The following is a 71605-nucleotide window of genomic DNA, read 5'->3' as shown; positions in this document are numbered from 1 at the left end:
GAGTAGACCATGTGGAGGGAAGAAGAAACCTGATTAAATAAAATTTAGGCTTGAGGGATAAGGAAAAGGTAAACATGGAGATCAGAAACAGGATCAGTACACACGTTCTAGACTAATACGCCCTTTCTAAAATAGTTGTAATCTAGCTTTGAATTAGTTTTTTTCAAGATTATATTATCTTGTTGAAAATATACTAACATAAGTAGTACAAACCGGGGATGGGGTTTGGATACCACGTATAGATATGTTATGATATGCGTTTGTTTTATCATACTCATAAGTTAGGAAATGTCTTTGCCCATGTTCAGAGAGAGAGAGAGAAAGAGAGAGAGAGAGAGAGAGAGAGAGAGAGAGAGAGGGGAGAGAAAAGGAATTCAGACTCTCTAACAAGGGTGTCACCAATAACCGTGAAGATACGACTACATCTTTGGGGAATGAGGTACGGAATCGCTGTAAGGAAAAGACAGCTGTTCTGACTGGCGCAACTCATGCTTTATATACATATATATATATATATATATATATATATATATATATATATATATATATATATATATATATATATATATATAATGCTAAATTCTAAAGATACATATATAAAGCCTTATATTTAAAATACAAGAAATACATATAAACTTACACTTTCCCATCGTGCTTACCTACTTCTAAACTATTAATATAAATTAATGAAAAATTACGTTTAATACAATTTAGAATAAATTTCAATCGTAATACTTTTACTTAAAGTTCTGTCCTAATAGATAGATATACAAGCCTTTAAACGTTCAGACTAAGGTGGAGGTTGGGTCACATCATAGGCCTGATAGTGTCCTCATTGCTGGGGATATGGAGGTTTCCATATAGATTAACCAAATAAATGAATGGAACATTAAATGACCATGCATTGGTTAACCATCTATTTACCATGTTAAACATGATCTTATTTAGACTATCGTGCAATGATACCCAAAGTGAATTGGAGATTAAATGTACTATATAAGCTAAAGTTATTCAAACAGAATTTCCTTTTGTTTTACTAACGACACTTTACATATGCATATGAAACAGGGAACATAAATATATAGGACAGATTTCCGGTGAGGATCTCTTGTTCACTTTTAGTATGAGAATATATGCGGCATGAAGTCAGTTTGTGCAAACTAAGGGCATTTAAAAACATTATTTCAAATTGGTTAATAGCAAGTAATGTACACAGTGCATCACCATACAGGGAAATTGCTGAGGTAGGACACAAAGGATACTCTACTTGAGACACATAAACTATTTTACTTTTGTCATAGAGGCGGTTCTAATTTTCTCGTGTTGCTTGACATAAGAGACAATAAAACTTTCACACTCTAGATCAAAAATAATGTCTTTTGCAAAGCTAATTCTACGAACAATACATCTGTATTCAAATTAATTGCGTAATTCAACTCAAACTTATTTTATCCTACTTCTAGACTTTCTTTGTGTGCAGAAGATATTCATTGTGTACATAAGATATTCATTGTGTACATAATATATTCGTTGTGTACATACGATATTCATTGTGTACATAAGATATTCATTGTGTACATAAGATATTCGTTGTGTACAGACGATATTTGTTGTGTACAGAAGATATTAGTTGTGTACTATAAGGATTGCTTTGACTTAGGCTACACAAATACAGTTGAAGGTTGGTTTGAAGAAGTGGATAATGATGTGATATAATGTGAACATTGTCTAAAATTTGACAAAGCAAAATTATAGTAATGTTGGAATGCATATACCTTATTATAACAAGTTCAGATCGATTTGGGATGGGGAGGAGAAGGAATAAAATATCTCCCTTTATCTCCAGTTCATGTGGCTGTGTAATAATCAGTATTTGTGTACTTGGGGGCTAGTTAACCTGATCGTATGCGTACAGGTATCGAATAACAAGGCCATGTGAAACAACAAATTGGGCTAGTAACAGTAGAACAAGAACAGTTGTGGTGGTAATGTGTGCGTAGTTTCTTCAGCTAGCAACCAAAATAAGAACATTAACAAGGATCAGTTTCAAGAATGATGAAGATCAGCATGGTAGTTGTGGTTGTAGTAGCAGTAGGAGAGTGGTGGTGGGGTTGACAGACGACAGGCAAGTAGTGGCAGTAGTATGACAGACGGGACAGAATTCAGCAGAACCTTTATATTAACATGCTCCTCATAAGCACACGGCTCACAGATGATCAGAAGATTCAAGCAAAACAAATACTTTAGACCGCTTTAGTGGCCTAGTGGTTAGAGCGTCTGCCTTGGATGCGATAGACTGTTAGGACTGGTCGGCTTGGTGTCAGGATAATGTGACTGGGTGGGACATCATGTTAGATGTCTGCGACATGATGCCCCAGTGCTAAACATCACTGTAAACTGCCACACTTTACACATCGTAGCGATATGACTGGAAAATTGTTAAAGCTATGGTAAAAATCCGAAACACACACACTTACAGTTTCAAAGAAAACATGTTTAAAGATGTTTATATATATATATATATATATATATATATATATATATATATATATATATATATATATATATATATATATATATATATATATATATATATATTTACTAATGTCATTTGAATTTAATGAACAATTAATAAATGGGCTATTGACGACTTATATTAACGTTTTGCAAAGAAAGCTGAAAAGAAATGGCCTTCTGTGCCTGATATAATAAAAAGTTATGTGCTAGGTAGTAATTGTAAAGTGCAGTATGGTAACGCTTTAGTGCTTCGATGATATGAAATATTTAATCTAACTTTGCCCATCATATTTGAACCGAATGGAAATGTGCTTACGTGATTGTGCGTTAAAAATCAAGTCACGCAGACACACTCACAGTAAGAAAAATGCAAACAAGCTAGCCTTGAAAACAGACAATATTACCTCTAAATCAGAATCACATAAAAACATATTTAATTACCTGATATTATATAAGGATATGGGCTTGGTTGTAGTTCGAAACTTGTAAAGAGCACTAACGACAGTTTGCTTTGATGATATGAAAAATTTAACCTAATTGTACCTGTCTTATGTACACCGAACAGAAATGTTGTGCTTTCGTGATTTTCACAAGGAGAGTCTGAATATGTAGCAAGCCAGCATATGTATCCATGACTACAAACGAGATTACCTGTAAATCAGAATTATAAACCTATTTAATTACCTGAAAGAAGTCTTCTTTCTATAGATATTGAATTACAGATATATTTTAAAAGATGTTAGTAAAGATATTACAAACAAATATAAAATGTTCAGCCCAGTTGTCAAGGCTGCACGTGCCGCTCATCAGTCCTTCCAGGTTCTTTCCTAGTGTCCCTAGATCTAATATGCATGCACCAACAGTTTGATTCGATGTACGTGGTGACAATGTCGGTAAATTTTACGCCCGGAACATTCAAATTATTTTATCTTTTCAATACAAACTATTTTGCATTATGCCCTTTACGAAAATGTAATTAATAGACAATTTATGTATTTTTGGGACTTATTTAACGCCTTCTTGTATTCTATCGTGCGTTCTATGTCAAAGTTCTTAAAACATTTCTAAGTAGTTCCTTGCAGACCCATGTGGAAGTGTACATGACACATTGCGATAGATGAAGCAACTAATTGTTGATGTTTATTGCGAATTAGTTTTAGCCATTCGCAAGGAACAAAATAATCATATTGACAATAGCTGCTCTAGCTGCTTTCTTAACTTAATGTTATTGAGAATGCATAACATGAGTATACTTAGATATGTGCAAAGGACCAGAATTAACAAATGAATATTGGTAGGGACGCAATAGTATTTGTAGATTCTAAAGAGTTAACACGTTGCTGAGGTGACTTTTATATTTGGTGAAACTTGATTTTGGCCTGAATATCCAACAGCAACATATATATTTTTTCTTTTCTCATTGTCTAAGACATATTTTACCTTTTTAGTTATTGCAGTATGTATTTTGGCCGTATAACTTCAAACGAGCACAGCAGAGACTATACATTGTAATCAGTTCTAACTGATACGAGTACATATATTACATTATTGCAATTACAAAGCGTAAAATATTTAATCACTTGTCTAAGGATTTAACAATTTAATTGTACTTAATTTCCAGTGTTTTCTAAATATTTATTTAGCACAAAAGATCCAAATTACTTTTAAAATTAACTTTTAATGTGTATTTTCAACGTTGTAATAACTTGGTTCATTAAATGTCAGTTTCCTTTTACGACTGTATTGTGACTGCGTCAGACACAGTTTGTGAAGGGATTTAGTTCAAGGGTAATCCTATAGAAACAACCACTACTCTGCCACTTCCAAAACCAAAGCGTTCTTTCGTGAAAACGGCAGCCATCTCTCTCACTCTCAGTAATGTGTCTTTGCATGCTGTATCGCAGGATATATTTGCTTAACGAAAATCAATTATTGATCGCACTTCAAGATAGTAATGGCATTATTCTACCAGACAAATCCATAGATAGTGAAATGCTGCAAGTTGTTCGGCAGCAGTGCAATATGCAGACCAAGAGTTGAAATGTAATCAGCTGATTAATTTGTACTGCACTAATAACCTGACGGGTTTGATACACGCGTTGATTTATTTGTGTATCAGACGCGTGTGACCGAAAAACAAAAACTGTGCACCAAACTACGAGTACATTTACCCTTATCTGTGTAACATGTGTTGCCTGTATCAACTTATTCAGCTTGAAAGAAATTTGTCGTGCTCACTGGAACAAGTTATCATGAAGAAAGAATAAAAAAATCCACCTCACGATTTGTGAAATTGTTTATGTACATCCCTACAAGCTGTGGCTGAGATTCATAATTTGCCACTTTTTGAAGGAGCGTCTAGACTATGGGGTTATTTTGTTTCCTCTATCCGGGAATAACGTAGATATTTGCATGGATCACCAACCATGTAATTAACAATATCAAGCGAATCAAATACTGTATTAAACGGTTGAATACTGGTCAGTTCATTAATGTAGGGTAATGCAATGAAAACACCTGGTAATTTTATAACAGAATTCAGATCGGAAATACTACATTGAAACAGTGTATAAAAGAGGAATTCCCAGAAAATGCCGAATAATTCATTCGTATGCTGAATTATTTTAGACAAAACAGAACAGCCTTATAGTACTACTTATGAATCTTTCGGTATGTTTAGAGAAAGAAAGATTTCAAGTGAGTTTTTGATTGAAAAAAAAATTGGGATTTTTTCTGCCATGAATAAGACATCTTTGTCGAGTTGCCGTAATAATCAATTTCATGCTATGTGATGTGCATCTGATTTCGTTTGGTAAGCAGGGTACATAGATATGCAATGGCGCTACTGAATTATTTCCAAGGCGTAGATACGATTATATGAGAAAGGTGTGACCATGTTCCGATTGCAGGTTAATGTCGTCTAGAACAACACGGATTAGTTAAGCTTGCTGGTTCTCCATTTGCTGAGGTCAATGGTGTTATTTTCCCGGTTCATACTGTTGGATTGCTTTGTTAGTGTTTTTATTCTTCACCAATTTAAACCAGAACAAGGTTGTTGTTATTCTGAAGGTCACATACACGCCTGATATAAGACAAATATCAAGAGACAAAATTACATATGTTTTGTTCGGAGTGGGTTGAAAGAACGAATTGGATACGGCGTAGAAATATGTGCAGGGCGTCTGACCGATACGAATATTCCTACTCCTTATCAAACGAGCTCTTTCCCCCAAACATGTAAGTTCTTTGTTTCGAGTCGGGGAGAGAACTCGTTTGATACAAGGTAGTAACATAGTCTCGGCCAGACAGCCTCGGAATATTCCTACGCCCTATCACACTCATTCTTTCTGCCCACTCGGAACAAAATACGTATGTAGTTTTGTTTATTTCTAAGACACATCATCATTTAAGTATGAGACCAGAGTGATGTACAACTATTTTAAGAATTTTCATACATTTCACCCATTTTAATGTGTGGTTACGAAAAACAATGAATTGTGCTAAACGAAACCTCGAAGTCACTGCAGTCGTATTTGACGAATAATGCCACGCCTCCAGTTTAGAAAAAAAACTGTACAGTATTTAGTCTGCTTTAGAGAGTACGGATCTAACTTTTCATCACTTCTAAGATCTCTTTTGAATTTTAATGAAAGGAGGATTTTACATAATTTTTTAAAACTTCCTCATTAGCATTTATCCTGAGTTTGTTGTCGTTGATTTTATTTTATTACCACAGTCTTACCGTTAGAATAAAGATGCGTCTTTATAGATTTAAACGGAATCTCGTTGACATTAGCAAACGCACAGTAAAGCTTGCATATAAAATAATAGACTTATACATTGTGTTTCTCATTTAATCAATGACGCCTAAATGTCCTTATTGTAGGGATCTATGAAAGAATAGCATGTATAAAACACTCATACAAATCTTTCAATAATTGAACACAGATTGTTTAGTTTCTGAAATTTCTTCAGCCTTCAATAACACATTTTTTTTTTGTTTCTTTCGTTTTTGAGTTAAAGTTTGGTTTAATAGTTTTTGTTTATCCTTACTTGATAAACAAACTCCACTAAGATCCAGAAGGGATAAGCGACAGTCTCACCAATAAAAAGAAGACATATGAAAATGGTTAGTAAATTATGTTACGTAAACAACGAATACAAACAATAATTGGAATTTTAAAAATTTCGAAACGTCTTTAATCAGAGAAATTAAAGGAATGTCTTTTTCTTATTTAATTTCTGGTAGGAAAAAGACGTATAACTCATTTGAAAGAAGTTCTAAGACATTAACGCGTCGATTTCTTTTTCTATCCCCAAGAACCTACAGTCAGCTATGAATATGTACATAACGAATACAAAGTCTTAAATAGTAAGACTTTGTGTTTCATATCTGTCAGCAATGATCTGAATGAAATAAAATGTTGTTTCAAGACACACGACCAAGTTTCTACGTACTGATACAAAAAGAGCTAGTGGGCTCGATGGGATAAGTACGAAACCATATGGCTTTCTTCTCATATTATATTTAACTCTCTCGATGATCTCTTGAAACATTTGCTTAGAAACTGCTGCATTCCATCATGCCTTGAAGCAGCTAAAGATTTTTTGATGCATAATGGCGGACACAAGATGAACCATCAACATATAGGCCGATTTGTGTTAATCCTGCCTGCCATTTTGAAAATAAGGTGGGCAACAGATCTCATACCACCTATTTGGCTATCCGAATGAATAAAAAATTCTACATTGATCTGCTTGATTCAGAACAAATTACTCATTTTAAATTGCCTTGACTAAATAGATGAAATGCTCCAGAATAATATCAAAAGAAAATCACTCGTCATGATTTATATATTTAAAAGGTCATTAGATATTACTGATCATGAGATCTTTTGAAGATATTAGTAGCTTATGCACTTTACCTGTACACACTGTTGGTACTAGTCTCTTCTCTTATTGGATTCATAAATACTCTTCGTTTTAGTCTTTGCTAATACATTGGACTCTTGCAAACTCTTGGTTCTATTCTTTCCTAACACGTGGAACTGCGAGTTTCGGCATTAAAAACCACTAGTCATAAAAAATTCAGACAATCAAGTAACCTACATTTTTGCGTTACAAAATGTTGGAAAATATTCACATCAATTTATCGAATATCAATGCAAATAATTTAGCTCATGCAACAAGGTTTTGCCATTATTTAAATGCTACAAGAATTTATAAGAAGTGCGGAAGCATAAAATAAATAACGGCAAAACCTTCGTAGTGAACAGAAAGGAACCCTACAGAATACATATTATTGGCGATCACGAAAGACCTGTTGTTTTCACAATATCAGTAGTGGGAACAAAGTAAACGTGAAAAAGAATCAGAACAAAGCAAGGGAATATTCAGATTTATTCTGTGTTAGACGATGAATTAATGAAGTTTCTGATAAAAATAATTTTTATAGTTATTATTTCTATTTGTTGACGGGTGGAAATTCCTTTTTATATCAGAATATACTTACATTCCCGTTCATTGTCTGTTTTTCTTCATGGTCTACATGCCTCTGTCATGTATGTGGCGTCTGGAACCAAAATTAAAATGGAAAAATTAAGTACTGATGAGATTGCAGCAGAGCTATATCTCTGTAAGATTTAACAAATGATAATGAAAACCTGTAAGAAATTGATTTTTAAATGATCCAGCTTAAACAATTATTTTAATGTGACATATTTTAGAACGTGATTTCTGCTGATGGCGATGCCTTACTAGAAAAACAGGCAAATATCAAGAAGAAAAAGAAAAGCTGAAGGCGACTTGGAATTGTGCATGGCTTTTCTTTAGGGTGCAGGGCAACAAAGATTCCCATGGTTTATTCCTCCATTAAGGCTAAACCAAAGAATGGACCATTTCATCTTTATCTGTCAGGAAAAAGAGAGATGATGAATTGGAACCAACATTACTAAGAGGTATAATTTCATCAATCGATTGCTATTTACGCACGGCCATATAGTGTTTCAATAATAAATGACATTAAATTTGATAAGTGTCGGTCGGTTCTAAACATGAAGCTGAAGGATCGGAAAATATTCTGGAAAAGGCAACACACCAAGGGCATCAGACACAATTCCTAACCAGGATCTATGGAGCTAATACTTTGGGTGATGACAATCCAGTTGCTCTTGTAATTCAACGGGGATCATCTGTACCATGTACTTTGGAATGCCGACAGGAAAGGATACACACAACCCGCTGTTAAATGCGGATAGGAAAGGATACACACAACCCGCTGTGGAATGCGGACAGGAAAGGATACACACAATCTGATGTGGATTGACATCTTCCTGCAAATAGACGAAAACAACCAGGAGTATCTTGTTTATAATATTGAAATAAAGACAAAACAATAACGTCTTAATGAAAGAAACATAAGGTAATGAATATTTTGAATCATTGCAAACACATTGAATAGTGTAGTAATATTTAAAACATTGATTCATTGTAAATAAGTGCATGATGTAACACAGAATGTTATACATTTCTGGACTTTTATTCAACATAGAAAGTAAGTAAGTTTGTTTTGCAAAGTGTTCACCAGTTTGAAAAAAGTCGTCTTTCATTTTCTTCTGTCTCTGCAGTATAAAAAGTATTGTAAAAACACAGAAACTGATGCACTTTGCTGGTTATTGAGTTAATGGTATAATTTAAATCAAATAGTAAAGTACACCAACAACTCAAGTTAGCATGTATAGGTTTCAGTTTCGTATCCTTGTAAAAGATAAACAAGTTGAACACAAATTTGAAAATAAAACTTTACATCACGGTCTTAATTAAAAAAACTTAAATCAATAATGTTTCAAGTTGTCATTAGGACGATTGTTCCTTTTGAGGTTGAAAAAATATAATTTGATAAAGTCCCTAATTCTTTTTCTCTAACAAACACAGAGCATATGCCACACTTGAAATCCGTCTGTAGGTCTCAACAAACGTTATAGAGACTAGCGATTGACAGGAATAAATGGCACTGGGAGTCCCTTTTTTCTTTTCAATAAATGTGGCAATCACCAAAACCCGGACAGTACTGCTTCAAACATACACCCATGAGGATCCACAAGTTATATGGGATCATGAGTGACACGATGACTGATGCAGGTCTCAATGGCAAGCGTATAAGTCCTTACAGGTAAATCCTAAATACTTATTGATCACAAATTTTAACAATATTTAAACAGAAGCAATCTCATCGAAGTAATCATCTTGAATTAAAATTATTTAAGAAAGATTACCTAACCTGAAATTCTCGTCAAACATTGGCATAATATGAGGCAATCCAGTAAGGTACAAAATACAGTAATAATACTGTATACCTGTATCATAGCAAGTACGTAGATCAAACTGTTCTTCGTCTTCTTCGCTCGATGCCAGCACATAACCTGGTATATATTGATACGCATTAAAGGAGCGATTAACGGAAGGAATAATATAAACTTCCCATACACTTTGTCTAAGTTCAGTGGGTAATTCATTTCACGTTACTGGGCCCTGGTATGCAAAACTAAAAACGATGTCCAAATTGACTTTGTTTTCATAGTGGGAATAATGAGTATACGATTGTCAGACGAGGAGCGTAAGAATCTTGATGGTGTGTACACATGGGTGAGATCGGAAAGGTATGTTGGACGAGAGTCCGACAGTGAAACGTAGCACAGAGAACAAATTTTGTGTTTGATTCTGGATCAAATGGATAGCCAGAGTAGGGTACAGAGCAGTGGGGAGGTGTGTGGTACTCTAAGTATGATCTGAGCAGCTGTGTTTTGAACCTTTTGAAGTTTCTGGATGAGATATTTGAGATGAACCAGACAGAATTGAGTTACAATAGTCCAGTCTTGAAAGTACTAATGAACACACAAGCGTTTTAGTGGCATCAACTGAAAGATATTTGCGAATTGATGCATTAATCCCAACACAGAAGTGTATGTTTTCAAACGTCTGTTTACTCATGTAAAATCATCAAAATAATTTTGGGCAACTTTTTTTTGAGTTAATTGGACTACTTTAGGGAAGAGAACACTTAAGGGATATTTACAGAGGTGGATTTGTTTTTATACAACAGACAGTATGATGTGAACAGTATTGATAAAATTGTAATGACAAACAGAATGAACAGCAAAAAAATAATAATATAAAAATACATGCTTGGAAAATGGAAAGGATGTGATGAGTGGGAGATAGAAGAAAGTATTGTATCACTAAAGTAATTGCTCTGCACGCACCCAAAATGATACGTCAGCTTTCTAGAACTCGCCTTCTAACAAAAGGAGAAATAAATATAAAAAAATTCATGAAAACGATTGATTTATCACCACAAAACTTCATACCTCATTTTATTAGCGTTTAAATGAGTTAGACATGAGAAAGGAGACATATATATTAAGTAGGATTTATTTATATATATTTTTTTTTGCTTGTGGAAACATGTAGGTAACAATGATTAGAGATTAATGACAAGTAAATATCGAGCTAAATTTTTATCGATCAAACTCGTAGTGATGGAAGATTAAATTATCTATAGTCCAAATCATATATCATTTGTGCTAAACATAATAAAGTAAAATGAAATAGAAAGTAAAGTTCAAACGTTGTTTACATCTTGGATACAAAAATTAATCAGAAGGAATTCAAGATTCAAGTTTTAAAAAAATTATTGCTACATGTAGAGATGTTGCAACCGGTAAAGGAAATTCATACTTTTACCCACCAAACTGGATAGAAATAAAAATACCTGCATCGATGTTTAAAATAAGGACAATAAATTTATTTTATGTACTAGAATCTGTTATGACACAATCCAGATTTATTATTATGCAGTATAACGTAAATAAAATAATAAAATAATAAAGCAAGTGTTTGAATGATATAAAGAGAAAGATAAAGTCACGTGGATATCCTTATTATTTTTGACGCAGATAGGTACTTATTGTGGAATGTGGGATTTGTAAAATATGTGAAATAATCTCAACGAATAAATTACACAAAAAATACTTTTGCAAACTTGTCTCTTTTTAAACCTGAAATTTCATTATTTGAAAACAAAGATTATGCAATGAAGTATTCATTATACACAAAACAGCTTCTCTGTCGTTATATAGCCAACATCACAAACTAAAGGTTATGTTTACTCTATTTCGTTATTTTGGAAGTATTACTGAACCATTAGCAACCGTACATAAAGAATCAAACACATGCCGTACTGATTTTGCCTTCATCTTAAACAATTCATGGATGGTATGAACAAAACTATATTTTTCGGGGGAGCAGACCGCATAAATAATCTTACAAATACTATTTACGAAGAAGTTCGACCAAGAATTACTGATAAAATGATTGTCACTAATCAAAATAAGAATTATTATAACTCAGTATATATCATATTTGTGACAAAGCGATTGATAAATAAATCTAAGCAAACGACAAATTAGCAACATAGGTTAGCGACAAAATTATGGTCACTTAACCATTATCTACAGAGGTAAAGCTCATTTTTGGTGCAATTTAAATTACAGTGACAGTAAATATGTTTCACAATGTGTTTCATTATTTGTTTACAATTCTCATTTGAGTATCAAAAGCTTGAATTAATATAAAAAAATGATGAAAATTTTATTTCGCTTATTAGTAATTTGTAAGGTAAGGTTTTTAAAAACAATATAAAGTTTCGTAAAAAAATATCAATCAGATTCCTAGATAGTTATCGATTGATATGTAGATCCAGAGAGCAACTTGAAATGGAAAATTCAAAGAAACATTGAAAAATGTTCAATTGAGAGGAAGGCCACAGATGAACCATGCATCTCTTTGGAATTCTAACGAATGGCGAATTTTGCATAGGTTTTTTAAAACCTTCTTTTTTTCGTTTATCGCGAGGTTGTTGCACCTTTTAGTTTTTTGTTACCACAATCGTACCATTAGATTAAAGATTTATACATAATCTCATTGATAAAAGCAAATAAATGGTGGAAATTGTGTATACAATACTTGAAACATATATTGTGTTATGATTGAATTAATGAAACCTAATTCTCTTTAAAGTTGAATTCTACTGATTTATTGATTGTATTTGTACTGAGCATCTGCAATGTTAGGCTTTTTAGCGCACTTCAAAAGGTATATAGCCTACATATATTAGGATTATTTAAAAGTGATAAAAAGTTTATTATCGACCAGCGATAAAAAATCAAACAGTTTAAAGCAAAACAATAAGATGGTCAGGGTAAAATATAAAGCTTCCGATAAACGGGAATGGAAATGATGCATGCTAATGAAGTTTATTGAAGAAAAGATATTGAATATTCCTGGATATAAGTATGTCTGAGATTTTGGTGCTATATAAACCCAAATCGTGTCTAGAAAAAAAGTTTTCTATTTTGCCTCTGTCACTTATGTGATTTATCCCCATATTATGTTATGGACATTAAAACCGCCGAGTAAAACAAATGGCATGGGCAGTTATTGAACAAGATTATCTAATTCGTTTGGTAATAGTTTGGTATTTGGTGGCATATAAATAGAACAAAAAGTAATCAGTCGATGTAGAGTCACGCTTACAGCAATCGCTTGCAAATTTTGTGTTTAGAGGGATGACGCTATGAGGAGTCATATTGTTAACATCTCCTCCCGATGCGCTGTCATCACTTTTAGAGTAAGTGTTGAAAAGGCAGTAGTTTTAAAAGGCAGTAGTTTTAAAGTGTGATATTGTCCGTGCCTTTTAAGAATGTTTCCTGATGAATAGATGAATATTATTGTAGTTCGTTTTGAGTCCGCGACAGTTCCAGTCTATGAACGTGTTCTTCATTATGAATTTAAAATAAGAATGATATAATAAGATTAGACATTACGCGACAGGAATCTATGTACCTATGTATCTGGAGGAAGAATGGGATGCAATTATTGTTCGTCCCTTCGATGATTTCTGTGTCGCTGACGCCAGCCCAGTCATGAACGTATTGGGTGTTGCGAAAGCGAATGAGTTTCCTGGAATATCAAAGAAAGGTTTCATTTTCTGGATATTTTCTGTTTGTCCTCGTCTATCAAACTGAACCAGTAGGCATCCCGATTTCAACTTTTTTTAAACACCTGTTTGGAGTGTCGATCGATCCCTTAATGGTATTTTCTATTACAAACGGAGACAGTGCCACAAGCGGTCTTGAAGCGTCTTTTGATTGTATCACCACGATGTGTGGGGATGTTTCCACACTACATGGTTCGTCATTCTAGTCAAATAAAGTTTGAGTTTGTTTGATTTAATTGTTTTCTAATTCTCCGTATTGGTTTGGTTAAAAGGCAGCACCCGTGCTCTCAGTTTACCAAGGATCCCATCAAAAGGACACTTTTCGAGTGCCGGGGATGCACATATGTTCTACTCGGGAAAAACAGACCACATTTTTGAAGAGTCCATTCGCAAAAATAAAGCTTACCAACGGAAATGAAAATACACAATTGTTTTTACGTTAGTTTTGATGCTTGTGTTTTTGTGTGTTTGTTTACCCGTCGGACACTCATTGTTGGTCGTCACCCTCCCTGATGTGTGTGTGTAGCTTAATTAAATCATTATTATATCAATAACTACGCTAACTATGGAACTTCACACAGCTAAACTTGCTCGACAGCGACTACAGGAATTTAAGAAATATCTTCCCGTCTGTAATTCTGTCAAGCAACAACTACAAGCGCGTCTGGAGTCTCAGGTGGAATTTACAGAGGGTACAAAATTGTTATTTAAACTGGTTACAAAGGCTTCAGAAGGAGTTTCAAAGGCTACCGTGGGTCTTCTTCCCACGTTAGAGCGAACAGCTGAAGCAACTGGAAAAATAGCAAAATGAACTAAACAGACAGAAATGATTCAGAGGTGTTTTATGCGTCACCAATTACCGAAACAACTAAACTATGTTAAAACCGGTATCATTAAAGTTCTGGTTCAGGTACTCAGGGTTGCCTACGCGATTGATCCACGTGGAATTATTTATTTCGATTCGTATGGTCTGGCACGACCAAAAGAAGTTTTAAAACATGCAAAGCACTCATCATTGAAACAATCCAATCCGGTATTCAACATTACCAACACAGACAATAACTGATCCGCCAATATGTGGCCGTGAAGTAATTGCTGTACTCGATGCTGTGCCAAATTATTTCGATGCATATCATAAATTTGACATGTGTACACGAGTTCTGTTTTAAATAATTACTTATCATATAATGGTTGATATTTATGGAAGATCTTCTATCAAAGAAAAGAAGAAAAATATGATATTGATTTGTCGAATTACGGGACTAGAAATGATATTGCTGATCTTATGAATCTCCATTTAGTTGACCGGTATGAAGTTTTTATTTTTCAGGAGTCGACATAGTTCGTAAGATGCTACTACGGATAACATTCCAGTACTTACTGACGGTGGTAGAATCAGAAACTCAAATGTATCAATCGCAACTATCAGAAATGAAATTATAAAAAAGTATTGCTAATCGTTTACGATCCACCGGTTATACAACGACAGCTGAACTCAACGTTAATGGAAATAAAATACCAACTTAACCACGTAAATATGTTTTCAAATCTTTGTAGAAAGTTTTGGAAGTCTATTGTTTGTTGACGTAAACCTCTCTGAAATTAACACAAAACTGGGCGATATTACAACAGCTATGTCAGATATTGAAACGATTAATCAACGATTAGTTGTGATCAGAGATCCTAAATAATTTTCAGATCTAATCGCGATAGAACAGAGGAATATCGATGATATTAGAAGAAACTAGAAGATCTTGTCAGTGGAATGCCTGCTATTGTTAAAAAATAATCAGATAAGGAATTCTTAGAAATGATTAGGATTTACCACGAAGGCATACATATACCTTTGGGAATGACTACGATAATCTACGATAAACTATAACAGACCTCCGGTTTATTGAATAATAACAAGAATGTCAACGCATGAATTAATAGAACCTATCGTCGCTAATACAACTCCGTCAAAAACATCGGTGCTATGAAACCTGAATTTAGCGATCGTTTGCCAACTCCAATTCCAGCGAAAGAAATTGCACTAGCACAATTATGAATATATCACAGCTGGCCAAATATTAGATCAAATTCACTAAGTATGTTGCAAGCAAATAACTTTCTGGTAGTTTCTTATGAAGAATCCAAAATAGCTAGTATTGTTCACGAACCAACATTATCAGCCGCGATATAAAAAATTTCGCCATCGATATATATATATATATATATATATATATATATATATATATATATATATATATATATATATATATATATATATATATATATATATATATATATATATATATATATATATATATATATATATATATATATCGATCAGAACCGTATTAGGACGGCCAGAGATAGCATCCGTTTATCAAGGACCGTTAGTACCACAACGTGCCGAATTATGCAAAGACAAAAATATTTATAAATACTCCAGAATATCGAAAAAGAGAACCTTGGAAATTAGAATGGGATTTTATGCTCGTGATGGTCCAACAATTTATAAATTACGGAGAAATATATATGAGAGTGATAGACCATTTATCGACGAAAATATTATCAAATAACTTTCCAACGATATTAAACCTGAGTGTAAACTTGTATTTGATAGCCTAGAAAATTTATTTTCCAGTATCACACAATACTACAATAACGGCGTAAAACAACAGATTATTGAAAAGGGCTAAAAAATCAGTCAAATATATTTTCGATAAATGCTTCCCACAAATTATCGCGTCATCTAAAGAAATAGCACCATTTACATGTATTATTAGATACGACGATGACCTGTACGTCGGCGGCATACTTATTTCACAAGGAATAGTTAATATAACAACAACGATCGCAGTTAATATTGTACGTTTATCTTGTATTTAGTGTTAATATAATTATTACGTAATACGGCAATGAAGTATTTTTGCTAACACATGAACCGTTAAATGAACCGCAACGATAAGATATTACGATTGTTCGTGATAGAGATCAGATTCTGAATTATGCACATTTTTGTATTGAATTTGATCAGCTTAAAATATAATCTGATTGTTTACTCAAAACCGTGATCATCGATCACATTCCATAACTTGCTGGGGTAAATATTACTCAAAATCGTAATTCTCAGTCAAACTTTTAATTACTGGGGTAAATGTGCTCAAAGTAATAAAAATCGCGTCGACAAAAATGAAAAATTACATGAACTGAACGAACGAGGAGTTAAATCTCATACTTATCACATCTTTTTCTGATGAAGGGAGATACATGGACTCCTGAACGAATGGGTGAAAAATATATTCCGAAGATTATTATCTGGGATGAAATATATAGAGTGTCGCTGTAGACATTAAAAATATTTCTTGATTGGGTGTTGACAAAAATACTGCTGTGATAATGCTGTGATAATGAATGGCGATCATGGTGAGCCTCCGCCTTTTGTTGGAGTGCCTCTACATGAATGCTTAAAACATTCGTAGAGTATTTATGAAGAAATAATTGATGATCATAGAGAGATTTATCTCGAACTGAGAGAGCGTAAGAACGTAATGAGACTACAACCAAATAAAGTTCAGTGTGAAATAATGCGTGGGATAATTTCAGAAACTCCTGTGAAAAATGTTTGGAATTTATGGAGACCAGATGATTTGATAGACGCAAGTATAAAGATATTTCGTGATACAGTTCAACAACAATTACTTCTGTTACATAATGTATAATTTTCAAATCTACCGGCCATTGTGTTATCGCCCAGCATATACTCGAAGGCAAAATATCGACGTTGAAATTCCTGTTTGTGGTAGCAAACAAAATCTTGTGATAAATGATGTAGTTTTAGTTCCTGACAGTGTTGTTGAGAGCGCGTGAACGATATACAAAACGCCATATTCTCTAAGATATGCTATAACGATACATTCGTCACAAGGATTTAATATTTCTTATACAAATATTTGGATTGTTGATCATCGTATCGACTGTTCAAATTTAGTTTATCTTGCAGTGACTCGAGTCAGAAGAATAGACTTCACAGAAAAAATAATCAAACTCAGGAAATCAACGATGATGTAGCAAAACAAATATACTGATATCCAAACAATCGCTCAGCAAGTGTTAAATTAAAGCATTCAATAATTGCCTGACATCGATGAATTGCTGTATGGCCTCGTCTGATTTTTCGTCTGAGATGATACTGCCCCAAGAAATTCCTTGCCCGGATCAACCTGTAGCAACTGTAGCCATCATAGACTACCACGTTGATAAATTCGTTCCAACGCAGATGCAACTTCAGTTGCTGCTTTAGTAGATAATGATCAAACACTGCTATACCATGGAGAACACTTTTGAATTGATACTCTGCGCTTGGTAGCAGGAGAATGTCTAGCAATGAACGCAGGCAGTTATCGAGTTGTTTTGCTGTAGGAGGTAAGCAAGTTTTTAGGTTTGCTTGGATGCCATGCATTAGTTTGGTTTTATTTATCATACGGAGGTTTCTCGTAGAAGCAGATAAAGTTGGGGGTGGGGTGGGGTGGGGTTAGGAACTGATGCGTCAAAATGGCATATAAGGCAGAGGTGATCTGATGCAAGTTCATGGGATACCAGGGAGGACCGTAGAATGTTACCATCAGGTCTATGAAGAATCCAGTCTAAAATGTGACCATGTTTATGGGTGGGTTGGTAACTGACTGTTTGAGATTGAAAACATTAATGGAATATCACTAGCTTCACCAAAAATACATATTGTAATAATTGAGTCCATTGCTTCCTGGGCCATTTCAAATGTTCAGCAACCTTTTCAAAATGAGTGAAATATTTGTCCGCTTCTTTTTCTCTAAAAGGGGGCACTAACTTAATATGCTTTGAAACATCAAAACATATATTTGTATTTGATGTGGGAATTTGGTTTTCTCATGCCAGCTCCATTTATTTTAGTCTAAATTTATATTTTTTCTTTTCCATCTCTCTTTGCATTTGCGTCTCTCTCTCTTTCTTCCCTTTATATCTGCATTTGCATCTGTTTCTCATCCTGCTTCGATTGTAAATACATTTGTTCTTTCAGTAACTGCATTTGTTCTTTTTGTAATTGCATTTGTCTTTCTTTCTCTCTTTCTTCCTTATATAACTGCATTTTCATCTGTTTTCTTTCTCTATTTCCTGTCTCTCTGTCCTCTTTCTCTGCATTTGTTTTTCCTCTTTCTGTAATATCATTTGTTCAGTTTCTTTCTATAATTTCATTTGTTCTTTCTCTTTCTCCTATTGTAACTCAAAATGCATTTGTTTTTCTTCTTTATCTTTCTGACGTTCCAGCTTACTCAATTCCAATTCCATCTTGTAATTTAATTTTAATTCCTTTACTTTTATATCAGTATCTGATACAGACTTTCCTGACCGAAACCAAATCACCTTATCCAAAACATTCCTTTCTACCAAATACTGGACCAAAACGTATTTTATTTCTTGCCTTGTTAAGGAAGCTTTTGCCTCAAAAAATATAATATTTTCTGGCAAGTTAAACCATTCATCGTCTTCCAAATGACTTGTTTCTGGTTAGGACATGAGAGAAAGATATCCAGTCACGATTTCAAAATTGTAAAAGAATACTTGGGATTTTTAAATGTTTTCAAGAACTAGGTAAAATCAAATTTAAAAATAACAAAGTTTTTTGAAATATTGAGCCAAAATTCAAATATCCAAGAAAAAGCGCCTAATGTATTTGTTACATGTTTAGGTTCTAATAAACAGTAACAAAAGAAAGAGTGGAAACGACAAACGTTTAAAATTTTGTCAAATATTTAATTTCCCTGGAACGAATACGAATAAAGATGAAAAAATAAGAACTTACGGGTTTATTTTGTCAAATCCAGAAATAATCCAAGAATAATCCACGAATTAAATTTTTGAAGTCCTAGTAATGAAATGTTCTAATAAATTCAAGTTCGAGTCCTGACGAAAAATCCAAAATGGCAGGCGACAACGTATACTGAACTCAGTATGGTGATGTAGTGACTACAGTTTTTTTGTTGATTCACAAACAATAATGTTCCGTAGTTTGAATTTTCGAATAAAATTTAAATAAATATTTTTGTCGAATAATTCTGTATGAGCACTCAAATATTTCCAGGAAAAAGAATTATATTTTAGAATCCAAAGGATTTAAATAAAAATTAAAATATGCCTCCAACCTGATCACAAACACACACTTTTCCAGTGTCCAAGATAAAAGCCCAAACTGAGAAAAATCTCTCTAAACATCGTTATTAAATCTAAGTATTGCGCAATTTCGGAAAACCCAGAATTGCGAAATAGAGGCTGTTTCTATCTGAAAATCACGTACTTCCAGTATGGCCTTGATAAAAATGAATCATTTTACTCCAAGAATAAAATATTTAAAAAAATTTGTTTACTTGTCTCGACTTGAATCAAGGTCGGGAACTAAATATAAAAAAGGTATTGATGAAAAGATTCAGGTCAAACTGAATTTTCTGGAAAATATCAAATTCCTAGCAAACAAAATTATATTATATTGAGAATAATCTAAGCATTATCAAAAAACTGATACACGAACATTTCAAGGTCCAGAGAACGATTTGATTTTGGTTTTTCTTTAAATCATACACGCAAACAAAGTTTTGCTTTTCATCTAAATGTCCAAGCCGGGAATGCATGATCATTTTACCTGCGTTTTACAATATCGCCTTCTATGCCTCCAAAAGCAATTTGCCACGGAAAATGCAATCTATTCAAGCAATTACAGTACTTGTAACATTGTGTTATGTATATTTGATTTAATTTATATTTGATTTAATTTAATGGTTTGTTTGTTTCAATTTGTCATATTCCATTATATTGCATTGTAATGAAATTTTATTTACTGGATTTGATATTTTCCAGAAATTCAGTTCAGTTTATCGAAAACCTAATATTAAAGCTTTGTATCAAATGCTGACCTAGTTCCTGACCTTGATTTATGATCAGTAAGAGTTATAGTAGACAACTTCTTTTCGTATTTTGTATTCATTCTTAGTGTGGGATTGATAAAGTGAAATCGGGGATCTACTGGGAGTAAGTGGATTTAGACATGTGAATAGCTTCTACGTTGATATTTCGAAATTCTGGTTTTACTGAAATTGCACATTAGCAAGATTTAATAGTGATGTGTTGGGAGATGGTTTCAGTTTGACTTTTAAACGTTAAGATGTCAATAATCTTTTCCTTTTCTTGTGACAAGTTTGAGTTTAAATTCTATTTTATGGAATTATTAATTTCTTTCCATGGGAATATTTAAGTACTTATAAAGAATTCTTGGACAAAGACATTTGTTAAAAGTTTATTCGGAATTCAAAACTGGAATATTATTTTCTGTGGTTGAACAAAGAACGGTTGACACTATATTATACGTCATCGCCTTCCATTTTGGATTTTCGTCTGGACTCGAACTCATATTCATTAGAAAATTCTATTACTATGACTGCTACGTTTTAATTCTTGGATTATTCTTGGATTATGTTTAGATTCGATTCTTAAAACCGTAAGTTCTTTTCCTTATTTCACCTCGTGTTTCTAGAGAAAGGTTTTGGTGTTAAATTTTAGAAAGCTTGTTGGCTTCACTTTTTTCGTGTTACTGTTATGAGAGCCTAAATACTTAAGAGTAGCAACGGCTAATATCTTCGTTCTTTTTCAAAATGAGCACTTTCAGATATGTTCTAAACTGGTTTCATAAACAGTTTATTTGTGCATACTCTGATACAATTTCTATTAATATACAACGGAATGGAAAAAGATATCCTGTATAATATCTTTCAAGGTATTATATTCAAGCGCTCACACTCAAAGATGTATGGCCTACAAATTCTTATGACGGCAGTACCTTGGATTCTCCAAAGAAAGTCAGTTAAAATAATGCCGTATCGGAATATATTTTTATGAAACGTTCATACAGATAATCATTGCGTTCGAATACACGGAAACTAACAAATCTAATTTGTAATTCATATTTATCCTGATGTATATACAACCTTGACCATAACAGTTAAATAATTTTCGGAAAGGACTAAAACGTACAAAATGTAATAAAGGAAATGACGAGTATCATAACTGTAGTACAAGCTAAAACAGATATATTGGCATCCTAATTTCACAAAACCTTGAAAAGCCACTGAGTGAAAATGACAAAACGTAGTAGGTAATTTTGCTAATGTAATGAATGCCAGCCTTGATAAACGTCAATGTCTGGCAGGAGGTCGTTCCCTCTACATGTATTAACGTAATTTGTATTTTAGCACGGCACAACCATGTGTTGATGTTATCTTTTATAGTCTTTTATCTAATCTGAATGACATTGCAATGTCTTCCTCTCATATAATATTTGCCCAAAATGCGTTTTTTAATATTCAACAGTGTTTAGACTTTAAAACGGCCTTGGAAAAAAGCAAGCGATATGGAGAATGAGATGGAACCTCTACTGCTAAATATGCTTAAATCTTAATGGATATGTTTAAATATTAATATATACATATATATATTTAATTATTATTGAGTGCACAATGGTTCTAAACTATGGCAGCCAGAATTATGAGAGACAAGAAAATCGATTCTGCCGTATTAAAATGGAAGTAAATAATGTTGACCATAAATCACTACTACTACTACGACTACTACATGTTATTATTATTATTACTATTATTATTATTATAAAAACTATAAATATTGACATTTCTAAATATAATTTGCAGAAATGTTAAAAATCACCTTGTGTTTTCCGTGTATGAATAAGACTGACGTAAGAAGAAAACAAATGCTTGAAAAATATATCAGCATTATCTGAATCAGATTAGAATTTCATTAAATTATTTTCGCAAATGATGCTTGTATTTTTTCAATGAGTTATTAAAAGCTTCAAAAAATTCTAAGAGCTCATACAGAGGAAAACCACTAGTTATATGTAACACACAGGAAAACAAAACTACCTATATGTAATACAGAGAAAAAACCACAAGCTCTATGTAATATAGAAGAAAACCACTAGTTATTTGTAATAAAGAGTGGAGTTGAGAAGTGTCTCATTCCAATTTTAGCTGCTTTTCTAAAGGTCTTCGGAAAAGTTACCAAAACTAAGAGATCCCGAGGACGAAAAATTTTATAACCGTTAGTTTGGTTGGCTGTAATAGCTGACTTTATTGTGTTCGATTCTTTATTATCTTGAACAAAACTGAACTGAGCGGTTAACAAACATTCAACACTGCTCAACCACTATTTAACATTTCCATAATCAGTACTACTGTATCAGTAGTAGTAGCAGCAGTAGTTGTAGTAATTGTTTTAGCTGTAATTTCGATAATCAATACCTGTACTCAATGCATCAATATATTTATTTAACGATGTCATAAGCAAATAAGCACTGCTGTAGTTTCCAAGACATTTGAAGCGAACCATATCATAAGGATGAGATGCCAGCTGTATAAATAACACACTAGAAATTAGAAGGAAAAAACAAAACAAAGTAATATATAACGTTATTGATAATGACTGTATTCCTGGCACATCGTATGAAATTTGAAACCCATGAAAAACTAATAGTCAATGATTTATTTATAAATTTGTGATGACGTTAATACCGCATATACAAATAACATTACTTGAGCTATTATATATGTGCGTGATATTGAATTAAATCCATCTCATAAATACATTCTACAATAAAATATTGCATGACATTCAATTATTTTCGTATCGTGAACTGAAATACTTCCATTATGCTGCAATAGCTCTTGATGTTTCTATCTATCAGCGTCTGGAGGAGGTTAAATAAGCTGTCTCCGGATCGCCTTCAACTTGAAATATGTCTATAATGCATGCGGACTTTTGCTTGCCATAATGCTAAAGGTTATTGCTGGATGAAATTGTCATCGACATGCAATTATACTTGTGCACACCAAGAGTACATGTAATAACACTATCCGCCTCTGTACTAGGAAGTTTATAAGAAAATTCCTATTAACTCTAACTCAGTGGTATAAATTCCTGAGCCCTTTTCTCAATATTTGCGAAATATGAATTGACAATTAATTCCGTATAAAAAATCAGTCTTAAAAAAGTTGGACACCATATACGAACATTATTTTATGAATTGAAAACCAATTGTACATACAATAAAAAATAAACATGAAATGAATCAACAAATTGTTACGTTACCTATAGTGTACCTAAATAATACCGACAACATACCATATAAATTAAAACCGTGCGTTGGTTACATTGAAGTTAGCAGTGCTGTGGGAAAGCTGATATGTTTTCTCGAGAGTTAAGACTCATTCCGCAAATTCAGAATCGCGATACCTTTCTGAACAATAGACTAGACTGCGGTAAGAATTTTAGTCTAAGATCAAAACGTGCGATACAGTAATAAATTATCGATTTAATTCATTGATTTTGTCATTATGTGATTTCTTCATGACTGTTGGAATTTGTACGCAGTCGTAGACTAACAGTACATGTTCGGCCGTACTATTTCGGTCTGTAAAAGACGTCGATTATTGGAGGGTGACTGACGTTGGGCGCAAGACTCCCGTTGTTGCCATTAGAGTATTTCAGAGAAGGATTGAAGAGAAGGTAATATATGCAACTGCTCAGTAAAATGGTCCACAATTATTTGTCTCCTTGTTTCAAACTCACATTGGCAATGGCAGCAACCATGACACAATACACCATCAAAATAGAAAAGGTGCGTGTCAAATTGAGTTTGTCTGGCATCTATGTCGTGGTTTGGGGATGTAAGATGATTACATCCTGGCCACAGTGCCTCTCTTGCCGGTAGAAGCTGCTGTCTGGTTTATTTATTTTTTTTGGGACCATTCTTTGTTTGGAGAGTTTTTTAAAATTATGGGACCGAGTCCTGGTCTTGACACTACTGCTCTTTTTCGTCTGTGTACGTTTGGTTCGGGAGTGGCCTTTTTCTTGGGGATAACATTCGGAGGGATTGGGATCTCATTATAAGAGGGAGCGAATGATGACAGCTCCTAGTGAACCGCAACCTCCAGGTTTCAAAATGATTTGCCTTTGGTTTGAGTGTCAATGCGGACATCTGCCAAATGTGTCAAGGCTACTTCGTTTCTGTCAAAAAGGCATTTGGCTTGATGTGGAATGTGAATGATGCCTTTTAGTAATTTAGGTGCTGTCATCGTAAACCATCGTAAGACTTCTCTGAGACTGGCTTCTAAGACACGAGCACGTATTTGTGGATTTTTTTGCGACTGATGCCGTAAAAGGCACAAATCAATCGAATGGGAAGATGAGACTGAAGGAACGTAATGTTGACGATGCGTAAAACAGACCAAAAGTGTCCGTGGATTATATAGATTTTTTTAAGTTGACGGTGACTTGTACATGACAGGCCCTCCGTCTTGGCAACAGTAGTGAAACAAATGGGTACGAGAGTCTTTACATCATTTGCCACAGTCGCACAGGTGTTCCGCCGGAATGACCTTTCTGGGATGTCCATGGCAATGACAGGCCTGTCCTGAATGTGGTGGGTTTCGCTGTGTGTAGGGTTCTTCTGGCACTGTAGTTAACGCAGGTTTAAAAGTTAAGTTTGTTTCACTGAACGTTGAAAGTTATGAACACAAATCTTTGGCACAGTTTGCCGCTTCTTTTGCCCAAGCCTTGAAACCAAAACTTGTACAGTCACTTACATTTTGCCAGTGAGGGTATAAGTCAAAAGATAAACACACATCTTCGTAACATCTTCAGTAACTAAAAGTTGACGAATCGTTTCTCCAACTAGAGTTATAGAAGTATCAAAATGAAAGTGCAAGGCTTTTAACAGAACGAGTCTCTCGTGAACATTTACAGGTACCACCCTCATGTTTGTGGTGGTATTGTGAAAAGCTCACAAATAATAGCTTGGTAAACGAACTCCCAGAAAGAAATTCATTAAGACACACAACACACGACGGCCCAGATTCATTGGACTCAATGCTCGTAAAAAGCGTTGACATTCCACCGCGGTCTGATTACTGTTACTGACATACTTTCACGGCAATTGTTTTTAAAAGGTTTGTAATCCTCTAACTTTTCCTCTGGAAGTCGTTTCAATATGTCTATTTTGTAGTTAATAAACTCAGTAGCAAACCAATCCTTCTGGCCGTTGGGTAGTTAATCAATGTCTGACCACTGGAACTCCTTCATCAGAATCAGTCATCAGCATTCAGGTACCAGTTGTCTAAACAGTGGTGACATAATCGATGCAATTGTTCTTTGACTTGTGTTTTTACAAACTCTTGGTAAATGCGTTCTCTCAACACCACGTGCAAACCACGTATGTTCTCGTGTAAAATATCCATCAAGAGATTACTGAAAGTTGTCCCACTAAAGGTAGGTAGTGATAGTGCGGAGACCATCAGGCATGTTCCAGGCAAGCCGAGTCTTTCCGCTGACGATAAAAAACAGTAAAAATTCCATGATAACAAGTGGCACAGCTTTCGCATGCAACAGGTTTGACACGCACAGCATTTCAGTTCACGGTAGGTGTAGTAGTAGTCATAGCAAAGTTCTGATGATGTTGTATTGAATCGCTGAGTTCACTGAATACGGCATTCCTGCAATCGCTAGGAAGAGCACCGTACTTCACTTGAGAATCACGGACTTGAATAGTGGCTGTTTAAAAGGATTCACTTTCCTCGCTTGGCAATGGTAGTCACAATGATCTATCGATCTTGGACGTTTCCCCTTTTTATATGCTGACCAATATCCTCGTAAAGTGAAGTGATTCGAAAGTCGCACTTGCTTCTGGTACATAATTTGATACAGGTTTTCCAAGGGCCGACCGACAATTTGGTGTGTTTTAAGGCTTCTTTCAATACCCTAAAGCTCACTACTTGACTGGTGCGATTATTGATAGTCAATTCTTTCACTTTACACTCAGTGTGCACTTCTCGGTATGCATAGCCGTAACGTTGGTAACCGGCACTAGAAAAACTTAGAATCTTGTCGTCTGGGTGCTCGTCTGTCCAGGTTCCTAAAGTCTCCTTCGATGTCCGGGTGACAGTGATCAATGTAGATACAACTGTCCTGTCAAAATACAGCACACGATTTCCTAACTGGTGTAATGATTATTACTATTTTTAAGCGAGCATGGGCTGTCATGTAAGCCGCAAAAATGACATTTCCAAGTTCGACTGCCTGTACAAAGTCCAGTTCTTCTTCGGAATTGACTAGGATCAAGTTTTCACGAAAGACGTCAACGTGTTTAATATATTAGGTTTTGTCGTGAATCATCTGGAAGTAGCGAGAAGGTTTGATCAAGTACTCCGTCTTGGTATTGTTCTGTCTTGGGAAAGTGGTAAATTTCGTACACTTCTAACAGTTGGTATCCCAGGTCCAGAGCTTTAAAAAATTCTACGCTGACCCACGGTCCTGTCAAGACGCGTTCTTCCTGTGTGTGTTGGCAAGGTTGGTCTTGGTTGCACGTTTCAGCATAAGTACGGCGCAAGGAAAACATCCGTTTTCCATGGCAATGGTGAGGTAAAACGGGATTATACAAGTTTGTGGGAGGCAAAATTTTACATTGAATCAATCCTTCGTTTTGTCGAATGTTGTCCAGGTCGATATGTTCCATCAACAAAAGTGGGTGAATTGTTGGAAAGTGACAATATTTGCACACGTAAGGATACAGCGAACACATGTCCACGTATTTGATTTATTCTCCTTTCTCCTTGTCTACATAGTATAGCAAACAGGTGGCATTCGTCCTACTTCTGTGCAAGCTGTTTCGCGGTTTCGGAGGGTCCACCAGCTTGTAACTTTCCACGATACGCTTAAATTCGGGATCGGTTTTCAAACGGTGAGTGTACTCGTGTTCCCACATTTCCACCACTTGATATCCTTGCTGTTCTAACTTTAAGCGTCGCTGACAAGTGGCCTTGTACAAGTATTCCACGGTACGTTATAAAAACTGATTTTTAGTGAACCATTAAGGGCAGCAAATCGGATATCCGTGAAATAAGCAACCGTTAATCTAGTACACGATCTTTGGGTTTTCTATGTCCCAGCCATCCACAAAAATCTCCAATAGTCTTTTTGCCTCCTTCGTTTGGGACGTGTTTGATCCATTTGTTTTCCTTGTCACACAAATAATGTAACCAGCACAGAGCTTTGGTCTAGTATTGACGGTTGACAAAAATCGTCATTTGTGGGCGGTTGACAGCCAATATCTTCTCGGGCATGAATCGTTTGCGGTACACTAAAGAACACTCTTTGGCAATGGTTCAGGCTTTTTTCCCAAGCGGTCGATCACTCTGTGTTCCATGAATAATTCTCGAAATTTTGCACAGCATCGCCGTAAAATATCCACATCGGAACGACATTATTTCAACATTACTTCATGAAAGTCGAAGGGGTCCGCTACATGTGTGGTTCCAAGCGTAGACAATTTCTCGTTGTTCGGTGCGCATGTTGTCAGGGTCGTAGTGAGATTCTGCCAAATGTGACAGGACAGCGTGTTGATTGGCTTCGGTACTGAAAAATTGCGGAGAATCGCCTTTGGCCTTTTTTGTCATTCCAAATGATTTAGGCATTAGATTCAAAGGCATGGCCAAGTAACCATCGAATCTTTAAACTGCACTTGCACAATTTCCAAAGAACTGATTTTGGTTCCATTCAAAGTCACATTAGGACGTTCTGTGCTTTATTCCGTATAGTATTTCAGTAGAAACTGTCCATCGTATCCCGAGAAATTATGAACCATCACCGTGGCATAGCGATGACTATCTCTCTGACGTTGATCGCCCTCTAGTCTCCACGTCTCGGTGATAGGGTCTACGATCCATTGGAAAAATCAGACAGCGTGTTAGACCCTCAAAAGATTTTTCACGTCCTCCAGAAATTTGCTACCGTGCGGGCAATGGCAAAAGATCAGTTCTTGGATGCATTTCTCGCACGCTCTATGAGCCTCTCAGAAATTAGGAATGTGAATGGTGGTCTCTTGCATGCATTCGAAATCGAAAAAGATGAAATTCCCTATCCTCTTTCCTCATCCTCATCCTTCTGTTGCGATTTGTATTTTAGAATGAAGCATTCGTGTTCCAAGTCCACTATTTGGTGACCAGTGTGACATAGTTTATTTCCTGGACATACGTGTGCCTTGGCATTATTGCCACGGAACACTTGTCCACATGTAGGACACAAACTTTAGAGTTAACAAGCACCTTTCCGATGTGAACCTTGTGTCTTCAGATGCTGTTGGTAACACGTAGGGGAGACAAAAATATACTGGCAAGCAGGGCAATGCATTCGTTGTTGTCCTTCGTTAAGACGTGGTTTAGAGGCCAAACATCCTTCACTTTTTGATCAGCAATGCTTGTGTTGCTTTCGACTGCTATAACCACAATAACTGGAATGCGGTGATGCTGGCAATGACATCGAAATGTGCGCCGTGATGATAGACGTGAATGTATTTTCCGTCTTTGAAATATTTGCCTTGAAACAACATATGTCCAAGCACTTATTGAGGGTGTACATTCAATGTTTTGCTTTGAGCAAAGACGTCTTGCAGTTTTTGCATTTCAGCAATGCCACAGACAGTGTCTTTAGATAGATCAGCTTGTTGTAACGGGAGTTCTGCTTGTCTTTGTTGTTTGGATTTGTTCGATATTTGAAAAGTTTCGGAAACAGTTTATAAATGTTTTTCAATTTAAGCACGGCGGAGAAAATGTAATTCAACTGCAAATATGGCGAACGAGGATTGCAAAATTGAATTTGTTCAAGTAAACAATATTTAAGAAAATACGCTCTTCTAAGAAAATTAAATAACTTTCGGAATATTATATATGTTGCTTTGTATTACCAAATTTATTATATATTTTGGAAGATAATGTTGTTAAGAGATCTCGTTAATGATTGGTTATTCTGGTTATGTTATTTTGTCCTAGCTTTTTATATAAATGATATTTGCCTCAGAATTACTCATTCCATATCCTAACATCAGTCTTAGTGGAAACAAGTTGCCTTCAGTTGAGAGGGTTTAGTTTATTTTTTCAATGTTTCATTGGAAATACAATGTGCTCTTTGACTAAACTACTATCTTGGAATTATTGTGAATTATTGTGAATTCGTTCAAAGACATTTAGGATTATATCATTGCAATACATCAAAACCGTTAACACATCTTCACATTGGAGGCTATAAGGTACATCATACGTACACCACTGGAATTTATTTGATATACTCTAAACTTGTGGACTTGTGTTGGAACTTTAAGGAATATTTCGGATTTAATTTACAATATTTTAAGTTCCTTTTTTAAAGTTTCATTTTGTATTATAGGCAAAGAAACTGTTCGCAGAATTTTACGAAATATGCTGCTTTCTCTCTTTTCTATTAAAGACCATAGAGTCGTATCAAAATGCAGAGCTGATGCAATGGAAGAAAAACGCAAAGAATCTTGAGCTGATGGAATAGAAATAGTAACATCAAACATCATTAGAACTTTTTTGACTTCATTAGACATGCATTCACATAAACAATAAGATATATTCTTTAAGCGTTTTCGCATCGTAAGCCACACAATTATTATTGTTAAAATTGATATCTGTATTTATTAACATTGAGATCTGTATTTATTAATATTAATGATATTATTATTTTACATTTTATGTAACTGTACCTCTGACTATGGCACAGATAGCGCTTGTATTGAATATATATTTTGTAATATCTAAAACAACGCTCACGAAGGAGACTTATCGACAATACTTTTCGTCGGATGAAGTCATTTATGGTGAAATATACATAGGAATAATTTATTATACAAGTTAAGCTTACTAATACCTGCCAGGCGTGTTCTATCAAATAGGGTTTTGTTTAATGTTTTGTCATCTTTCTTATGCATAGCCATGCATTTTTTGAAAGGTCTCTCACTTTTGTGTCAGCAAAGATGGTACTGTGCCACCGTTACTGCATATTTTGTATAGTTATATGAATCCAACAGCCATGAGTCAAGTCCCACGAGTTCTAAGCAAGGAAACGTTGACTGAAATGAGCACAAACGGAACGAAAGAAAAATAGCATGTATGATTGAAAATAGAGACGTAAACTGCGACAGCGACACTGATTTCTGGGATTTATATTTGCTGCCACTGATTATGAATTAGTCTCGCCTAGCATAACCGATGATACATTCTTGTTGTGCTAATGACATTGAGCGATACTGTTCTTATCTAGGCGCTTGTGATACACAGGATTTATGTATGCTACTCTGCCCAATGTCAAGTCAAGGTATTATCGGAACGTAAACAGGGGCAAGTTTATAATATTCGTGACATTTGGGCTGAAGTGAACTAGTCCCGTACTAGATACTGCTACCTGCGAAGGTGGTAGATCATGGATGCATTAAGGCTTTACTTATTTTTCTTTGTCGCGGTCATCAGTCTAGTGTCCTTACGCTGTTTTAATCTGACTTTACTTCACACAAACGATTTTCATGCTCATTTTGAACAGATCAACAAGTATTCTAGCGACTGTACAGAGGAACAGGCCCAGAAGGAAGAGTGTTTCGGTGGCATTGCACGGGAGGCGACAAAAATTAAAGAAATCCGCGACTCACATCAAAATGTGATCCTCCTTGACGCCGGAGATCGGTTTACGGGGACCCTCTGGTTCTTTAAGTATAAGGGCTTCGCATCTGCGTACTTTATGAAAAAGCTAAAGTATGATGCCATGGTAAGTTAATAATAATAATAATAATAATAATAATAATAATGTATTTAAAGAGGAGAGCATATTTAGTCTATGACCCGCATTAAAAACGTTTACTGAAGACACTCTTAGACATATACTATTTAGCGTATGGCCCGTATAAATATTTTTACATATAACAATCGTATATAGATAAAATAAAACTTATAATCTTACTTGAAATTTGGATTAAATGACATTGATAGATACAATAGTAGATAATAATATTGCTAATTTGAAAGAACAAAATAAAAGGAAAATAAATATATGTTTTCATTTCCTACGTTCATCCCACATATATATCTCAAGCAACGGTGTAGTTAGAAATTGTACTTTCCAACCCCCGAACTTAATTGTGGTGCCCCGTGTAAATAAAAAGTCGTTGACTGGAATTTTTGCCACCATTGTTACATGGTTTGTATGGGCGTTTGCTAGGCAACTGATTTTATTGTGTGGTAAAAATATTGCATTTTAACGAATATAGAAGCTACGAGTAAAGATTATGTGGGTTTTGTTGTTGCCTGTATTACAGGTTGGAATATATCCAACATTTACGCAGACAAAATTTTTTTTTTTTGTATATAGCGAACATTGCCGTGACGTCATTGGGTATAGCTACGTTGTACCCATCATTCATTGTGATTCAGAGTTTTGGTTTAAAGTCGATAAATCTGTTCTGAAACTGATGATAACGTCTATGTTCCTCCATCAAATTCCAAGTTTTATCCGTAATATGAATTTCTACGTTTGCATTCCATATTACTATCATATGAATTTAGAATAAAACTGTGTTTAAATGAGAGATTTGCACGCCAGAGCTCATAACATCAACAGTTATTTGGGAAAAAGATGAGTTCCTTCTCAACATTTCGCTTTAGTGCCTATTACGTTTTTCAATAATACCGCGAAAATTATCGTGGAGAATACATTGCCTAAGAAACGAAGAACACTAGATCAATACAATAATACCACTGGAAAATTCACAAACATACCTATAAATAATGTATTATTTATATAATTGATGGCATATGTTATGACGGTACGAGTGTTGCTATTACAACTTTACGAAATACTTCTGTTATTGACTATTTTCGTGTTTTTAGCAGCACTTTGAAATATAACAATTTTTGCATACAGCTGGTCGGACCACTCCTATGATCTAGTGGTTAGAACGTTCGCCTGGGATGATGGAGGTCACAGGTTCGAATCCAGTTAGAGTCATACCAAACACTTATAAAAATGGTACGAATAGCTGCTTCGCTAGGCGCTCAGCAGTAAGAGGTTACAATAGTGTTATGACTGGTCAGACAGGTGTCGGGATAATGTAAATGGGTAGGACGTCATGCTACATGTCTGCGGCATGATGCCATAGTGCCACACAGCAGACATCGTAGTGATATCACTGAAGCAATGTTAAATCTACGTTAAACATCCAAAACACACACACATAGACGCACACACGTTAAAAGCTCTAATCGAATTATAATATTAGTTAACATGTAAGGACATATACATACATAACTCTCTCTCTCTCTCTCACACACACACACACACACACACACACAGAGTTGGTCACTCCTTAAAATGTATCTATTTTTGTGCTTACCACAAAACTAGGCATATTTTATATGTTGACATTAATACATTATCACACAAAAAGCGAGATGGCAAGAGAATATAAATGCTGATTTAATTAAAAATATTGATACCAGTAGGCAACATCCAAATAACATTTTATAATTATCATTATCATTATTATTCAATGACACTTTTTAAAAATGATTTCTTACAAATATCAAACAATGTTTTGGAACTCAATGCCAAAATGCGAGCAATGAACGAATAAAGGACCAAACACAAATAGAACAAACCTTATCCATCCTTCCTTGAGTTTATACAGTTCAGGCAGTCCTTTGAAATATTAGTGCAATTTAACATTTGTACATACGGGCATGCGATTATTTTGTAATAGATTTGCACAGTATGAGAGTCGTCACATTCCTTCACTACTTTTAAGACATGTCCCAGCTTAGAACATCTATGATTCTGATATTTGGCTGCCATCGAAATTTTTACTGGTCTTAAGTTTTATCAGCTAGAGAGATTTTCACTCGTCAACTTTAATTGCTTTTCGACTCAAAGCTGTAGTTTTGCTATATGGTACAAACGTTTTCTGCATCATCAGCAACCTAGAGACCATAGGTTAGTCTGATATACATGGTGCTAGATTTGGGTTTGATAAATGAGTGAGTTGTAGCCTCAAACAATGGATGCAGTAAATGGAAAAAGAATACAAGCGCTGATTGACACAGCATCAAAGTTTAATTTAAACATACACATAAATTGCAGAACATAGATATAAATGTATTTGCCCATGAATATTAACCAAATTTTATATAGCTGTCAAGTTTAAATCCTCGACTGAGTCTAAAGATAGGACCATGACAGCTCCATTTTATGTAACGAAATTACATACAGATGACAAGTTTCCGAGAGTCAATTTGGAACAAATTGTCTCGTAAAACATTTGTCCAAGGGACATGATGTCTGGAAGGTCGACTGACACAATTTTGGCGGTATAAACGAGCAACGCTTGAAAACACAAACTGGGAAACTAGCTCTTCAGACGTATTCCCAGACGTATCCTCAGATGTCCATACGCACTGACGTATCCAAGTATATGTGCATCTTCATGTTTACCTATCCACCTACCCACACACAGTTTGAGGGACGAAGGGAGTCGAAACAGTAAAAAGCTTGGGGAGAAAGAGGAAATGGAAGGAAAAGAAAAAGCGAAAGGACAGAGAACAGCTGAACTGAAATAGGAGTGACAAGCAGGTTATGTACAAGGCAATGAATTCAATTGTTCACTCGATCATATAAACTAATTCTATCAGTAAAACAGATCGGCTATTTTGTATAAATATATTGTTGTTATTGAATTCGGTGAAAGATTTATTACAGAAAGAAGTGTACATTTCTAATGTATTGTATTATCACCATTGTTTATGTAATTGATTAAATTTTGATTTCTATATACGGGGGCTCGAGTCGTTCTGTTCTATATATCTTCTCAGATCTCTATTTATTATACCTATAAATTTACTCGATCCGGACAATAACACCGAGGGCGATCATGTCCTAGATAACGAGAATCGAATAAAGCGGACACCTTGAAAAAAGGTACAATCCGGCAATCAACCCCCACCCCTTTCAACGAGTGGGCGTTACACACACACACAAACACACACACACACACACACACACATACATATATATATGAACGTTCGAAACTGTTGATACTATATATCATGTAGCTCAACCCCACCGACGTTTACTATTTCACATTCGGAAGAAAATTTAAATAGATCTGGAAAAATCTTGAAAAATAAGACACTTAGATGGACCAACTCCCTGTGTAGCTCCAATCGTGGATGCTCACGAACCCAGGAATATCGTTTTGCCGCATTCATATTTGTAAAACAAATAGTCCCCAAATCACTTACATTACATTTAATCACAAAACATTCCTCTAAATGAAAGTTATTTCATTTATGTATGTCAGTCGTTTTAGTTATATGGGCGTATACATGTTATAGGTATATTGGCGTATGCGTGTTATATATATATATATATATATATATATATATATATATATATATATATATATATATATATATATATATGTGTGTGTGTGTGTGTATATATATATATATATATATATATATGGGCGTATACATGTTATAGGTATCTGGGTATATGCATGTCATAGGTATATGGGCGGATGCATGTTATAGATATATCGGCGTATGCATGTTATAGGTATATGGGCGTATGCATGTTCATATAACTAAGATCTTTGAAATTCGAAAGACGATTACACCTATACTCAGCTGTGAAATCTTTCGCCTCACTTTCAGCGCTGAGCTCCACAATGGCATCAAAGAGTAAAGTCTGATTTGTTCCAACCCACATACAGAAACCTCTAGATGCCAAGAAAAACAACATCGTACAGAATGCAAATTTTCGTATTGAAGTCCATTTTTACAATCACACTCGTGAAAACTGCCTTGAAGGGTTATTGCTATTGTGATAAAATGTTGAGGTCGATCTTAGAAGCTATTTCAGGCAATGCAGAAGTAAGACCACAAATACAGATATGATGTCAAGCTTTGCAGATCTCAGAATATATGTGTAACAACTCATCTTTCTATACAGTGCATCAGAATTCGAATTCACATCACGAAAAAATAGTGACATAATATCTCAACAAATGGCTCTACCCATATTTCTAGCATCTTACAACATGATAGGTTAAATGAGATTTACATCGGACAACTTACTAATGTGTCTGCTTTTAATAGTCATAAAGATAACTTTGTAATTCTAAATCATGTATAAAAAGCTTTCCTAGCAATTGGGAAATCATTTTAATTCAAGTCTTTGTTATCATATTTGTAACTAATTTTGCCTTCGTTTGAATTATTATAATGGTCCGCTCCGGTGGCCTAGTGGTTAGAGCGTCCGCCTCGGATGCGGGAGGTCGTGGGTTCGATCCCCGGCCGAGTCATACCAAATACTTACAAAAACGTTACTAACAGCTGCCTCGCTTGGCTCTCAGCATTAAGAGGCTAGTGTTAGGACTGGTCGGCCCGGTGTCAGGATAATGTGACTGGGTGGGACATCATGCTACATGTCTGCGGCATGATGCCCCAGTGCTAGACATCACTATAAACTGCCACATTGCAGACATCGTAGCGATATGACTGAAAAATTGTTAAAGCTACGTTAAAAATCCAAAACACAACAACAACATTTATTATAATGTATAGTTTTTGCTGTGCTAGTTGGAAATCATTTAGTCAAAACGCATGGTGTGATGTCCAAGAAAAAGGCACATAACCCATTGTTTATCAAGTTATGTTAGTTCGTGTACCTATTCAGTTTTACGGTCCAATATATATATAGTCGTCTGTTATATCATATAAACATACAATATGCACGAGTGATAGGGCCTACCAGTTGTGTTGCTGAATTAGATTTTGAATGTATATATGTATATACATGTGTATTAACACTTCCATACTTTCCAACACCGCATAATTTTGTGGTTAGATCATGTGCCACTACAAGGTTATATATATGCCTTATCACCGTTAACTATTTGGGCGTAGGTTATTTGTACAGCTTATACTTCAGCGTTGTATAGCTGTAAAATTTGGTGTAAGTGTCAACGATCTTGATATCTAGAGTGTAGGACAAAAGTTATGAAACAGGTGGAGGATATTAATCAACAGGTAAAAAATGTCACAATTAATTTTATTAGAGTTGCGACAAAAATGTAGGTGAACTAGTCACAGTAGGACTTGTGTAATTTTGAATCTTCTTACTACATGAATTATTTCCATTAATTTCACATATGATGTGTTCTTTCATTATGTATACATTCATATATAGAATAGTGTAGTGTCATCACAAATAAATCCGGGTCGTCTCTATACATATGGGTCTCATAGGTAACAGGGAATACCCAAAACAGGAATAACGTATCGCACCCGTCTAGGCCATAGCATTATCCAAAATCCAAAGAAAGTTACTGGAGGAAAACAGTTGTGTAACAGTGGCTTCAGTTTCTTGGTCGGGAGCATTAATCTTTAAAATAAATGCGCTTAGAGGGCAGGAGTCAGTTTTTATGTACAAATTTAATACCGCAATCTGTGACCTAGTATAAAAAATATAAAAAAGATCAAATACACAAGTGAGGTCAAAAAGGTCCAATATTTTTAGATACCGATATTAAAACAAAGCATAAGAACAGTATTCACTTGACCAGAGAAGTCAATGGCAGTTCATAGCAGAAGAAGTTTATGCACCCCAACCCCTATTTTATACATGCATTTTTCACATCCAAAGGCCATTTTTGACAGCATGTGGTGCGCAGACTGCAAACGCAAGCTCTTTCCCTGGATGAAAATTTTGAAAACATTGTCTGCTAAATAGTTTGATGCAATTCACAAAAGTTTCTATAAATTCTTCTAGCAAACTTAAAGAAATCGCACATTTAAGTAAAGCATGTAATTTAGAAGTTCTTTTAGACTGATATAAAAGAACAAGTTCCTAACTTTTCGTTATCATTCTGGAGATGCTAATAGCAGCATCAGTGCTTTTGTCAGTGTGTGTTGGGGGGGGGGGGGCAGGGTAATTGCACACAAGTCTGGCTAGTCTGGAGAAGTCAAAGTTTAATCAATTGACATTAGACAATGCTGGAATATTGATATACTGATGTGTGTGACCCTAAAACTTACAAAGTGACATATCAAATAAATTCATAGATACATAGCCAATGAAATTGACCATATATATATATATATATATATGCAAATTACTCATTACAATTTAACAAAGAAATTTCTTCTCAGACACCAATTTACTTACAACTGACTTTAATGTTTACTGGAGTTTACAAAATCATAGTAAATAATGCGATAAGGTTTAGAACAAATATTGACAGTGGAAAATTCAGTTCAAGGTAAAAAGCATTTCACAGGCTTGGCTTTTGATAAGCACGTACCATAAAACAACTCCCGCAGAAGCTAAATCTGTCCGTCAAAGTCACTCTCTTGTGCACTTAGATCAGAATGAGTATCTGGATGAGATTCAAGTTATTGTTTCTTTCAGCATGACTAACCGATTAATCCTAATCTCTTACCATGCATTCTGAGACCTGCAAAAAGAAGAGAAACAAGCAAGTGATATTGATGTACTTTTAACATTCAGTGAAAACAAGACTGTCAGAGGAGAAACTGCATGTGTATTGTCAAATGCATGAAACTGCCATTTAATTTTAAGCTTTTACCTCTTTGTTAACTGAACCTAAACATTTCAAGATATATGCATAACACTCAAACATTTCCTATCATCACCCAAGTGTGAGATATGAATCTCTTATGTCAACTTCAGAGTGGGGTCATGAAGGTAGAAACTATGTCGGTGTGCTAAAACTTTCATTCTTCTCACCAAAATATACCAAGTAATATGCCATATACATCACTATTTCTAAGACCGTTCCACTGGTGACATTCAATATTCACAACAGTATGTTTATGTATGATTCCTCTGAATTCTATCTGATCCTGTGGAGTAAAATTACTTTTAAGAATACATGTTGACATGCTATGCAATTGTTTATGTGTGTCTGTATTGAAATATGAATATTATTTATAACAAATAGGGGTGCAGACCTTGCCAGCTACATAAAGTGCAAGACAATACATTATAGTTACCATTTTGTTCCCATATTTAGTAAGTTAAGTCCAAAATATGCTACTTTATCATGATGTAAACAGTTCTCACATTGAGGTACAAAACACAGTTACCTCTCTCTCCAAAGAGTATTACTTACAACACTAAGTGATATATGGAAAAAGGAAGGAAATAGAATGAAGCTAATGCATAAAAATTATTTAAATATACACAAAGAAACAGAAAAGTATAATAGATGTGGCTGACTGCACCATACAAAATCATCAATTTTCCTTACGGGGGCAGGAGCCAGTTTTTATGTACAAATTTAATACCGCAATCTGTGACCTAGTATAAAAAATCATAAAAAATCAAATACACAAGTGAGGTCAAAAAGGTCCAATATTTTTAGATACCGATATTAAAACAAAGCATAAGAATAGTATTCACTTGACCAGAGAAGTCAATGGCAGTTCATAGCAGAAGAAGTTTATGCACCCCAACCCCTATTTTATACATGCATTTTTCACATCCAAAGGCTATTTTTGACAGCATGTGGTGCGCAGATTGCAAACGCAAGCTCTTTCCCTGGATGAAAATTTTTAAAACATTGTCTGCTAAATAGTTTGATGCAATTCAGAATAGCTGTCATCCAAGCCGTTTTTGAGATACTCTACGTGCCTTGAACCCACGTTGTCTACTGCTATAGGAGGCTAGCTCTTCTTCATAGCCGACAATTGGTATTTCACTATCAACATACTGCAGAGCAACTATGGAAAGTGTACATGGCTGACATCAATTTCAAGAACAACACAAGCCCGAAACACCTAGTTCACAAATATATTCATATCTATAAATAGTAAACAATAATAGCTGAAAAGGTCACACCCATAGCCTTAAGTTAAGAAATTTGCCATGGACCAATTTACGAAACTGGACCCTGCCACCTTATCTCACTTTCCGACTGTAAAACGATGGTTTGGAAAGGGCCTATGTGTAAAGTTTCAAAGTATCCAATAGGATAGAAAGAAAGAAAAAAAAAACGAGCAACTGATCTGTGATCTAGTTGTGCTGGTAATGAGTAATACACTTAAAGATTGATTTCTACGAATCAAATTCCATGACTATCTATTCTTGAATGTAATAGTGACGGTTAACACGGTAACCCCTGGAGCGTTTTGTCATTTTCGCCTGAAAATCGAGTAGGAAACACATTTTGAAAGCTATTTCTGAATATATCCGAAAACACCAGATCACAGGAGATCTTTCAATGACATACTGTCTAGTTGTGTTTGAAACATCGTTTTCCATTGGCTATTTGTCTCGCGCATGAGCAGAAGGTAAAAGTTGGATTATTTTTGTACTTTATTTTTTTATGCTATACGGAGCCATTATTTTTGTATCGAGACCACTCTATTCCAAATGCCCATCTTATAATACTTTTTGCAAAGGTTCATCTGTCTGTTTGCTTTTCATACTTGTTTGCCTTAGATGTGAGACCAAAAAGTCTAAAATCCGGACACAAAACCGGATACAGACCACGGGAGAATTTTGGGTAGAAAAAGGTCCGGTGCAAAAATGAGTCTTTCTAAAATCTGTATTTTGTAGTGCAACTAGATATTCCAGATTATTTGGTATCATTGTAGATCTACATCTGTTTGCCTTTCTATAATACCACCCTCTTTAGTGTATTATGCATGACAGTGACGCTACAGAGCTCGGCAGTAGACTACTACCTCCTGCCACGTCAACTCGTCGCCTCAGGGTTAATGTGTTAAGGACACAACACGATAACAGCAGCAACTATTACTACTACTAACACTGCTTTCAGCAACATCGTATGTCAAGTATACGCATTGTAGGCGAAACATAAAATCGAGTTCGCCTAGTGACCTGGAGTTTTCTGAGCTGTTTTAATCGTCTCTGATGTTTTCTATGATAACAATTCAAAATACTCATTACTTCCTGTTTTACAGTGCATTGGTAACCACGAGTTCGACCTTGAAGTTCCCGGACTGGCCAATTTTCTGAATAACATAACGATCCCCGTTGTCAGTGCTAACATTAACGTGACCGGTGAACCTCGTTTACAGGGCCTTTTCAACAAATCAGTTATTTTGAACTTAAATGGCACACGAATAGGAATTGTGGGATACATCACTGAAGAAACAGGTTCTATTTCCAAAGCAGGTACATTTTTCTTTTTGAAGCTGTCGAATTGGACAAAAGAAAATTTTCCATTTGGATGATAACTTTCAGACGTATTTTGCCGCATGCACAAAGTCTTCATTTATGTAACTAATTCAGTGATACACATTGACAATACAATTATCAGGAATTGTTCTATTATTCAACCGCGAGGCATACGACGAAGTCATTGAAATGCTTTAGAACTTTACAAAGACGAAAAGACGTTAACAGAACCTTGCGTCTAACAATTTTCATTATTATTAATTATTACAAGTATATTATAAGACTCTTACAATTAGAGATATCCAAAACATATAAAACTCCTCCAGTTACAGATTTCAGCATATATCCCAAATAACGTCCGTCATTAGTTTGTATAGACAAAAAAGCCGTTGATCGTTTGTTGATCTTTTGATAATATAACCATCGCCATAAAACAAACTTTCCGATGAATACTTTTAATGTAAACAAATGAGTTTCTCATTTTTCCTGGTCTCAGGTCCCACTGTGAAGTTTGTTGATCCGATTCAGAGCGTTCAAAAAGAGGTTAAAAGTCTGCAAGCGGCTGGCATTTCAATTATTATTGGATTGAGCCACGCGGGATATGGCAACGATCAGAAAGTTGCTCGTGAGGTTGACGGCCTTGACGTTATAGTTGGAGGTCATACTCACAGCTTTCTCTATACAGGTACATGCTTAGGATAGTATTATTTTAAACCATTATGAATATAATTCATATAGGATCTCAAATGAGTAAGGATTTATTATTAAATTTATGAAACGCGTTGAATAATGTCCAGCTTTTGCTCTCCAGGACAACAAAAATTGGCCATTATTCAACTCGTTTAATAAATTCAGTATTATCATTACCCATATGAGATTCTTATTATCACATAAGTTTTATTTCAGTGAAAATTATTTCGATTGAAAGAAGAATAAGAACGAATGATTTCGTCCATTCTGACAGACGTTACATGTTTCATTTGTTGTGCATAAAAAATAGACCCAAACAAGGTTGAATTTGCAATAACGTTTAAAAGAGGATTATACTTTCTTGCTAATTATGAGTAAAGAACAAACGTCCTTCCGAATAAATAGAGCATTTTACACGGACACAATAATGTTTCAACACAGAATGTCCAATGAACACGGTGTCGCATTGTTTGATGCAGCACTCGCTTGAGTGCATTATACGATCCATTTCTACGTAACCTAACATGTCACTTTCACTACTAAACATTACATCGTTGCAATATTCTTTTGAAAGAAGGTTTACTGGATGCAGAAATACCCATATTTACAGTAATGTATTTGTGACTGGATATTTGCCGTACTTGACTTTGAACAGTAGACTACAAAATATGTCAAAAAATTTCATTTTGAGTCGGATTTGCATCACAAATTTACCGCGTAAATATGCAGTGGTTGGATAAGCATCTATTAGATTGGAGACTTATGTCCACATTCTTCTGTGAAAAGAGATGAGTTTATCTACTTTTGTAAGTTACCATTTAAACCACGTTTGTAAATAGGGTGGATTCCATGCTACAGGTTTACCGCCTCCCGCCACCCACACCCCACACAGCCGCTATCAGCTGAGCAATACCCTTATTTTTATTTCTTGTTGTTGTTGTTGTCTTAGGGTTTTAGCAATTTTTTACGTTATGATATCGTATACATGACATAACAAACCCCTGTTGTGTTAAAAGAGACCGACAAAATGTTCACTTAAAACAAACAATTCCCGAAGGCGGGGTTAAAAAAGTTTTCCCACGATCGCAGCCAATCAAAAAGAGAATACTGCACAATAATTTCATGGGTTTATTTGGACCAACCAGAATCACGTAAAGGGATATGTTCACATGTTAGAATATTGTCACATGTTATAATATCAGAACTATTAAACTACACACACTATAGGTGAAGTGTACCGACTATGTGACAAATTTAAATATCAATAAGAAAACGAAACGGGTTTACCACTAACGTTGCACAAATCAAGATAACTGAGAGATTAAAGAAAAAAAATATTAATTCCAACTAATGTATAAGATAATTACATGTAATCAGTAACTTGTATACCTAATTAAAGCATTTTGCAAAAACAGAGTCAGGAGCTGTAATCAATTGCTTAGCAATAATCCCCGCAATGGGGTTGGGTGGGGGACAAAGATCCAGCTTTGGCTCAAAATACCCACGAAGTAACTTTCTTTTTCATTGAGTAGGTACTCTTGAACTACGTTTTGCTGGAGGTCCCATCATTTCTTGCTACGTAAATGTTTGTTTGTGGATTTTATTGAAATATATAACGCTTTTTATTATTCTGTCTATTATTCATTGAAATTTTGCAACAAAATATAAAAAGATAAAAAAAAACAACAACACAAAATAATTTATTATTTGAGACGTTTGATGAAAATGAAGCCAGAAGTCTTTGCGCCAATTATTTCTCTTTACACTTCTAATTTAGGACCCAAACCATCCAACGAAGAGATTGAAGGTCCATATCCGACAATTGTCAATACAAACAATGGCCGGAGAGTTTTGGTGGTCACCGCTTATGCTTGGTCCAAATATTTGGGGTACCTTAATGTGCTGTTTGATGAGAAGGGAGAAGTGTCCAGCTGGAACGGGAATCCGATATTACTAGACAAGAATGTCAAACAAGGTAACGACATTACAGTTTCCTCAATGGTCATACACGTTAATACAATATGTTTTATGACTCAAAATAGCTACCAAGTGGCTGCATTTCTTCGGCATTCGTGTAGTTCCATAACATATATAAATACATTTATCCATTAGACATGCATACTCTAGTACTAAAACTTCTCAGGGTAGAGTATGAACAGGTTAAAACATTTAAGAAATCGGTCCATCGATTAGACAAAAGAAATATACTGTTACTCTGTACAGAATCAGTGCTCTGGTAGATAGCACACCGTCTTGTAAATTGCAACTGATCTCCCTAGATAGCATCTTGACAGGCGAAGGCTGTATCCTCAAGTCATGCAAGAATGAAATACACACAAGTATATATGACATCGCTTAATGCGCGATCACATCTCGGTCAAAGCTGTAGCTTTGAATTATACGTATTATCTGTGTGTGTGCTAATCCGAAGGTGAGTTATGCGACGAAAGATTTGTGTCTACTCTCTTTGCAAACTAGGCGAGCGTTAGACACGACAAGTTACGTTACTAAATACCCCGTTTGCAGAGATATGCTCATGGTATCGAGGAAAAGGTAGTTCCGCATAACAAGTCTGGCATTTCCTGGAGTCCTTTTATTGTCCTCACTTGTCGAAGATAATCCTGATATTAATAGCTTATATAAACAAAAACTAAGATGTCCCAAATTTGGATGCAATGTTTTACACGCCCATTTTATCGTTCATCTTACATATTGTGTCATCATTTAATCGCACATCTTGATACGAAAAGTTGGTCCCTATTTCCTTGATGAAGACCTAAATAGATCGCACATCCGACTTGGAACCACTCACAGCGTAATGCGACTAAATACTGATTTAAACTGAGGTATAAATTAAGCACGTATATGCAAACTCTTTCATGTATATGTACTTCGATAAATACTTCTCGAATGTTTTTAACTGAGAAACAATTTCAGGAACGAGTGTGTCCCAATGACAAGACATAGCAGTAGAGAGTGTTTCCATTTCCCACCAGACCAGACATATTTCTACATCAGTTATAACTACTTTTCTTCAGCTGGCTCAAACCAAAGCGTGTAGGTTGTTTTGCACAGTTAACTTATGCTGGTTCCTCGTCTGAAGTTAGGTCCATTCATAGATGGATCAAAAGATTGCCAGGATTTTAAAACAAAATCTTGCCTTTCTTTACACCAAACGTGTCCAGAAAATAACATCCTAAATTTAAATTTGTTATAAAGAATAATTAGTATCAGCTATAATATCTTCGGTATAACTAAAATATGCCAACTCGAAATTATGTACACAAAACATATTTTAAGTAACAACACTTTATACACAGAGTATGTTTTTACTATTGTTTAAAAGAAAAAGTACATGATTCCACCTGCAGAACAAATTCGGGTATAACTATACTGTTGTTGAAAATCAGCAAAACGTTTCCTAAGCAAACTTAAAGCAACTAAAGAGACATTTTATGAAAGCAACACACAGGTTCATCTGAGTTAAATGCAAATTATTTAAATAAATCAAAGGTAGAGATAACCATTATAATAAACACGTCTTGTATTGGCGAGGTGTTTCGTTTTCTTAAATCGATCTCAAATTTTGAAAAGAACTTGGACGTTCTTTGCTCAGAACGAAGAATGCTCTTTAGCTTTAGATCCTAGATTTAATTCAAATTACTAAAGCATAACTCAGGTAGGTCTGTTACATCTTCGATTTTAGTTTACCTGGCTATAATATCAAGAATACTTAATATATGGTGTGCGTCCAGTGTGCGTCCGTTTGCCAGCATTTGCCTCTTACCGCATGATCAAGCGGCTATCTTTATGATTGGAATCGGATCAAACTTGGAATATTTGGATTTATCATTGAGATTCAGGACGAGTTTGATAATGACCGAAATCCACGCATATTATTGTGGATGATCTTCCATCTGATTGGCTGAGATTGTTATTACTACGGAGGCCATTTGTCTTATACCGTTTTGATGAGATTTGGAATATATACCGATGTCATTAAGTCTCGGGTGCATTGGATAATGACTAATATCACTACATACTAATGCGATGATCTTGCAGACTGCATTTCTGATCTGACGTCCCCAAGCGTGTGATATATATATATATATATATATATATATATATATATATATATATATATATATATATATATATATATATATATATATATATATATATATATTTACTTACATCATTACGTTCTTAGATGAGATTAATAACGAGCGAGATCCATGCATACTAGTGAGGTGGTCTTGCAACTGACTGGCTGAGATTGTTACGCCTTTCGAAGGCATATTCTGATCCGACTTTGATCTAACTTGAAATATATGCTAATATCATGAGTTCCATAATGAGCGAGATCCACAATGTTAATAAGGCCAATGTTATCTTGTATCCGATTTCGATAATGATTTAGATAAACGGATATTAAATGAGTTGGTTTTGCAACTGATTGTCTCAGGGTGTTACCACTCAAAACCGGATTTCTGGTCCGATTGATTTCGTATGGGTTTGAGAATGAGCTGGTTCCATTCATGCTAATAATATAATATTGCATCTGATTGAATAAGATTGCTATCACCATGGAAACCATATTTGTTATCGGAGTTTGCTCAAACCTGGCATGTGTGCTTCCATCATTAGGATCCTGGATGTTTCAAAAATGAAGGAAAACGATGCATACTGTGTAAGTGTGGTCTTGATTCAAATTGGTTTCCATCCAGGGTGTGTTCCCTGCAGAGTCGCTCATATCGCCCGCTCATAACGAAGAAAATGGATGCAAATACTTGTTGTAAATCGGGTAATCTTCGCGTCATTACTTCTTCTAAACTTAAAATAATTTGTTCCTGAGGTAAACTATTCATAATTGCTCATGGTGAAAGGAAAGTGTTTTATAAGGTAATAAAATTAACGAACATTCGCGGCGTTACTAGGATATGGTTTGGAGAAAGTAATGTGAAGGATATAATTATTTGTTTGCATTATACTCTTTATAAATTTATGTTCCAATGATCAAAGGTCGCGGGTTAAATATATAGACAAGATATCTCTGACAGCACACTCAAACAAATATAAACTATGTAATCAGGTCAGGCAGATTAGAATGAAAATACTCGATCACTGTTGAAATACTCATCACTGTTGAAATACTCGATCACTGTTGAAATAGTCGCTGAAGAAAAACGTGAATAATAGAGCGCATCTGAAGCTACACTAAGCGGTTTGAGACTTTACAAGACAAAATATGCCTTGATGTAGTATTTAAATAATACCATAAAGCTGTCTAAAACAAGCCAGTTAGTTCAACACCAGGGAGTAAAGTACGCAATTTATTAGTTTTATCTCGAGCCCCTTATCAGGAAACGCTTTTCAACCACTTCGCGGTTCTCACCTGGCAAACAACTGTGGGTAAAAGTACCTGTTGCACTTTGTTAATGACTGAACTGTGATTTACACATTAGTGGAATTATTTAGCCAGCAGAATTGAAATGGCATATATATATATATATATATATATATATATATATATATATATATATATATATATACATAGATAGATAGATAGATATGTCAACGTTTTAATGTTTAAAGTACGTAATATTTCGCAAACACATACGCACACATACAGACTTGCATACACACACACACACACACACACACACACATATATATATATATATATATATATATATATATATATATATATATATATATATATATATATATATATATATATATATATATAACTGGATTGGATTTCAGATTTACAACAGAACACTTTTGATGGTGATACAGATACAATGTTTAATGATGAGTGACTTGAATGGGAAAAGAATTTTGATTAATACGTGCTAGTATAAGATCCAGAGAAATTAATATAATTCCGCACGAACCTAATGATGCAACAAAATGAAAATACAAATAAATGACCTTAAATTGTACAAGGAAAAAGTTGAATGATTCACAGTGATTTCACACAACGTAAAGAATAATATGTTTTCCTCAAATAGCAAAAAATGTGGTACTTTACACATATAGTAAAATTGTATTCACTCAAATAGTGAAAAAATGAGATATATTACTCAAATAGTAAAATGAAGAAAACAAAGTGACAGATATACCAAATATCTTTACAATCCCAAAACACTGTTTATTACAACCCCCAACCCCCCACAAAAAATAAATAGCCAACGGCTAAAAGATTACATGTATGGAGTTACACACTCCGTCACCAGCATACATGGCTAACTGTCACATTGGTCAATCAGACAGTTGCTATTCCAGGTAGTCACTGACCACCATTAAATTCCTTGGCCAATCAAGCAATCAGAGCCTATCAATCCGTCAGCAACGCCCGATCACCTGCTACTCGACCAGCTACACTGTTAACTCAGCTCTACGGCTGCTATGGTTCTGCTTTACAGCTGTTATGGTCCAATTCTAGGGTTAGCTCTACAGCTGGTACCACGTCGACTTCTATCAGCTCTACAGCTGTACCTCCTATAAGCTGAAAATACATCTAACATCGTGTACTATGCATGACACAGGCATATACGATAAAAGGTAATGATTTTGTATACGGTAAGTTATAAGATGGCATTATCGGCACAATAATTACAAAGCAATATACAGGTTCAGAAGTAAAACCACGCGTGCCCGATAAGTATCTCCTACGGTACTAAACGTTTTGAAAAAAATGCAACTATATTGCTGATATAAATGTCTTGCTAAGTCACAAACAAGAATATAAAATATTTGCATTATCCTATCTAAGCCGAAACTACATAGAAAATATATAAAAGTAAACGTGGTAGTACAATAGTTATAACATATACACAAGAAATTAAGAACTCGTATATCTCGCAAACTGAAGATGTGCAAGTCCTTAAAGTAGACCGCTCACTGACAATACGTTCCGTAATGTCGTCATACATCGTCTGTGCGCTGAAAGTATTCGGTTCTTCCCATCGAAAGCACTTTGCACGTTCGACATAGCTTGAACCGAACTCACTGTTTCGAAATAGTGCAAAGCAGCAAGGAGGATGAATATACCACTTGCTGGTAAGTCCATTTATGAAAAATAAAGCTTCCAACAAAAATGACAAATATAAGGTCAATAACGCCAAACGGAAGCCTCTAAATAAAACCGAGAGTTTCTTTAACTGGGCTTAGCTCATTTTGTTACCTCATTTTGTTACTTCATCGTCGTCGGGCCCCGAGTGGCCGATTGGTCTAAAGAGCTCTCCGTTACGGATCACTGCCATCTCACCTCTGTCTGCGTGGGTTCGAGTCTAGGATTCGACCAATGTGGGTATGTGAGAAAGCTTGCCAGTAGCTTCTCGTGGGTCGGTGGTTCTTCCCGGGGTTTTCCCGGGTGCTTCCTCCACCATTAATACTGGCCGCCATACATAGCCTATCGTGTTCTGAAAAATGGCGTTAAACCCCACAACAACAACTATTTCATCGTCGTTCGTGTTTTTTCAAATTTGTATGCGTGTTTTTGTTTACCTTTCGGACACTCATTTTTGGTCGGACCCTCCATGCTGCTGTAGTGTGTGAGTAATTAAATAATTATTCTATCAATAATGGAATCTCGCACAGCTATATTAGCTCGAGACCGACTAGAGTAAATTAAGAAATATATCCCTGTTCGTAATGCTGTCAATCAGCAACTATAAGCGCGTCAGGAGTCTCAAGTAGAATTTGCAGAGGGTTCAGAACAGTTATTTAAACCAATTGTCGAACCAACAAAGAAAATTGTTACAGCAACCAAGGCAGCACACAAATCTCTTGAAACATTACCTGTTGATATTGCAGGCCGTCTTCAAGCAGCTCAACCACCACCCCAGCAACCTCCTCAACCACAACCTGAAGATGAGCCTCAACCTCTACCAAGAGTTAAAATTAACATTATGGATAAATTTACACCGGAAGGTATTGCCGATATCCTTGACCCAGGTCAATTACTTAATATTGCCGCGTTTGCATATCGTAATAGAGATAAGTATGTAAAACCCGAAGATGTTAAAAGTCTAAAAAAATCTGATTAGGTCAAGGATGTATATCGTGTCGCCACTAATACTCCGCAGATCAGATCTAAGGAAGACATTACTACTTTTACTATTTTTAACCAGACAGTAGATGAGCATATTAAACAAGTACAGCAAGAAAGGAGACAAAAGGAAGAAAAAATACAGCAGGAAATTAAAGAAACAAAACAAAAACGGATATTACGCTCAGCATAAAGTAAGAAAAAAGCAGACAAAACAGGTATAGATGATCCTGGCCCAAGCGCCACTGGAAGTGGTATTGCCACTCAAGGAAATGGTCGTGTTACCTCATGCCCCAATAGTGTTCTTGCAGATGTTGAACAATTAGAAATTCTGATAGGCGTAAAACGAGCCGGTAATAATTCTCCAGAAAGTATTAATGAAGTAGCCGATATTTGTCAGAGATTATTTAAAGTTAGTATCATGGATACTGATGTTTATCGGTCTCTTATTGATGAAATCGTTGATGATTATCACATTGATTGAGGGTATGTAATTAGATACAACGATTAAAATAAGATGATCATACATAATTCTCAGCTTAGACCATAGACTGGTTAGGGTGATAAATTCGCGATTACCAACACACGAAGCATTGTAAGATGATGTTTTTCAGGGTCTATTTAGAAGGATAGCCCCAAAAGTAATACAGAGTGCAAAGCAAGTGGGAATGAAAGCTATTGACGTTGTTCGCGATAAAGGTATAAGTGCTGTTGGTGATGTTGCTAGCAACGCATTCTCGGCAAATAATGATAGACTAGCACGATTAATGCGACGAAAACCTCATCCAGTAAAACCACAGCCACTGAAATTACCCAGCACTGATGTTATGCCTTCACATGTTAGTAAAATAATAAATCAAGATGCAAATCAAATACTAGCAGAATTGGCTGGTGAAGCAGAAACAATATAACTGCTAGTCTGATAGCACGATGTTGTCTTCGTGTTAGACGATAACAATTATAATAAAATGTTAAAGCGTATGTCAGACACAGCATTTGCCATGGATGCGCCAGTTCTAAAAGATGAATATGTGCGCGATTATCAATATTATTCTTATGAAGAACGAAAACCAGATCGATGATATTAAAAGAAACTAGAAGTTGTTTTCAGTGGAATGCATGATATTGTTAAAAATTTAATCTGATTAAAATTCCTAATAAGCAGATCATCAACGTGGTATAAACAGTTTCATCAGGATCATCAACATGGTCACAGCAAAATAACACTATCAAATATACCGCGGAAGTTACTGGTGTATATAGGCTGTCCTTATTCAGCAGTGCGAAAATTAGTATATTTACCACGTATCCCTGGCATCATTCAACCGATAATTGTTCTGGAACCTTGTCTATTGTGTTATGTCTCACTGGACAGTTTATCTGGTGAATTTTCATCCGACAATGACCAATTGCAGAAAAATGAGAATAAGTTTACACTGAAGATACAAATAAAAACAAACTAATGATTTTTGTAGAAAGCACGCATGTGAGATTTTGACTGCGGCAATCAGGTTAATTCCTTGTACAACTGGTGGCTTTCATACTGAACCAACACTGCCATTAACATTACATTCATCAAGAGCTATTTTGAATATTTTCCTGTGGCAGTTAAAAGAACCAGTATATGCCTTATGCATGAAAAAAGTTCACTAGTACTATAACAAATTATCATTCTTTTCATCATCCCTCAACCATCTTGATTTTGAGATATTTACCTCTGTAGTATACATATGTAAATACGTAAGCCAAGTCGGCTGTTCATTTGATCTCCAGTGTGAGTCTAATTGTGACAGACAGTCACCAAAGGATGCAAACCCATTTTCAAGCCTAACTGAAAGTAAATCTAAACCACATTACATATTTAGCCTCTGTGTGAATTTATAAATGCTAGGGTTATCATAATTAGGTTCATTTCTTCTACCTTAAAAATTAGGAAGGTGTCAAAAAATTAACCGTAGCGTCTTACTGGTAGTGACTGGAATTTGTCGCTGAAACACCTTAATTAATTATTAGTTAGTAATTAAAATATAATGAGTATTCCAATCAACGTTCAACGTTTTAGATATAATCAGGTATATGAATTGCAAAAAACTAAATAATATCGTTGACGAATATAATAAAATAAAATTAAAAAGTATCGCAGACGTGTAGTTGTTGTTGACATCATTGTTTATTTAGCGTCTGCTGTTATCGCTGAAACCAGCGTATTATTATCAACAATAACAATGGCATCGCCGGCAATTGTAACCATATGTTTATCAGCTGCAACAGCACTTGCTGATTTTCTGAATATCATCACAAAAAATGTACATGTACAAATATAAAATGACATGAAAATATAATAAAAATACTAACAGACCCGCTAGCATACTCTAAATTATCTTCGTTCATATCATCAAGTTTCATCGATGGAAAAATATCAGATTTTGAGTTCACGGAGATGATTAAGATTGACAAAGAAGTAATGACAGTGATATAATCTGCGTCTGATTTAAATAATAATAATAATAATAATAATAATAATAATAATAATAATATTAATAATAACAATTATTATTATTATTATTATCATTATTATCATACAATAATAAATTCAACGCCGAACGAATTACTACAACAAGTCGTCGCTAATACAACTCCGTCAAAAACCACGATGAAATCAGCAAGCTCAACCAATCTTGAATTTAGCGTCAATTTTCCAACTGCAAGCACAATTACGATTATATTCCAGGTGTCCACATATTAGATCAAAATCATTTGGTGGATTGCCAGCGATTAATTGTTTGGTATTTTCAAATAAAAATAAACTAGATGGGACTCACGATTGGCAAGTTATTGAAAATCCCACGGACAGTTATCAAATTGAACAAATTAGCGATGAATTTCAGCAAAAAATCTATTTTATAATGGAAAATTATATAAAATAGCTATCACTGTTTACGAACCAATCTTATCAGTGTCAATAGACATAGACTATCTAATTATGATGTAGATATATATTCTTCATCGATTAGATCCGTATTAGGATGGCCTAAAATTCCACCTGAATATTAAAGACCACCATAACCAAAACTCGCTGATTTTTCTCTAACGAAAACATATTTATAAAACGTCTAGAATATCGAAACAAATATCAATGGAATCTTGTGGAATCTACCTTTAATGCGTCTGATGGTACAAAACTTCCTGTAATAAATTTATTTTCTGATTATAAATACGGTGAAATAATATTAAACAAAGAATATAATACATTTTCAGAGGACATTACGTCAGAATACAAATATATGTTCCATCAACTGCAAAATTTGCTTTCAAACGTCACACAATATTACAGCGAAGATACAAAACAGCAGACAATCGCAACGATACAATATTTAAACCAGCTATATCTGATCTTGAGTCTATCAATAAAACTATCATTGAAAATGTAATTGATAATACTTATAAAGTAACTAGAAGTATGGTTGAAGTAGTTGATGTCTTAAAAATAAAACAGCTATTCCAGAACATATATAAAATAACTGAGACAGAATTACCAAATTTTGTAATACCAGGATTTAACGCCAACGAGCTAAAACATCAACTTATGATCTCATCAATGAAATCATTTCAAAAATCGTCGAGTCATGGAGAAAAAGAACCCTTCCAGCAGATGTTCTCAAACATAACAATGATCCATACGGTGCAGTTCGTCATATTTCACCAGGAAATGTTAATATGATATCAATATATCACAGTCAGTCTTGTATGTGATGCAATTGACGGCAGCTATCAAATAGATCTTAAAATCCAGTCAGGCTCAGCAGGGATATATTTATACACATTTAAACCTCAAGTACATCCTGGATATTTGATCGTAGAAGAACCCATTAATCTGGTATATTTGCGATGTGATAATCCGCTATTATCAAGGATACATTTCAAACTTACTAACCAATCCGGACGTTTACTTGATTTACGGAATGAAATTTTGAATTTCAGTCTGTATGTAGGATCATAGATCTTCACGTTAGCAATTGATTTTTAATCCTGATTTATTATATATGAATAACATAATTATTTTACTGATTGTCGTTCAGATTTGAGGTAAATGATTCTTAAAATAACAAAAATCAGTTAGATTTTGATTTGATGGAGTAAATGCTACTCAAAATAACAAAAATCAGCTAGACTTTATAATTTTATGGGTAAATGTACTCAAAAGAACGAAACTCAGCTAAATGTTATAATTTGATGGGTAAATGATACTCAAATTTTTTTAAATCCTACTAAAAACAGAATTTTTTTACACAATAATAATAATAATTTCGCCCTTGACTTTGTCAAGGAACAAATAAATATATTATTACAACATTTATTTTTTCTGATCATCAGTCAAATTTCAGGTAAATGAAACTCAAATTTATGAAAATCAGTCAGATTTTATAATTTGATAAGGTGAATTGTACTCAAAATTGTAAAAATTAGTCAGATTGTATAATTTGATGGTGAATGTTACTCAAAAAATGTGAAGATTCTACCAAAAAAAGAAATTACATAATAAATATTATAATCTGAATTTTAAAAAATCTGAATCTGAAAAATATTATTATCAGAATAATTGTTATCAGAATAAATATTATAATCTTATTCTTCATTGATATTTTAATTTGATGGGTAAATGATACTCACAATTGTGAAAATCATTCAGATTTTATTATTTGATGGAGTGTATGGTACTTAAACTAATAATTATAGGACTGAGTTTATAATTTCATGCGGTATATGGTACTTAAAGTAATATATATGGGACTGAGTTTATAATGTCATGCGGTATATGGTACTTAAAGTAATATATATGGGACTGAGTTTATAATTTCATGCGGTATATGGTATTTAAAGTAATATATATGGGACTGAGTTTATAATTTGATGGGGTAAATGGCACTTAAATTTATGAAATTCAGTTAGATTTTATAATTTGATGGGGTAAATGATATTCGAAAGTGTGAAAATATTACTTAAAAAATAGAAACTTATATAAAAATATTATAATCTGAATAAAAAGTAAATCTGAATCAGAATAAATACTATTATCGGAATATATATTATTATCAGAATAAATATTATTATCGGAATAAATATTGTTATCAGAATAAATATTATTATCAGAATATATATTATTATCAGAATAAATATTATTACCGGAATAAATATTATTTCGGAATAAAAATTTTAAAAAATCGTATTCTTCACTGACTATTGAATTTGGTGGAGTAAATAGTATTCAAAATTGTGATCCTTGATCTCATTTCAAAATTTGATGGGGTAAATGATACTTAAAATTATGCAAAATCTTTCAGATTTTATAATATGTTGGGGTAAATGTTATTAAATTTTATGATCATTAAGATTTTATAATTTGTTGGGGTAAATGGAACTAAATATAATATTATAGGACTGAATCAGAATATATATTATAATCAGAATAACTGAATAAAAAAATAAATTAATCTGATTAGCAAAAGTGATCCTGTATCTGCATGGTTGTTTCAAAGATCTATAGTTGTTAGTGATCTGATAAGGCATGATGGAAGTCTTTGTATTGAAGGAAAAAAGCCGATTTGAACAGTTTGTAAGACCTAATGGTGAGATTTATCGAACAGAATTTCTTCGTACAGAAAAAGAAAAGAAAGACCTTGTGTTAAAATATACCAGCGACTATGAACATTTACTCAGTAATTGTTTTACTATTCCATCAGTCGCGGCTCATTTCGCCAGAGAGAAAAGTACGTGGAAGCCGACTTGGTCTGATTTTCTCGATGATGTGATATCAAGTTGTGTCGAACATGGACGTGGTGGAGTATGGAATACCAAATACGATTACATAAATATGATGTCATTTGATATAGCAGCGTGTTATATATTTTTTTTTGGAACGGGAGAATGTTCGGAATATTTTAAGAGATTCGGTCAGCCAACCCATGAAGAGATTCGAGTTTCTGTAAATGGACCTCTACTAGATTTTGACGTAACGGGTTTTGCACAAATTGCATCATTTAAGTTTACTGAAAATCTCCATCCGATTTGTTATGTCTGGTTTGGCATACATTTTTCAGAAAGAATGTTGGCACCAACAGTATTGTTACGATACATGCTTGATTCAGGAACTCTATTATAGTTAACAGTGAGTGAAATATTAATGTCGTATCGTCCACAAAAACAGGTTTATTTACCAGAAGAAAGAAAACAATCTTTGGATCCATTTGAGGATGAAGATAATATTGATCATGAAAATAAACAAGCAAAGGATCTCGGTGGAAGGATAATTGGAAAGTTTACGCAAGGTGGTTCACATAATCATAAACAAAGCTGTTGTAGGTTAGTTATTGACGATGCTGAATTAGATTTTATCTTCGCCAATGCACTAAATAAAAATACATGTATCAGCCGAGAAACAACTTTTTTGTCAGATGGAACTAAATTAGGTACAATTGTGAGTTACAGTGATGACGACTCACCACAGTATACTCATTTAAGATCTTCGATGCTCGCGTAGGTTTCAATAAATCTATCGTCGATAGTGAACAGATTCCCTAAAGTAACCGTTAAAGTAGCGACGGATTCATTTTATATCATTAAAAAATAGTGCAGATTTGTTAAAACAATTAAATATCGGCACTGAATCGTTATGGGATGGTTGGAGATTGAGAAAAGAACAACTACACGGTTATGATGTAACATCTGTTGTCAAGTGTGAAAATGATAATTGTGAATATATTCAGGAGACTGTATCATCGTCGCTATTGGTATATGATCCTCTCAGCTGCGGTATATTATTATAGACTTCACAGAAAATAAAAGTCAGAAAAGCAATAGCGATGATATAGTAAGAAACACAATAGTTATAAACACTGTCATAAAAAAGCACGACTTTTATCTCGACTCTGAATTTATAATGCCGCTAAAACAACGACAGAATAATTATTGTGCGATCTGCAACACAGTAATATTACAGTTTACCGTATATATAATTGTTGTTGTTGTTGTATGTTTTAACGCCATTTTCAGCACAAGATAGGCTATACATGGCGGCCAGTATTAATGGTGGAGGAAGAACCCAGGAAATCCTCGGAAAGAACCACCGACCCTCGAGAAGCTACTGGCAAGCTTTCTCACATACCCACATTGGCCGAATCCGAGACTCGAACCTACGCAGACAGAGGTGAAATGGCAGTGATCCGTAACGGAGAGCGCTTTAGACCACTCGGCCACTCGGGGCCCCATATATAATTAATAGTGGTCATGGTCACACACGCGAAAATGTGATGCTGACCTGTCTTGAGTTTAATCGACGTCAAGGCGCTAGTTCACAAAAGTGAAGGCGGTGGTAATTGTGTGTCTTCAGTAATTACTTGTAATTGTTCACGTACAAATCCACGTTGAGGAGCAGTTGAATATATTCTGTAGATTACAGGTCTACCCGTGGATCTTACCACGCCGGAAACTTTATGTGTCGTCACACTCCAAATTGGATTAGTCGCTCTTTTTTTTACCACCTCCACTTTCACCAGGTTCATAGAAATAACAAATACCTCACAGCCACATTGCCTAGTATTGGTTGTTTTGAAAAGTCATGTCGTTGTATTAGTATATGTTGTTGTGATAGCATTGGTAGGTTTCATAGAAATCGAGTAATTTTATTATTTAACGCAGCTATTCACACTTGGTAGTCTTGCAACCCATTAACGAGATCTCTTGTCTTTCTGAATTATTTCCTTTGCATATTGATATTTAAACAATCTTTCAGCAAGTGTTTGATTAAATCGTTCAACAATTACCTGATCACGATGAATTACGGTATGTCCTCGTCTGATTTTGACGTTATATTTTTTCATTGGAGATGATACTGCACCAAGAAATTCCTTGACAGGATCAACCTGTTGTAAATGTGGCCATTGCAAGGGTCCTTGTTGATGAATTCGTTCCAACGCAGATGCAACGCCAGTTGCTGCTTTAGTTGATCGTGGTTCTGCTTCTTTCTACTTACTTGCAAGGTTACCGACAGTCAACGCTTATTTGTATGTACGTGATTGACCTCTACCAGTTTTAACAGCATCATGAGGTACAAACAAAATATCTGCTTGACGAACCTTATTTGGAGTGCTGACATCAAAATGTGCATACTGAATTTGTTTAGGTGGTGGTAGATAATTTTGCCATATTTCCTGTCGTGCTAACCAATTTTCAGCAACAAAACGTGTGATATTTTCTGCATCAGAGAGTTTACTAATCACTGCTCTGCCCCTCCAATATCCTCTTGGGCTATAATAAATCGATTCCATTATTATAATAATAATAATAATAATAATAATAATAATAATAATAATAATAATAATAATAATAATATCGGTTGATTAATGACCGGCCATTACCTTTCATTGCAGATCTTACTAGGACGCTAGCAAGATTTCCTCAGAGAGATTTGTTTATATTTTATGAAATTTAATAAGTGAATCAACTTCACATTTGCAATATTTCATTGTTGTAAATCCTTATTTTTATACGCCACATCATGAATATGGCACGCTTGATCAATCACATTTATTGGATACTCTCCAGGTCTTGGCTGATCTCGCTCGTCAAGTCGCTAGTGTTAGGACTGGTTGGCCTGGTGTCAGGATAATGTGACTGGGTGGGACATCGTGCTACATGTCTGCGGCATGATGACCCACTGCTAGACATCACTATAAACTGCCACATTGCAGACATCATAGCGATATGACTGAAAAATTGTTAAAGCTACGTTAAAAATCCAAATCACATCACATCACATCGTCAAGTCGGATATCAAGTCGGGTTCCAGGACCACAATAATTATATTTAGGAAGGTGTTTTTTTTTTCTCATGGGTATTTAGCCCATGGAACTCCTTGTAATTTTCCTAATGAAGCGGCGATATCACCACCTGTCTTCATATGAGACGAAATACATTTGTATTTGCTTGTAACACATTTCACACACTGCGTGTAAGTGCACGTTTTTTTATTTTCCGTTGTTATTGTTGTGATTCCACCGGTGGTAGTGATGCTCTGTATTGAACACAATATAAATCCATATTATTTATTATAATACTCCAACATGGGTATCATTCATTTCTCAGCCACACGAAAGCAAGAGCCAGTCAAACATCATCCAGCACTACCAAATTCTATCAGAATAGTTATCATAGATCCATCTGGGTCTGGTCAGACGCAATTGTTACTTAATCTGATAATGAGATGGCTCATGTGGGATAAGTTATATTTAGTGGCACCACCTGTTGATGATCAGCGATGTTACGATGTTCTTAAAGATTTTAATGAAAATTCAAAATTATTGGACGAGGATGGTTATGGTATTATTGATTTTATCACCGATAATGATGAAGCCCCATCTGTAGATGACCTCGATGAATTTATTAATAATCTCGAAGTATATTATTATGTGATCCTCGGTCATGATATCGTATAGGTCTTGATAAAATCTTTGCATAAAAAGATAGTAGTAGGGAGAGTGCGAACACAAAAGAGTGTCCGAAATGCAAACAAAATCACGCACACAAATTTGAAAACACGAACGACGAAAATGAAGTAAAAAAATGAGCTGACACAATTAGAGAAACTCTCAGTCTTAGTTAGAGGCTTCGATTTGGCGTTATTGTCCTTATATTTTTCATTTTTGTAGGAAGCTTTAATTTTCATAAATGGAATTAACAGCAAGTGGTCTGTTCAACCTCCCTGCTCTTATACAATGTAGATAAATCACCCTCTGGTATCGATGTACATATAAAACAAAACCGGATTACATGTATTTAATAAATAAAAGGATTATAAAATTTTGTGACAATATATATATATATATATATATACATATTTTTTTATATCGACCAAACATATATATACATAAGCAATGCTTAGTAGCCACTGACGTATTTTCAATAGACAATAAACGATGAACCACTTTGGTTACAGACAGCATTGGACCTAAATGTACTAGAAGTATTTGAGATATTCCAAGTGCCGTCTATATTTATTACAGTGTACGTTGTGATGCAATTATCTTAACGTATGTTTCGCACACTTTATTCTTTGAATTTATGAGTCTTTTTTGGTTGTTTTTCGTTTGCAGACAATGAGACATTAGCTGAAGTGAAGGAATTCCAGAAACCCATAGAAGCCCAAAAGCACGAAATTGTTGGTCACACGGCTGTCCTTCTGGAGGGTGAAACGTATTGGTGCAGGATTCGGGAGTGCAATCTAGGTACGTATCATTATGTATATATTTCGTTCATATTACAAGCATGCATTTGTCTAGAATTCGTGAGCTTCGTCATATGGTTCGTGTGCATTTCCGCTGATAGTGAAAACTTGCATATCTAAAAATACTTTGGAAATACTTCGGAAATATTTTCGTGATAAATGTTAGCAGTTTCAGACAAAACTGTTTACGGGGTGGGGGTGGGGGTGGGGGGTGGGAACACTGATGGAGGATTTTCCGACTGCCAACATTTCTTAAAGCTTTACTGTCAAAGTACATTATCACGATCCTGCCGATGTGCATTAACAAATTTCGAGCTTCCAGTCCGCACAGCTGACACCCTCAATACATATAACACTAGTACACTTTAATGTTTTTTTTTTAAAACTCTTCCCTTAATCCACCCACACAAGAATTCCAGATAACAACCGGAGATCCTCAGCTAGAACTACGGTGTATGGAGATGATGCTACTGTACATTACCTTCATATGAATATACAACGTCAAGCTCTCGCAAAGTGTGATAAACCATTCTGCGCAATTAGTAAAAATAACAATTATACCAAGCGGAAAAATAATGGCAGATCTAAAAAGAGACTTACAAATCACATATATTAACCCGGAACAGATAATTTACTACCCAGACCCTGAGTGGACATGGCCCACAACACAAATCGATTTTATATTTCGAGAATTAGGGAGGAAACAGGACAAGCCAATAGTATTAAGGCAACACTATTAACTTACCTAGATACATATTACGAAGCCTATATCCACATCTTCACAGACGGATCAAAAACAAAAAGCCCTAATAAAAAACAGCAGGAGTAGTCATTCCAAAACTAGGTATCTCGTTCTGAAAACAGAATTTCGGACGAGTGTGCGATCGACACTGTAAAATTCATGGCAGTATTAGTGGCACTAACTTACATCAAATCCACAACTAAAACGATACTTTTGAGTAATTCGCAGTGTCCACACATTATTGGCATCCGACCAATCTAATTAGTAGATCTAATATGGTTAATCGTGCAAGATAATTACTCAGACAAATAAAGCAAACTAACAAACAAGTTGAATTCATATGGATCACCTCGCACATACAGAATTCCTTGCAATGAAAAAGCAGACGCAAAAGCGAAAAACTACATCAACAAACATATGGCTAAAACTTTGCCTGCAGCGTCATTGAAGTAACTGATATCATTTGTAACAACATAAACGCCATATGTGGTACATCAAAACAGCAATAATAATAATAATAATAATAATAATAATAATAATAAAACAAGAACAACACAAACATCGTAAACTAAGGCCATAACTATTAAACGATAACAAATTCACTCAAGTAATGAAAGCTCCGTTATTTAACACAACAATAAATAATGTAAAAACAAACATTTGCATACTGGAAGCAAACCAACAAAATGTTCAATCAGATTAAGATGTATAACAGCTGAAATTCAGGCAAAAGAGACCAACATGGCGATACAGAAGAGAAATAAAGAAGAGCAGGACTCAAGCAGAAGATAAAAACAGCACAGAACAAGGGAAACACTTGGTAGATATAAAGAAGACCGGGACAGGAATTCAACAGGACAAGGGGAAAAGTACCAGAAAGAACCAATATAAGGAACAGAAGAAGAATGACAAACAACAATAACAATTGTGCACACTCGGCTCAAAATGCGGTGCTAAAGAGAAGCAGAAGATAGAAAATCATATGGGAAAGCAAAATAATAACTGAAATGAAATTGTCACGCCAAACTTAGAGAAAGGAATATATATATATATATATATATATATATATATATATATATATATATATATATATATATATATATATATATATATATATATATATATATATATATATATATATATATATATATATATATATATATATATATATATATATATATATATAACACTGTACATCTATAACTTACAGTATAGCATACATGGCACCTACACACACACCCTAAAGAAAACCACACCAAAGCACACACACATGATTATCACATAGGGCTTTTATTCTGACCCAAGAAAGCCCGCTTTAGACCAACAACAACGTGCTTTGCCTGGTAAAGATTTTGGCTGATCACCTTACCAAATCACCGTTTCAAGCACCCGAATTATATACGGCTACCAAACAATGTATAGCTACTTAAGCCAAAATGATATCTCGAAACGTTTAGAAAATAAATGTACGCATAGTACACGAAAATTAATAAACTATTGCATAGTAGAAAATTTCACAACTCAGGAGCATTCGAAACGAATGCGACTACCACATGTTTGGTGGTAAGTTAGTTGCAGTTCGATAAAATAGGAAACTGGGCAAGAAAGTGTAATAAATGAAGTAAGGAAACGAGACCTGTTTGTATGGATGGTGAGGGCCTTCAAAGGTCGAGGACAAATGTTGATATTAGGGCGTCCTTGTTTCCCGTGGCTTGATCTTGCGGCATGGTAATGGCGAAGAATCATGCATATTAAGTAGCACGCAAACGCATGTAAAAGAACGAGTCGCGCATGCCAATAGGTAATATGTGACTATAATAGTAAGATATCAGTGTGCCTAGAATTTCGGAAGAGTACAGACACGTGAGTCTGTCTCAGATTCCAGTATCTTAGGAAAAGGAATTGTGTGATTAACTGTATTCTAAAGAAAGGCCAACCCGAAATGTGCAGTGACGTATCTCGCAAAAGGGAAGTAGGATTGGAAACTAAAAGCTCCAAAAAAAACCTCCAGGGTGCACGCACCAGGTGGGTACTTTAGTTGAAGGAAAGGAAAGGAATATGAAGTCAACAGTGGAAGGCAGGAGGAGGAAAGGAGAAAGGAGAAAGCAAGAAGTAAACGAAGGAGGAAGGAAGAAGAAAATATGAAATATAATGTGTGTTTGAAAATCAGCCATGTTAGGGACAAAACCTCATAACAATGATCGTACAGACTCTTGATTTGACTCTCAAGTTCTAAACTTGAGGTGCATTTATTTGGCAACCTAGCCAGCAGAGAAAAAGAAAACACCAAGAAAAAACAAACCAAACAACAAAAGAACAATGAATCCACTCCAACGTCACTATATCCGCTCTTATTTATCGGACACTGATATGTTAGTATATACCATTTGTACCATTTTACCATTTCAGCTGTTGGTTGTACTTTGGTCTCCTACAACAAGACCAAGTTTAAGGTATGTCCGCCGTAACAACAAATAGTTAATTGAAAGGGTGGTTGTTCGAGAGGTGAATGAAACGGTAAATATGTGCTACAATGATGCAGAATAGTATGGCCTCTAAACGAAGGGCTATATACACGATATTGCTCAATATAAAATTAACATGAATGTATATAGTGACCGGTGACATTTTCTATATTTTTATGGAGTCCTCTCTTAAAGATTTAAATGAATAACATCATTACAAGAACATTCAATTATTAATTGTCAAGTATGAAAACAAAATAATAAATATACTAATTTAATTATCACACAGGTAATCTGTACACGGATGCAATGATCAGTTATCATCTAGACTATCTGAAAGCAAATGATACATGGGCGGCTGCCTCGATTGCTTTGGTGAATTCTGGGGGAATTAGGGCCTCCATTGAACCAGGTAAAACGTTTACTGAATTTACATGTGCAAGTTGTACCCTCATCTAAACCTGACAAAGATTGTTGTCACTTAGTTGCTTAAATATAAGTATAAATACACAATGAACTGTTTTTAAAGTTCTCTAACTATTTTATTTTGAAAACGTTTGATCTGCATTTCAGTGACAAGCCAGATTGGCGCAAATATTTTCAAAGATCTATCCCTGACTTCCCCAGAAACTATTATTTGCTGATTCATATGAAATCTGCCAGGATATCCCCAAGCCAATAATTCTAACTGATGATTGTAGATTTATTCATCACACTTTTGCAACAGTAATTCCATTTTCTATGTTTTGTGAGATAATTGATGCAAGGTGTATTTGGGTGCAGATGATTTTTCTGTGCGACGATGGTATTATTTTTCATGTAAACACGTGAATTCAATAGGCGTACAAAAATGTTGATTTTAAACTTCAACAATAATTGAAATCGCCCGTCGAGACATCACTGATATAGTTTTAATATTGTGTTATTATTAGCTGAGATATTAAAATTATGAGTCATCATTTTTATTTCGGACTACATGTTCTAAAGTCATTCAATGTAATTTCAATCCACAAATAGCATTTGTAATATGACATAATGATAGTGTATGAAGAATGATGCTTAACGCATTAGAGAAAGGTTAGATATATAAATTGATAGATATATAGATATATAGATTGATAGATAGATAGATACATATTGAAGTTATTAATAGTTTCTCTTGGTAAAATCGTATAATCAATGATGCATCTCAGGCTATTAGTTTCCTTAAATTTTCATTCTTTCGCACAACTGATAATGAAACTAAACAAACCTGCCCCAGAGGGAACATCGATATATAACGAATACCTGTTCATAAAGGTCAGCATTTGTTATTGTTGTTGTTCTAGGGTTTAACGCCATTTTTCAGCACAAGATAGGCCATATATGGCGGCCAGTATAACTGGTGGAGGAAGAACCCTGGAAAACCCAGGAAAGAACCACCGACCCACGAGAAGCTACTGGCAGGCTTTCCCACGTACCCACGCTAGCCGAGGTCAGCATTTGTATCATTTTTATACTACCATGTAAATATTAACCTCTGAAAGAAGGGTACAATCCATTCAAAGGGGATTTTTGTGACCAAATTTGTGTCCATAATACAGATAATGGACTGTTCTCCAATTTGCAGGAAATATTACCATGGGTAATGTTTTAACTGTTTTTCCTTTTGGAAATAACGTCGACTTGATCCAAATACGGGGCATCACTCTGCGGAAAATGCTTGAGCATGCAGTTGAAAATTACGATCCCCAAAACCGGCCTGGAGCTTTTCTTCAGATGTCAGGTATTTGTGGTCTTCTTTAAGTTCTTTTACTTCTAAGGAATCCTAATTTGTTATAGAACGTCATCATTATACGTTTCTAGACCCATTTCATATTGTTTTATATGATAAACGTTTAAAGCATTACGATTTGAGATCTCCTCTAATGTTTGTATTAACCGTTGAATACAATCTGTTCTGTTTTCACCAAGCTCACATTCTCATTTCTGACTCATTCATATTTTAGGTCTCTTTATTAATATTGAAGACTGCCATACATTTATCCTTGATTAAGTACCCCTGAATATATCTGCCATTAACTTTGACGAGGCCACCTTCAATATTTATTAAATGAAATGCACAACAATATTTTGGTGTTGAATATCAAATAAAACGTTTCTAAACAACCTTGTACACATGTCATCATAGTGATGAATTTCATTAATGCACATCTTTAATCATAGTTTAGTTTATATGTCAGATAGCGTTCATTGCTGAAGGAATATAAATATTATAACTTCTATGTCAATCAGTATAGATTTTATAGAGTTGAGTCAGAGTTTGATATTTTGATACAGATCGTTTCAATTTTATCCGCGCATTTCGCCCCAATTACTGCAATGCAAAATAATACCTCAATTAGAAGCAGCTGTAAATTGTGTTAAGTATTGTAAAATAAAGTATGCCATTCTTTCCAGGTCTAAATGTTGCTTATGACCTTGGAAGTCCTAAAGGTCACAGAGTGGTGTCGGTAGAGGTGAGGTGTCATGTCTGCAAAGCGCCATCATACAGTCTTTTGGATGACAACACAGTGTACAAAATTCTTCTGCCCGATTTCGTCATCGACGGTGGTGACGGCTACACTATAATTAAGCAGGAAATGATTCAACATATCCCTTTAAGTGAGTCGTGTGTTTTGTCGCATCTGCATTAGACACAAAAATGTGATTGTATCACTTTCTGGTGGTGTCATCAGAAGTGTGGGGTTAAACACATTCATATATATTTACCTCTTTTTGTAAGCGCTTTGAAAAAGGTAAGACTCATGTTATTACTTTATTAAGTAATAACTTGCGAAAATTTGCTACTTTATAATAAAAAGACTAAGACTTAGCTGGTTATCAGAACTACTATCAGAACTACTAACTTTATTGGTCAGAGACAAAATAGTATGAATTATCAGAATTATAGCAAATATATTAGCATTAAGTGTTAGTCAGCCCGAAATGTTTAGTTTCAAGTGTTCCTTTGATGTGGGAAGACGTAATGTAATTCTTTCAAGTGTTCCACTGATTCGGTAAGCCCTAAGTGCTACAGTTTCAAGTGTCCCATTGATGTTGTGAAACTAAGTATTACATTTTAAGTGTCCATTTGATGTGGTAAGATATAAGTGTTATATATTTAAGTGTCCCATTGATGTGGTGAAACTAAGTATTACATTTTAAGTGTCCATTTGATGTGGTAAGATATGTGTTATATATTCAAGTGTCCCATTGATGTGGTGAAATTAAGTATTACATTTTAAGTGTCCCTTTGATGTGGTAAAATATAAGTGTTATATATTCAAGTGTTCCATTGATGTGGTCAGACTTAAGTGTTTTAGTTTTAAGTTTCTCATTGATGTTACCAACCGTAAGTGTGATAGGTTCAGGTGTGCCATATGTGTTGTCAACCCTAAGTGTTATAGTCTGAGCTATCCATTTGAGGCAGTCAGCCCTATTTTTTATTGTTTCAACTGTCCTTTTGATGTGGGACAGCCGTAACAGTTATAGTTTCAAATGTCTGGTTCATGTGGTCAGTCTTAAGAGTCATACTTGCTACCATCCCATTAATGTGGCCAGTCTGAAATGGTATTGTTTCAAGTGTTCCATTCATGTACACTTTCCAGAGTGTTAGATTCATCTGTTACTTTTATGTGGTCAACCCAAGTGATCCAGTTTCAACTCAACTCTCCTGTTCATGTGTTAGCCTGAAATATTTAAGTTTCAACTGTCGACTGATGTGGCTAGCCTAAAGTGTTATAGCTTTAACTGTCCCATTGATGTGGTCAGACCGAAGTGATATAATTTTAACGGCGCATTGATGTTATCAACTAACGTGTTATAGCTTTAACTGTCCCGCTGATGTGGTCAGACCGAAGTGATATCATTTTAACGGCGCATTGATGTTATCAACTAAAGTGTTACAGTTTCAACCATCCCTTTGATATGCTCAACCCTAAGTGCTATAGTTTCAACGTTCCAATTTGGTCAGCCTGAAGTGTTAACATTCAAGTGTCCCTTTCATATGGTCTACCGAAGTGTTATAGTTACATCTGTCCCTTTGATGTGGCCAGCCATACGTGTTATATTTGTATCTGTCCTTTGATGTAGTCAGCCCTAAGTGTCTTTGTTTAAATTGTTCAACCCAATTTGTTAGAATTTCAACTGTTCTTTTGATGTGGTTAACCTGAAGTGTCGTAGATTCGACTGTCCAACTGATGTGGTCAGCCATATATGTTGTAGTTCCAACTGTCCCTGTTTGATTAGGCAACCTTAAGTGTTATATTTTGACTGTCACTTTTATACGGTCAGCTCTAAGTGTTTATAATTTCAACTGTTCCTTCAAGAAGTGTCCATAATCTGGACAGCTATTGTACACTATGAAGCATACATTTGTCTATTTTGATGTATTGTCTTCATAATTTACATATTCATTAGTCGTATTTATTTCAGATTCTCTGGACAGTGAAGTTTTCTTGCAGTACGTGAGACATTCTGGGTCTGTTTTCCCATCCAACGAGGGAAGGATAAAGTTTGTCACCAGAACACAGACATCAGCCTCCAATCAAGTACAACTCTCTGTGCCTATATGTCAAATATTATTGTTTATGTATTATTACCTAACGACAATGCTCATGAATTAATTTTAAACGTATTTATATAAATGAATCTGCAGCATTCTCATTTTTACCATTCCATTGTACCTGAATAATGATCAATTGTCCAAAGATGTAAAGTTGTTTGTTTTTTGTGGGTTGGGGGTTGGGAGGGTTGTTTATTTTGTTTTGGTTTTTTTGGGGGGTGGGGTGGGGGTGGGAATCTATATGAAATACTATTTATCAGAACAATGAAGAACAATATTCTCTCATTCATTGAAAAGTTGGTTGTACAATAAACATAACACATACTATGCACACATGAAAGAATATTCATGGAATCATGGGTACGAGTACTTTTAGTTAGTACTAATACTTTCAATCAGCTATTTGATGTAGTGCCTGAAGAAGAAAGAACATACCCGATTTATTTAAATCAAATTTAGACTTGAGGGATAGAAAAACTGTAAACATGGCGATAGGGATCCAGACTAGTTAACCATTTCTAGATTAATACATCCTTTCTAAAATAGTTGAGCCCAATTCAGATTAATTTTTTTCCAAATTCTATTATATTTTCTGCAAATGTACTTACACAAAAAGTACGAACATACAGATATAAAATCATTTCAAGTTCAGACTGGGACGGAAGTAAGATCACTACATAGGCCTGCTTGTGTCCCTTTGCTGGTTCTGTGGAGGTTCCATATCGGTAAGCGAAATAATTGAAAGGAAAATCAAATGAACATTCATTTGTTAACTTTTAACAATTTAAAAGATGATATCATTTGCAATACCTCACAAGGATACACAAAATGTGAGTTCAGTGTAACATGTACTAATGACGCTAAAGTTATTCAAACAAATTTCTTTTAGTTTTTATTTTGCTTTAACTAACGACACTTTGCATATGCATTGAAAACATTGAACTTATATATATATATATATATATATATATATATATATATATATATATATATATATATATATATATATATATATATATATATATATGAGAGATTTCCGGTGGAGATGTTTTCTTCACTTATAACCTGAGAATAGATGGTGGCAAAGTTAGTTTGGATAAAGTAGGGGTCTGTAATAATATTATTTTAAATTGATTAATAGCAGACAATGTACACAGTGTACCACAATAAAGGGAATTTGCAGTAGTAGGATACCTAGGATGCTATGCGTACGACACATCAACTTTTCTACTTGAGACAAAGAGGCTGCTCTATTTGCGACATATAAATGTTCTACTTGAGACACACTGTTGTTCCACTTAAGAAACAGAGACTGCTCTAATTGAAGCATAGAGGCTGTAATGTTTGAGGAAGAGGCTGTTCTACTTGATGCATGAAAGCTGTTCCACACAAGACAGATGCTGTTCTTGAGACAGAGGTTGTTCTACTTGATGCATAAAAGCTGTTCTACACGAGACATATGCTGTTCTTAAGACAGAGGCTGTTCCACTACAGTCTTATAGGCTGTTCTACTTGAGACATATAGTTCCTCTTCTTGGGATGGATGCTGTTTTATTTGAGTCATATAGGCTGTTTACACCTTTCATAGACTCTGATGAACTTTTGTCATAGAGCTGTTCAAGTTTAGTCTTATTCCTTGATATAAGGGACAATACAAATTTAAACTCTAGAGCATAAAAACATTTGATTTTTCCAAAGTATGTTTTGCAAACAATAAATCTGCATTCAAATTAGCTGCGTACTTTGAATTCAAACTTATTTCAACTTACTTCTAGTCTTTATTTTTGTTTCTTTGCGTACAGAATATATTCAGAGTGTACAGAATATATTCATTGTGTACAGAATATATTCATTGTGTACTATGAGGATTGCTATGACTTAGGCTAAAAATAGTTGAAGGATGATTTTGTGCAGTGGCTAATGTGATATATTGTGAACATTTTCTAACGTTTGAGAAAGCGAAAGGAAAGCAACATTGGAATGCATACAGTTTATATAACTAGCCCATATCAGTTAGGAATGGAGACTAGTACGATTACAATATCATCCTTCATCACCAGTTTCTTTAGTTGTTATAATCAGTATTTGTGTACTAGGCTTTTGTTAACCCAAATGTATGTGCAGAGGTATCAAAGAAGGCCATGTTGAATCAACAAATTGGGCTAGTAGCAGTAGAAACAAGAGCAGCAGTAATAATAATGCGTATTTTCTTTAGCTAGCAATAAACAAGAAACATTGACAATGATCGATTTAAAGAATCAGGAAGATTATGATGGTAGTGGACGTGGTAATAGCAGTACGGTAGTGGTGGAGTTGACAGCAGAAAAGCAAGTAGTTTCAGTGGCATGACAGAAGGGACAGAATTCAACAGAATCTTTACTTAAAAATGTTCCATATAAGCACACGGCATACAGATGAACAGAAGACTGAAGGTAAACAACCGTTTTATTATCACTATTTCAAAAATATTCCATATAAGCACACGGCATACAGATGAACAGAAGACTGAAGGTAAACAACCGTTTTATTGTCACTATTTCAAAAATATTCCATATAAGCACACGGCATACAGATGAACAGAAGACTGAAGGTTAACAACGTTTTATTGTCACTATTTTAAAAATATTCCATATAAGCACACGGCATACAGATGAACAGAAGACTGAAGGTAAACAACCGTTTTATTGTCACTGTCAATCTGAGTATAATAGAGTTTAGAACAACAACAGCAAAAAATGTTTAGATATGTATATTATCCTGTTTACTAAATAATGCACAATCGCAAAGATAATGAACTGATATTTGAGGCACTGAGTGTGCAACATAATCATGTATCTTAGGCTCAATTGCACATATAGTGAATCTTACCGTTTTATAATTTAACAGCAACTGTGATAATTGAATTCAAGGTTGTGGTGACAACCGAGTTATGCGATATTAGAACACACGCATACACATAAACACAGAAACACACACACACACACACACACACACACACACACATATATATATATATATATATATATATATATATATATATATATATATATATATATATATATATATATATATATATATATATATATATATATATATATATATATATATATATATATCCACGTCGCGAATGATATCACTGTCACAGAATTAGGCAAAAAAACCACTTGGTTTTGCCTTAGGACTATTTGACTATTTTTCGTTGTACAGGCGAACAACGTTATCTAGGGTGAATAAGTGTTTTTCCAGGTAAGCGACTCTACTAACATGTGTCTCGCCGGAAATTACTTGCGACGAGGCACATTAAAAGCATGCTATGCACGAGTATTTTAACCTAACTATTACTCACTCTCCAATGGATTTGAGGAAGATCAATTTATAACCGACACACTGGTCGTTTTGGATCTCGTCAAGGAGTGTACGCTCTCCATTGTTCTCCAGCCATAGGGGTAAGTGTTAAATTTATATTTCATTTGATATGCGAAGCTTATTCGATTTGTAAAGTCATATCTTGCAATAATGCAATTATTACAACGCAGGTTTGAACTTTGAATTAAAAATCACTATTAGAGGTTGATGTATTAGCATATATCTAGAGATTTTACAGAACCTATTATTATTATCAGTTTGGTTTTATTGTAGCTGACTGTGACTATGACTAGAGCTGACTAGAGTTGTCTAGAACTGTCTAGAGCTATCTGAAGCTGTTTAGAGTTGTCTGGAGTTTCCAGAGTATTTAGGGCTGCGTGCTGTCGATACGTATGTATGTATGTACTTATGTCTGTACATGTGGTGGAGCCACGGACGTAGACGTAGCTAATTAGAGGATGCTGTATGCTGTCTGTACGTGTGTATACGTATGACTGTACATGTGGTGGATCCGGGAAGGGGGCGAGCGGCCGATAAAAGTGTGGGCCAACCCAAGGATAAAGAACCGTACGACTGTACAAGTGTCTAGAAGCATATGTTTGGTCCAATTGTTGTTTCAATTGGGTTTATTTTTCTGTTCATAAGATTATTTTGAATCTTAGTTGTGTTCCAAGAGATTATGTGAATCTCTCTTACAGT

The 71605-nt window shown here is 34.8% G+C and overlaps 1 protein-coding gene across 1 annotated transcript; it reads left to right on the top strand.

Annotated features, from left to right (window-relative positions):
* Nucleotides 1-30557: 30557 nt before the first annotated feature.
* Nucleotides 30558-67687, top strand: LOC149773025 (snake venom 5'-nucleotidase-like). The gene is made up of 9 exons (XM_089946860.1): nucleotides 30558-31273; nucleotides 40507-40720; nucleotides 41220-41408; nucleotides 43191-43388; nucleotides 59618-59749; nucleotides 63245-63367; nucleotides 64565-64720; nucleotides 65395-65598; nucleotides 67411-67687. Exons 1-9 carry the CDS (start codon nucleotides 30935-30937, stop codon nucleotides 67599-67601), a joined length of 1746 nt encoding a protein of 581 aa, XP_089802986.1. The 5' UTR covers nucleotides 30558-30934; the 3' UTR covers nucleotides 67602-67687.
* Nucleotides 67688-71605: the final 3918 nt, after the last annotated feature.

This window comes from Sinohyriopsis cumingii, unplaced genomic scaffold (assembly GCF_028554795.1).
Source record: "Sinohyriopsis cumingii isolate HCF-2022 unplaced genomic scaffold, ASM2855479v2 utg000913l, whole genome shotgun sequence".
Taxonomy (NCBI): domain Eukaryota; kingdom Metazoa; phylum Mollusca; class Bivalvia; order Unionida; family Unionidae; genus Sinohyriopsis; species Sinohyriopsis cumingii.
The sequence above is the reverse complement of the archived record's forward strand: the minus strand, read 5'-3'. Positions and strand labels throughout refer to the sequence as shown.

Excerpts from the sequence above, each read along its gene's own strand:
- LOC149773025 (XM_089946860.1), top strand. The coding sequence starts at position 30,935 with ATGGATGCATTAAGGCTTTACTTATTTTTCTTTGTCGCGGTCATCAGT. Across the intron at positions 31,274-40,506 it reads AGCTAAAGTATGATGCCATG|TGCATTGGTAACCACGAGTT; the intron begins GTAAGTTAATAA and ends CCTGTTTTACAG. Across the intron at positions 40,721-41,219 it reads AGGTTCTATTTCCAAAGCAG|GTCCCACTGTGAAGTTTGTT; the intron begins GTACATTTTTCT and ends TCCTGGTCTCAG.